The 72,089-nt window shown below is 45.0% G+C and overlaps 1 protein-coding gene and 2 long non-coding RNA genes across 3 annotated transcripts; 2 read left to right on the top strand and 1 right to left on the bottom strand.

Annotated features, from left to right (window-relative positions):
- Positions 1-13,621: 13,621 nt before the first annotated feature.
- LOC142804003 (uncharacterized) lies at positions 13,622-27,014 on the top strand. The gene is made up of 2 exons (XR_012894419.1): positions 13,622-13,758; positions 22,470-27,014. It is a non-coding gene; the product is annotated as an uncharacterized LOC142804003 (long non-coding RNA).
- Positions 27,015-37,423: 10,409 nt separating this feature from the next.
- On the bottom strand, positions 37,424-38,262 carry LOC142804002 (uncharacterized). The gene is made up of 2 exons (XR_012894418.1): positions 38,186-38,262; positions 37,424-37,649 (listed from the first exon to the last, which is right to left on the bottom strand). It is a non-coding gene; the product is annotated as an uncharacterized LOC142804002 (long non-coding RNA).
- Positions 38,263-45,202: 6,940 nt separating this feature from the next.
- Positions 45,203-57,330, top strand: LOC142804001 (uncharacterized). Its single transcript, XM_075890456.1, has 5 exons — positions 45,203-45,358; positions 48,065-48,158; positions 49,154-49,201; positions 54,462-54,527; positions 57,150-57,330. Exons 1-5 carry the CDS (start codon positions 45,312-45,314, stop codon positions 57,267-57,269), a joined length of 375 nt encoding a protein of 124 aa, XP_075746571.1. The 5' UTR covers positions 45,203-45,311; the 3' UTR covers positions 57,270-57,330.
- The last annotated feature ends 14,759 nt before the right edge of the window (positions 57,331-72,089 follow it).

The raw sequence follows: 72,089 nt of genomic DNA, 5'->3' as shown, positions 1-72,089 counted from the left end.
TCGGAGACAAGGTCTCCCACACTGAGGATGGCTCTCCTACGGGTCAAGAACGAGTTGACATATTTGTAGAATCTGACTCTAAGGCCGAGCTCAGCAATCGACCGCAACACGAAAGAGTGAGCAACATTGTCGAAGGCTTTCTCTAAATCGAGGCCGAGAATGGCCCGCATGTCTCGAGTGTTGCAGTCGATGACTTGGTGCTTGAGCAGCTTCATAGCGTCTTGCGTCGAAAGCTTGGCCCGAAAGCCAATCATGGTGTACGGGTAGAGCCCATTGTCTTCCAGGTACCGAGTCAACCTATTGAGGACCACATGCTCGGCTACCTTTCCCACGCAGGATGTGAGCGAAATGGGGCGCATGTTGTCCAAGTTGGGTGACCTCCCCGGCTTAGGAATGAGCACGGTGCGCGCGACCTTCCACGGGTCGGGGACCTCGCCGCTCTTCCATGCCTCGTTGATGATCTCGGTGAGGTAGTCGATTGATCGGTCGTCCAGGTTGCGCAGGGTCTTATTAGTTATGCCATCGGGGCCCACGGCAGACCTCCCATTGAGCGCGTAAAGCGCCTGCCGAACCTCTTCGTGGCATATCTCGGCGTCCAGTTCAGTGTTGGCCGGTCCTGAGTACTCGGGGTACGTTGTTGCGGGGTTCGAGTCGACAGGGAGGTACTTTTGCACCAGCTGCTTCAAAACCTCCTCTTCTGAAGAGGACTGCTTGGCTTCGTGCATGGCTCGCGCTAGTACGTTCCGCTGGTTAGTTTTGGTGTTAGTCTCGCTGAGCAGGTGCTTGAGCAGGTTCCATGTCTTGCCATTACGCATCTGGCCATCTACCGAGTTGCACACCTCGTCCCACTGCTGCTTGGAGAGCACGCGACAGTGCTCCTCGATGGTCTTGTTTAGGTCGGAGATTTTCTTGCGCAACCTGCGATTGAGGCGCTGGCCTTTCCAGCGGGCGAGAAGTGACTGCTTGGCCTCTAGCAGGTGGGCAAGGCGGCTATCCATTTTTTCAACCGGAAGGTCAGTACTTATAATCTTGGTGGTACTTATGACGTCCTCTCTGAGCTGGCTAATCCACTCCTGTAGGCTTGGCCTGGTTGCAGGTAGGGGTCGGTCGTTGCGGACTTTGCGAAACTGGTTCCAGTTTGTCCAAGAAAACTCTCGTGCCCTCTTTCGGACCATTAAAAACTGCGTCACCAGGACGTAATGGTCGCTACCTAAGTCAATGTTTGAGTTGGCCCACTGTACATCGGGGAGATTCTTGACGAAGGTCAGGTCGGGAGTGGAGTCTCTGCAGGATGAGGTGCCCAACCGAGTTGGAAAGGCCTTGTCGGTGATTAGAGTCATGTCCATGTCCGTCGCATTCTGCCACAGTTCCGCGCCCTTGCTGGTATTGTACGGGTAGCCCCAAGTGTGGTGCGGAGCATTAAAATCGCCCGCCACAACCAGGGGGTTGGGACCTGCCAAGTTGACGGCCTTCTTTATGAGGGCCCTGAAGCGCTGCCGTCGGTCCTTAGGACTACTGTACACGTTGAGAAAAAAGATGCTGCTTCGGTCCGAGCTACGCGGCAGAATCTCGGTCATGACATATTCGGCGCTGCTGGTGGCCATTTTGAGGTCGTGAGAGATGTGTGTGAGCTTGTTACTGACCAAGGTGCAGACGCCCCGGCCATCGGAATAACGCGAGGCGGGCTTGTAACCAGTCAGTGTGACGTTTGGAGTTAATGTTTCCTGAAGCAGAATGACGAGGGGTTTTTCGCTAGAGCATCGAATGTACTGCTGCAAGGACGCCTTTTTACTAGGGAAGCCCCTGCAGTTTCATTGCCAAATAAGAAACGTCTCACTTGGCTTGGCCATCTTGGTGCTTTTGTGGGCTGGTGCTGCCCTCAGATTGGCTAAGAATAGCGTGGACGATGGGGCCCGTAGCGCCGGGCTGGGGTTGTACGACGGCGGTTGAGGTCAGAGCTGGTTTCACTACGCTTTCGAGAAACAACTCTACTTTGGATACTCGGTCGTTTTGCGCGGCCAGGGTGATCTGCAGTTGGGCGAAATTCTCCCCGAGCTTATTGATGCTTTCACTGAGTGCGGATAGCGTGTCTCGAAGCTCAGACCTGACTCGAATCGCTACACTTTCCTGTTCGTGGGCGACGGCCCTCTTCTTGGGAGCACTTTGACCCTCACTGCTGCTGTCGCCGGCTTTAGTGCTGTGCACCTCCATGGGTAAGGGCATTGTATCGGCGACGCATGCGACGGCGGGTTGCGGTGGTGGGTTTCTCGCGTTCTTTATCTCAGCAATTTCGGACAAAAGCCTGTTTATGGTTTCCTTCATCTCTGCGTTCTCGCGTTTCAGCTGGGAAATCTCGCGCGCGCTCTCCGCATGCTCTGGGAGTGACCGCGACAGTACCTCAGCTGGCCCTCCTCGGACCGTGTCGGCCCAGGTTACAGAGCCCGACTTCTTGCTTCTCGCTGACACCCCGCTAGGTTGCTGTTGACGCCCGGTAGACCTGGATCGAGACCTGGAGCGGCTCCCAGACTTGTAGCGCCGGGCTCTTCCTCGGGACCGGGAGCGGCTCCTGGACCGGGAACGGCCCCTGGAATGGGACCAAGAACGTCGCCTGGAACGGCCCCCGGAACCACGTGACTGCTGGAAGTCCTGCCCATCCGTGGGGGGTGATGGTGGTGCCGTGGCTTGGTCTTGATCGGTGGCGCGAGACTTTTCCCAGCGCCTTCGTCGCACGACATACGGGATCTGGAATCTTTGCCTACAGTCCTTGTCAGCCGTGAGGTGTTGCCCACCACACAGTCTGCACTTGGGGGTACACTTGTGTTTTGCGTCAGGATTTGAAGCCCCACAGCCCCGACATACGACGTCGCCTGGGCTGGGACACACATCAGCACGGTGACCGAGCCGACCACAAGCGTAGCAAATGTCTATTTTTTTGCGATAAAGCGAACATTGCACAAGAGTGCGGCCGTAGCGTACAAAGTTTGGGACTCTATGACCGTCGAAGGCGACGATTACCGTACCGGTGCTGCCTATGCGCTTGGCTGCCAGGGCGAGCGGATTTCTTTCATTTACGATCTTGTTGTCAATATCATTCGGGCCGTCTACGAGTGGAATACCTCGGATCACGCCCTTGCACGTGGAATGAGGGGTGGCCTCGTAGGCACTGACCTCGTATGTTCGGCCCATGACGACGATCTGCCGAACTTTGACGTAGTGGTTGGCATTTTCCCTTCTAGGTGTGCTGACAACCATAATATTCTGCTGCACGTTGGGGCATAGCGTGTCGCCCCGCAAATCTTCGGCGCAGAGGCTTGTGGCTGCCAGGATTGCATCAGCCACCACGGTGCAGCCGGTCTTGACAATATTGAGGCCTCCGCGGGGCCGAATCACGATCTTCGTATCCTCCTTGGGGAGGTGGGGCATCCGGCCAGCGCGGATGATTCTAGCCTTGATGTTATTGCCACTGTTGCGGCCTCGCGGGGCCTCGGCCGTTGTCGACTTCGTCTCGTTGAGAGTAGCACCATTAAGATTAGCGCCTGCCGAGCGCGCGCCAGCTCTTCTGGCGCCTGCAGACTGCCAACCTCGGTCTTCTGTCACCTCTTCGGGGGTTATGTCCTCCCCCACCACCTGATATTCCATTATTTTCTGAAAATAAGCCCTGAGAAGAGCGAAAACGGCACCCGGGAACGGCGACGCGGCTGGCGTCGCGCCGGCGTGGGATTACCTCGTTAGGCTTAGCCCAGGCGGTGGCCGGCTCCGGAGAAAAAACGTTCCAAAACGTGAAAATAGTCCACTCACGCAGCAGGTTTTGGCATCAAAATAGTCCTGGCACTTTCACTGATGCGACACAAACAAAGCTGAACGCGCACTCGAAAAATTCACTTGAATATCATTGTAGGAAGCAGGAGCCACTCGAAGGTCGTATGAACAACACAGACCTAGTTCTCCTTATTATCCACGGCAATTGCACCGCTTTCTAGCATGAACGAGCTTCTGGTACTCTCCGATAAGCTTTCTGAGCTGCGTCCACTGCACAATGAGCAATATTTCGTGCCCTTCAACGAGTTCGTCGAGCAGTTTCGCTTGTTATTACTGGCAATGCATGGATGCGGCCTGCAAGAGAATTTCATCGGCGTGTTCTCCCGACGCGGTCCGCGTCCTGCAGGAACGCAAGAGGTGTCTGTGTGCGCTGCAAGAAACGCCCATCAGCGTCGCGGGGACACACGGCCTGCGTCGTTTGCTGCGATGACCTCACAGTGGCGGCAGACTGTAGTTTGTGTTCGCGGCGCTAGGGGCGCCCTTTTTCGAAAAGGGTCGATATTGATGTAGAGTTTCGCAACGCTTCAAGCGCACTAGCTCCCTAAAGCAGTGTCACTTCTAAAGCAGTTTCCGTAGTGCTGGCCAAAGTTACTAGAAAATGGCCATTCTTCCACGCCTTGAGATAGTCTTCCATCGTGTCAGGGTGCACTTAGAAATAATTTACCAGCGTTCAGCACTTCAATATGGTACCCAGCTTCGGGTTCTGAGTGGTCATAGTAGTAGTAGTAGTAGTAGAAAACTTTATTATATACATAATCGAGACAGGCTTGAACTCCAGTGCCCCGAAGAACATACGGGATGGAGAGCGAAGTCCGTCCGGCAGGGCGGTGCCCCTATTCTAGAGCCCCACTGGTGCGAGCCATCCCTTCAGCTCTTTGGATCAGTCGCAGCTGATCCACTAGGGCTGGGCTAGACAGCAGCGCCTCCCATTCCTCCCACGTGCCAGTGGTGTCGTGCTCTTCGTCGTGCTCTGCACACTCCCACGTGATGTGAAAGAGTGTTGGGGTGACTCCACACCACGGGCACATATCTCTGTACGCCGTGGGGTAGATCAGGTGAAGAGTGTGCAGATTTATGTAAGTGTTAGTCTGTATTTTTCTTAGCGCTGTTGCCTCCGCAGCGCTGAGCTTGCTGTGAGGACGTGAATACAGCTGCCTATTTTTTCTATAGTACTTTAAAGTTGTTGCGAAGCATAGGTTCAGGGGTGTAGGGTCATCACTTGCATTGGCTTGGGTGGCTCGGTAATTTGTAAAGCCTCGAGCCGCCTCATCCGCGCGCAGGTTCCCTGTCACGCCCTCGTGCCTCAGTGCCCAAGTCACAGCCGCTACGTATTTCACTGTGGGGTCCCATCCTGTCCCAACCAATATACGGAGCGCTTGTGCTCCAATTTTGCCCTTTAGATAGTTTCTGCAAGCTTTTTGCGAATCTGAAATGATTGTTAATGGAGCGTTTCGCGTCCATTCCTCTTTTATTGCGAGTGCTACGGCAACTTCTTCTGCTTGTGTTCGACGCCTGATCTATTGAATCGCAGGCTGTAATTTTCCCTCTATGGTCGGTGGCTACACACACATATCTCTTTTCATTGGTCTGATAAGGCGCGGCGTCAGTGAATCTGGCCGTGTTCGAAAATCTTGTCTTTTTGTCTATGTAGTCAGCCCTTGCCTTTCTTCTTCCAGCATGCAGAGTAGGATCCATGTTGCTTGGAATTGGCAATACGGTGTACCATTTTCTGAATTCGCTTGGTACTTCTTTAGTTTCTTGGTGTGTTTGTAATAAAGTATCGCGCCCTAGTTCGTTAGGACTGCTCCGCCCGTTGGGGTCTGGAGAAGGCGATTTTCTTGCGCTAGAAACTGGGCCTCAGATAATTCTTCAATTGTGTTATGAAGATTAAGCGCCAGCAGCTTGTCGTTTGAAGTATTCCGCGGTAATCTCAGGGCTGTCTTGAAGGCCATTCTAATTATTTGGTTTGCTTTTTCCTTCTCTTCCTGTTCATTATTTGATACGGAAGTGAGTATGTAATGCGACTGATGACGAGGCTTTTGACCAATTTTTGGGTATCTTGTTCTCTCATGCCTTTATGGTTGTTTGTTATTCGCGAGATCATGCGTGAGATCTGCTGTACTGATGTTTTGAGCTGATTTAGTGTGTGCAGACATCTCTTATTGGCTTGAAGCCACATTCCTAGTATGCGTACGGTATCTTTCTCCGGAATGACATTTCTGTCGAGCTTGACTTCCAGCTTTAGACTCGGGTCGATCCTCCGTGCTTTTCTCTTCGTGAAGCGAATGAGCTCTGACTTTTCGGCTGAGCACTTAAGACCCCGTATCCTTGCGTACTCTTCTATGGTGTTAGCTGCCTGTTGTGACCTATCTTCTTTTTCTGCTAGGCTGCCTGTGGTTGTCCATACCGTAATATCGTCTGCATATACCGCATGTTGTAGACCAGCAATATCATTGAGTTTTCCTGCAAGGCATGTCATAGCGACATTGAAAAGTTTCGGTGAAATGACCGCTCCTTGGTGTGTTCCTTTGTTTGGAGGTTTAATGATGTCGGATTTGTAATCTCCCAGCTTGATTGTTGCAGTCCTGTTTCTAAGAAAACTTTTGACGTAGTCGAACATTCGTTCTCCCCAGTTAGGTTCCTCCAGACCTTCTAGTACTGCTTCGTGACTGATGTTATCAAAGGCTCCCTTCATGTCAACTGCCATAACGACGTTTTCCCCAACCTTAGAGATGTCAATTATTACTTGTTCTTTTAAATGTAGTAGAACATCTTGCGTAGAAAGGTGTGAGCGAAAGCCAAACATCGTTTCCGGCATGAGGTTGTTCTTCTCGAGATGGTTGAGGAGCCTGGTGTTCACCAGTTTTTCAAAGATTTTTTCCTAAGCAGGACGTGAGCGAGATAGGTCTCATGTTCTCACTGGCAAGTTTTTTTTTATTTCCTCGTTTAGGCACCATGACCACAATCGCATGTTTCCATTCTGGTGGGACAGTTCCAGCCAGCCAATGTTTGTTTATGTATTTAGCGAGAGCTTCAATGGCTTCGTCATTTAGAATCCTGATCATACCATTGGTGATCTTATCTGCACCCACGGCTGTGTTCTTCTTGTTACTTTAAATTACTTTAATTAAATATGGCTGCTCTTATCTCAGCGTCCATAAAAGGCTTGTCTAAACCAGGTTGCAGTGATCTTTTATACCTTCCTTGATATGAAGGCGTCGCTCTGTCTTCCCCAAAGCATTTTTAATGCATTGCTTGAATGAGGTCCTCTTTTGTACCTGGGTATAAGTGCAGCAATCGTTCAACGGCTTTACTGTTTTCATTTTTTGCCTTCTTGGGGTCTATCATGGCTTTCAGTATGTTTCATGTTTTGGCCGTACTCAGCGTTCCATAGAGTGAATCACAGAAATTGGCCCAACTAGTTGCAGCTAGTTGATTGGCGTAATCCTCTGCACACTGGGTGATATCTTTGATTTTTTCTTTCAATTCACGGTTACGTTTCTGTCTTTTCCATCTTTTCGTAAGGCTTCTTCTTGCTTCCCAAAGATGTAGTAGGTGTGAGTCGACCTCATGGGCATTGCTTGATCGCGTTATTTCTTTACTGTACCTTTCTTTTTGACGCCTTATTTCGTCACACCAATCACTCAAGTTTGTTATATCTGAGGCAGTCAACCTTTGTTCCAGTGATTTTCTGAACGCATGCCAATTAGTTATTTTGGCAACGCCAATCTTTTTACGTATCTGATCTGTGTGTATAGTGGTGCATAATATGTAATGATTACTGCCTAGATTTTGAGTGTTGTGTCATTCCACCACTTGACGATTTTTGCACATAGTTAGAACCGGTGTCGTGTCTCTGGAGTTACTGTTTCCTAGTCTTGTTGGCATTGCTGGATCCGTCAGGAGTGTCATACCTGTAATTTCAATTTGCTGGGCTATGTTTCTGCCTTTGGCATCCTGAGTGAGGTATCCCCAGCTTGGGTCTTTTGCATTGAAGTCCCCCACCACTATAAGCGTGTTCTGCTTCGCTAGTTTTGCTGAATCTTTAAATAGTTTGTCGAAAGTTGCCTCTCTTTGTCGATGTGGGCTATAAATGTTCAGGATGAAAATGCTTTTTTGTTTCTTCTCTTTATATAGGATTTCCGTAATGATATGTGGGATTTCGATTTCTTCTATTGGTTTGTGCTGTATTGCGGTTATGAATTTGTGGACTAGTGTCGCCACTTTCCATTCGTTGTTATTATTCATGGCTTCACCATGAGTGTCATAGCTCTGCATGCTTGGCCTTATTCCCACCTCTTGGAGAGCTATCACAGCAGGTGGCCTCCGCTGCATGGCCATCAGCTGTGAAAGCTGTTCCTTTTTTCGTCGGATTCCCCGGCAGTTCCACTGCCATATGTCACACTCTTCCGTAGTTTTTCTTAGTCGCTTATACATTGTCAGTATCTTCTTGTGTCATATTAAGTAGGCCCGGCCTGTTGTATGCTTTATCTGCTTTTTTCCTTATGTGGCTGCCATTCGTGGGCTTTCTCAACGCCTTCGAGACTTCTATCTGTTGTGCTTGAATTTTTCTTTCCAACACATCGAGTTTTCTGTCTACCTGCTCCATGACCTGTTCAACGATGGAAGGAACTATTTCTTTTACGGCTTCTTTCAGAATAGCTGTTCTCACCACAGTGTCGCCGTTCAATATTGATACGCTTTGTTGCTGTTGCTTCTGCTGTCCTGCCAAGGAAGATTGAGTGGGTTTCTCTTGTGGTTGTTGCTGCTGCTGCTTTTGTTGGCTTCTAAGTTGCCTATTTTCTCTTTCTAAATCCCCCATTTTTACACGCATTAACTCTAGTTCTGGCTCGAGTCGCGCGAGCTGTGTGTGTGTTGATTGCGCTTGGTTTGGAGGAGGTTGGGAGGCTGCCGCTGCCCAGCTTACCCTGAATTTCTGGTGGTGGTGGTGGTGGTGGTGGTGGTGGTGGTGGTGGTGGTGGTAGTGGTGCTGCTGCTGCTGCTGCTGCTGCTGCTGCTGCTGCTGCTGCTGCTGCTGCTGCTGCTGCTGCTGCTGCTGCTGCTGCTGCTGCTGCTGCTGCTGCTGCTGCTGCTGCTGCTGCTGCTGCTGCTGCTGCTGAGTGGTCAGAACAAACCCATGCTTGTGCGGATCGTTGCAGTGCCCAGGTGACCCAGTAAAAAAATACCACCACGCCTCCACACTGCCAGCTATGAAGTAGTATTTATTCAATTTAACATAAGTCTATGTTCGTAATCACAAGTTAAAGTCCTTTTTATTTTGTGAGTATTGCGTTGAAGCCACAACAACTCCTTCTAGAAGACAGCCTATTTTACAAACTTCTGTTGCTCGAGTTGCAATTACCACAAGAACCATCTCAGCAAACAAGTTTTGTGCACGAAATAAAAGCGTGCTTCATACGAATTCTGTAGGATTCATTGGTTATTCGATTGACTTGCTTGAACCTTAGTATATTTACTATACCTCATTTTGTTTTCAGCAAGTGTGGCTATTTTGGTGTTCTTGTTCTTTTGCCGGAGTTACAGCACGCATTATTGTTGAAATTGATGCGAGTATACGGCATTACTTTATACGTGTCCCTGCCTTCATCCCTTCAAGTTGTAAGGCCAAAAATGTGATTGTGATAAATAAATAAACTGTGTTTTCAATACGCTGCAGCTTTATTTACAACATTAGGCTGCACCTAGTGAATGTTTTTTGGGAGTATACGAGAATTGTACAAACTAAAATAAAATATTACGTAGTGTTTTTTTTATTACGGGATATTTTCTTCCTGTTTTTCGAAAGTATTACCGGAGTTTCCTATCATCTCAAAGGGAAATATATATCGGTATCTCTATACTGACTCGAAGGTGTCTGTTGCTTCTCGCAGTTTTTTGTTTACGCTCACGAGCCAAGTATTTTGATATCTGCGTTCCGAAATACTTTCACGACTATATTTGCCCTGTCTTTCTCTATCACAATGCTGGGCTGAAAATTCCCATTCAGCAGTGAAAATGCATAATCATCGATAAATTTTGGGAAGGCCATCGTACGCGTGAAAATTTCGGCCGAATAACGTCTGTCGCGATGTTTTTTTTTCTAAAACTAAGAATTTTTCCAGTTTAGGAAATCGTTGCGTATTTTTCTCAGAAAACGTTTGTGCTAGATTTAATTTGCAGAACGGTTTGTAAGCACGTAAAACGACTTTTTTTCGCATGAATCACTCACGTTTAGATGCTGTTCACATGAATAGTATCTTTTATATTTGCCTTAACTTAACCACATTGACTTCGTTCAATTTTCTGCACTCAGGGCATCTCCATTTACAAGGCATAAGTTCAAAGCAACAGCGCATTGCTGAAGTTTTGATCTCATGTGAAGAATAAGGCCTTTTATTGTGGTCTCCACAGTTTCCTGTTAAGGAACAACTTTTTATTGCAGCCGAACAAATATATACCTAAGTCAGTGTGACGCCGATATGCTCACAATTATCTACTTCTTCACACAAGCTTTCGCACCTACCGGAAGTAAAAAGGCTGGTAACTTTATACGTGTTTTTCTAATGAGAGCTGTTCTCTCCCTGTTGATTGGCATACCGCATTTTTTGAACTCATTGGCTTTTCGCAAAGGGCTTGCTGCGGGCCTCATATTGAGGGGATTTGTAAGAGTTGTGGTATAGGTCGTTCTTGTGGTTTGTTGTAGGCGTCATAGGAACTTAAACAGAGCTATGGCCCCTACACTAAACATTTGTAAATGCGCAGTTATTAAAACCGTTCAAGGGTATCTCCTTGTTTAGTACCACATGAGCACATGGTGGATTGAAAAATTTAAGTCTTAAAGTAAAAGTAGCGCCTTCTTGTAGCTGCCTATTCATGCTGCCGTTTACCATGCTTGACACAATTGGTGAGATTCTCATAAGTTTGTCGGTATGAAAACACAAGTGAGGGTACACTACAGTTTGGTCTTTCACTTTGAGACCCTCGCCTGTATATTTGTTGATTTTGTAACTTTTTTAAAACAATAAACAAAAATGAAACTCAGAGTAGTTTATAATAGACGTTGTCTCGTTACACGATTTTATACGAAATCCTTGTTCGCCAGGTTATATCCTTCGATAAAAATTTTTGTAAGCTAAAATTATTTAAAATACAATGCGGAGAACTTTCGTAATGAAGTCAGCTGACCAAAATGGCAATTCGCTTACGTCAGAGGGAATTCATGAACTTCGCCAGAGATCTTTAGGTGCGATAAGAATAATACCGCTTTTTATGAATGTTTTAGGATGTGAATATATACTTTTCTGTCTCGTTTTAAGTAAACGACGCCGAAATATCGGTGCATTCCTGGGAGTCAACTAATCGAGCTTGATAGCACTCGTATTCCTAAACCTATACCTTAATTCACAAGATTTATCTTTCTAAGTTGCCAGCTCCGTTGGCCGGCTGGCATAGTTATTGATGTTGTTACGGGGAGCATTTCTTTGTGGGTCGTCCATCAGTATCTGATTGAGATGGCATGACATAGAGCGCGTATAATTACAGGTCACCATGACAGTCCATACTCAGCTTTACAACAAGAACGTTGTCGTCTTCATTTATTCGGCGCGATTTCAGCGCTCTCGCGAAGTGGCATTTCCATATGCGGCACGATTTAATAATTGCGAGCAATATTAGATAATTGTTACACACATTTTGAGCACGTATAGCATTTAAGAGTAGGGGTGTAATGTTCAACATTTATTGCACAACAACTTTGGGCCCATGCCGTAAATTATTCAGCAGGTCATTTTTTAACTCTTGCAAAGGGTGACTTATTACGGAAGTATACTGGTAATGAAGTTTTTTTTTTCGGAGAAATGTTTCACTATGGTGAAGTATCGCTGTGCGGCTTTTTTCAGTGATTAAACATGTAGAAGAAGACCAATCAATTCCCCGTACATTTCACCTGATAATATTATTACCAAAAATACATTCATACATCATTCACCACGTATTTTTCTAACTAGTTCGGTCGTGTTTTGAAGCACCAGTAGCGATTGCGTCATAGGAATATATATTTTTGCAATGAGAAGATATAGCATCTAGCAGTCCCGGTAGTGCGAAGTTTAGCACTTCTGAAGTGGTATATGATAATATGCGTACAACAAAGTACTTCAGCGAATGATTGATTTCGCTGAAGCACTTAACATAGCCTCTCCTCGTGGAAGACATATGCCACCTCTCTCAGTATGAGCGCATATAATTAGGTACAAGTAAAAAAAAACTACTATAGGACAGATTTTACCAGCCAAGGACTGACCCTATAGTTGAATGTAGTGACGAAATAGAGTCATAATAAGGCTTCGCATTGCTCCCACTCTTGAAAATGAAACTTGAAAAATGATTCATCGGTGCACAAGGCATATTTATGCCTAAAGCAAAAATGAAATTACTCTGTGATTGATTGAGGAAGTACGTTGCTACAGAGCGTTCCAGAATGTGTGCGATAATTGCGCTGTACCACGACGTAATCGAATAGCTTCACTTGCATTCCTGCAGAAAGCCTCGGTGCATTTGGTATTTTATAGTAACGTCATAGTATTATACTTTAGTTAAAACTTGATCTAAGTAGTGGTCGAGACGTTCAATTGAAGTCTTTATATGGACAATTTTGTGAACTCAATGAAATTCTTTTCACAGTTTTCAATGACTTACCATAAAAGGCAGCAACAATGAAACGCAACCAGACAGATTTTCTGCCAAGAATCTAGTTTTGCGAAAGTCTAATTTCGGTGAAAGTGGTGAGGGTGCTCTCATTGGCAGATTAGCAATGGTAATAGCGCATTAAAAATGCGGACACAAAGAACTTACATGTATGTGTGTGCCTTCTTTGTATTCTCGTTTTTAGTGTGCTATTACCATTCTTAATCATGGAATACCGACGCGTCTTCACATTGAGCTTCTCTTGTCAAGCGTGCATAGGGGCTGCAATGTCCAGGCGACGCAGGTAGAAACACCGGTATGCTAAGCAATAACGGGTGCGCCCTCTGCGGAGACGTGGTGGCCCGAAGAACGAATAAAAGGCCGGATTATGCGAACAAGCTGAGGCAGAAAGTTGGTTGTAGACGATGGCAAGCATGTAAAGACTATATCGACCGTTGCCATCGGTAATACCATCCGCTACGTAGGTGGGCTGTCGTCATGAGTGGTGATTGCCCCATGCATCAGCGTAGTGTGCAGCCTCATCATGCTAATTCCATTTTCAACTGGCTGTGCTGCAGCGCTCTATAGTGCTTTCGTGAGCGGCATTGCCATCGGCTGCTTGAAAAGAAGTGCCCGCTTCCCGTTCGCTTGGTTATTCCGATCGCTCTTCTCTCTAGTCGAGTGCCATGAACTGCTCCGAGCCCTTTCGACGGTGCACTGGGATCGCTTTCGGTTGGGTGATCAAAAGCAGCGTGGTGGTGTTAGCTGCGTCGTGTCGAACGATCGTGTCTTCTGGAATCTGCGCAGGTTTGTAATGCGTGTCAAATAAAGCGTGTTTAGGCGCTGAGCGTGTGCCATCTCCGTAATTATGTGGTTCTTAAAAGGAAAAGAAGAGAAAAGTGAACGCCGTAACTGTCTGCATCAGGTGACACACCTCAACAGTAGCTCACATGGAATGGGTGTAAGGAGAGATTGAAATTGATAGGATTGAACGGCATATATTTATAGAGAGAGGAAGGAGAGAGCGGGGCGGAGCGACAGCGAGCGACGGACGTAAAGAGAAGTTGGAAAGAAGGACACGGTGAGGATGGGGCACCACTCGGGAGCTCTTGTCGGTGTCAGGAGATGGCGTAGGGCGAGTCCAGTCGGCCAGAGCTACGCTGTCGTCGTCGTCGGGGTTCGAAGTCAGAAGATGGCGTAAGGCCAGCCCAGACAGCCAGAGCTTCACTGACATCGGAGATCGTGATGGCACAACCGGTAGGCACAAAATCTAGCGAGCGAGTGCCCATCTCCGTAATTCCTTCAGCTCAGTGTTCACTTCTGGATGCCTTGATTTATCTGCGTGCCAGCCTTTTTCTATAGCATAGGAGTCATTGGTCTGGCTTCGACATGGTTTCTACTAAAATTAATTTTCGCTGTAGCCATGTGGTTATTTTTGCTCTGGTATTCCTCCGGCAACAAGTATGACAATCGGCTCAAGCGTTTGTACTTTGCCTCGGAGTGCGAGTTATGCCTGATCCGTTCAAGCCCAAGCCAGAGCGCAGGGGCCATCTGTGAAAGATACCATAAAGCTGCGTCTATGAGTAGGGTGCTTATACCTCCTTTTAGAGGTTCGCGACAAGCTTTAATACGACAACTTAGTTAAACTGGTAGCGTTTAGGGATGTACCAGGTTCAGTGGGCCCACACAGGTCAGTGATCACAGTGCGTGGTGTGATCTCTCATGACGACCTGCTTGGATTGCCCGAAAGTGAGCTATGAGAAGGCTGGCAAGACCAGAATGTAGTCAAGGTTCAAGGAATGATTGTAGGACTAGATAAAAAGGAAACACCCAAAAAACACATAATCATCCTCTTTGGTACCAGTGACTTGCCTGATTCAATCAAAACTGACTACTGCAAGTTCCATGTCAGGCCCTATGTGCCAAATCCTCGCAAATGTTTCAAATGCCATCGCTTTGAACATGTGTCACAAAGCTGCAGGGGGTGCATCAAACGAGCACGCATCAGGTACATGTACCTCAACACCATCATGCTACGCGAACTGTGAAGGAGACCATGCTTCCTACTCGATATCGTGCCCAATCGGCAACTAAGAAAAATCAATTCTTGAGATTAAAGAGAACTTGAATTTTTCCTTTCAAGAAGCGAAAAATGGTTATCCATTCATCATTCCAGTCCCTCCTTCGTCGAAGTGACGCGCCAGGGCCCCGCGTCACGTTTTTCCATGCCCGCAAAAGTCCCACAGTGTGAGACTGCTGGCATGCCACAAGCGCCCCCTGCTGAAGCAGACAGTACTGTTCTGCCACCTGACAAAAAAAGCCAGCAGACTCCCAAGTATGCCGTATTCAGGGCCACTGCAAGAACTGTGAGGCCCGAAAGCACGGTGATTGTGTCTGTCGAGCAGGCACCATCCGCCACCTCACAAGAGGCGATGAATACAAGTCCCACTCCTGAGGCGCCCGAGATGCTATAGGAGAGGCGCAGCTCTTTGGAGCACACTAAAAAAGAAGAACTTCTAAAGACATGTAAACTAAGGCAACTCTTTTGTACACACAGCACTACACAGAATAAAAATGACACAAATATTACAGTGGAACATCAGAGTACTGCTGAAAAACCTCGAGATTATTCTAGAGCTTTTACACAAACATACACCAAAACTGCTGTTTGTACAGGAGACACACTTCAAACCGAAACACACAAACGTTCTACGCCATTACGTTGTGTTTCGGATGAATCAGAATGACGCAGTCGCGTTCTCTGGTAGTGTTCCCATTGTTGTGGATCCAGGAACTACATGTACACATTTACCATTTCCGACTTCTCATGAGAAAAAGCCGTTCAAGCCATTATCTTGAACGAACTGGTCAAAATTTGCTCAATTTTCATACCTCTTCAGCACCACTTTAGTAAACAAGAATTCCAGGCATTATTTACTGAATTTCCAACACTGTATCTTCTCCTAGGAGATTTTGACGCACATAGCGGTCTGTGAAGTGAATCGCGCTGCGATGCACGAGGTTGTCTGATTGAACTGTTTCTTTTCTTCGCTGGCGGTTGTCTCCTCTATAGGAAAGAGGCAATCTAATATAGCCTCGCTAACAATACTTACCTGTCAATCGACATAAACATTGTATTTTCTTCGCTTCTTACCCTTCTTCACTGGAAAGCTATTAATATTCCTTTTAGAAGCGACCATTATCCTGTAGTTCTGAGCTCAGCGGTACTTAATGATTGCCCTCCACAGGTTCTCAAATGGCTTATAGAAAAAAACCTATTGAGACAAGTTTTATAATGCTACTAGCTTAAGTTGACTGAGTATTGCGTTGAAGCCACACCAACTCCTTCTAGAAGACAGCCTATTTCACAAACTCCTGTTGCTCGAGTTGCAATTACCGCAAGAACCATCTCAGCAAACAAGTTTTGTGCACGAAATAAAAGCGTGCTTCTTGCACGTTTTTATTTTGTGTGGTTCTAGCTTGGATGCAGCTGTACAATGCTTTATTGCTTTTCCTATTCAAGCTGCAGCTAAGCTGCATTCTGTACACTTCTGGACAAGGTGGAAAACGACGAGTCCCCTGGTGGAACAGTGTTGTCGCAATGCTCGCAAACAACAAAACAAAGCATGGGGTCTGCTTCGAGACTCACCGACCGCCAAAAGTCTTGTCAATTAAAAAAAACATGAAGTCCCAAGACAGGAAAATGCATCTACAGGTCAAGAGGGAGTGGCAGATATTTTCAACTGGAATCAACTGATATACACATGAAGCACGAGTCTGCAGCGTGGTCAGTAAAGTAGTAAGTTGAGAACCACATCCTCTTGCTCTAGTTAACACACAAGGAAATGGTTTGGAATACCAAGAGAACTCCCCCGTTCAGTAGGTCTTCAGCTCATTCCACAACAGTGCAGCGTTCCAGAACAAGAGTACAAAAACAGACAATCGAACGAAAATCCAAAAGCAATGAGGCATACAATAAAGCTTCTGCCTTAGTTTAGTTACAAGCAATGTTAAGTTGATTTAATAGAACCACCCCAGGCTCCAACCGTATATTATAGGAAATGCTAAACAGCTACCTCCATAAACTTCAAAAAGCTCTCCATCATTTGTATAATGCCGTTTGGTTTTCTGGTGAGATCCCATCCACTTGGAAAGAAGCAGTCATTATTCCGATTCTTATACAGGGCAAGGACCCATCTTCAGCATCAAGCTACAGGCTTGTAGCATTGACGAGTAGCCTGTGCAAGGTTTTTGAAAAAAAAAAACGGTAAACAAACGACTTATGAATTTTCTTGGAACAAATAGCCTGCTTAACCAATGTAAGTGAGGATTTAGAAAGGCTAAGACCACTACTAACCACCTTGTTCGTATCGAGGCATGAATTCGTGGTGCTTTTATTCATAAACAATTCTTTTTGTCGGTGTTTTTCGATATGGAGAAGGCCTGTGACACTACGTGGCATTTATTTATATAAAAGCCTCGTACGCACGCTTCTAGATTGTGGTGCTATAAAATATCAGTCTGTGAAATCAACAACCTTAAAGATTCTTGACTATGTCCACTTCTAGGCATTCGCCTCTCTACAGGTGCTTTTCGAACTAGCCCCGCAGAGAGTCTGTACGTAGAATCAAATTATTGGTCACTCCCTCTGCAGAGATGTTATCTGTCGTTTACATACTATCTCAAGGTTGGTGCTGACAGGGAAAATCCCGCTCACTCCACAATTATTGATCTGTCCAATTGTACTTTGTACATTAACCCTCCTTCGCTGAGACAGCGCTACTCAATTCATGTCAGGAGGCTCGCTGAGGAAACAGCTATGCCACTTTTAGAACAAAGTTTAATTGCTCCTGTGGTATATCTGTCCCATGGAGGTGGCAAGTTATATAGTGCGACCTATTTTTCGTGGAAGTCACTAAAGACGCATCTACTGCACATACCCGCACTCAATTCATCGAACTTGAAAACAAGTACACTTGCCCTGAATTATTTCCAGATGTTTCAAAGTCTCACACTGGTGTGTCCTATGCAGCTGTTGGCCCATGTTTCTCCAACTTCAGTATTCTTCACTTTGAAACCAACATCTTAACAGCAGAGGCTCCCGCGGTATCAAGTATATTAAGGAACTGCAACTACAACGCGCGGTAATATACAGATTCGCTCGGTGTAGTAACTGCTCTGATAACTGTTCGAAAACATCAAAATGTCGTTCTTGTGTCTTTGTACTCTCTTTTATGCACGGTCTATGCTCTTAAACGACATGTTGTAGTCTGCTGGATGCCAGGGCCCCACGACATTGCTCGAAACGTGTGGGCGGATCAGCTAGCTGCATCTGCTAAAGACAACGCTGCCACCAATACATCTCTAGCTGTTTCTGAACTTGATTTGAAACCTTGTCTATGACGGGAGCTCAGGGCTACTGGCAGTGCCTATGGGATATGCAAACTGAAAAACAAACTACATGTCATCAAACCGACAACTGGTAATCGGCCAACAGTATCCAGATCACGCTAGACACAAGTTTCACCTACAAGAATACAGATCGGAGACACAAACTCGATACATTTATATCTTTTTCTGGTGGCGATGAACCATTGTGTGAGAAATGTGAAGAACCACTCACGGTTTTCCACATTCTCGTCCAGTGCAGTGATTTGGATTCGTTCACAAAAAAATGGCCCTGCATTCACATGTTACACTGCAAATGTCGTCAAAAAACGAGAGTCTTGCATCTGGAGAGAGTGAAAAAAATTGAGGAACGCTTAAGCTTCGCCTTTAGGTGTTGAACGGGAAATCAAAATCCGGCCCCCAGTGCACTCTTTAACCACTAAATGCACGCTTATTCATATGTTTTCTTTCATACACATGTGCGCACGCCCCGCCGCGGTGGTCTAGTGGCTAAGGTACTCGGCTGCTGACCCGCAGGTCGCGGGTTCGATTCTCGGCTGTGGCGGCTGCATTTCCGATGGAGGCGGAAATGTTGTAGGCCCGTGTACTCAGATTTGGGTGCACGTTAAAGAACCCCAGGTGGTCAAAATTTCCGGAGCCCTCCACTACGGTGTCTCTCATAATCAAATGGTGGTTTTGGGACGTTAAACCCCACAAATCAATCAATCAATCACATGTGCGCACACAAACACGCGCACAGTAGACTAAACCAGCACGCGCTATTATCGCCAAATGGGCTCGTTTTTTCGTTTACCTGCCGAACGGAATGCGGTAAAGAGCCCTGAAACACCTTTTCAAGTAAACATGGAATGAATTCACTAGAACGGCTTACTGGCTGACAAATTCAACGCCCATAAATTTTTAAGAATCTGTCTTGTGCGAGTGGAGTTACAAAGATTTGTCGCATGCTGCAATTGCAGTATCTCTTTTCTGGTCCCAACGAAAGCGCTGGAAGCTAAGCAGGAAGGAGTTTGTCACGGGTAACAAGGAAAAAAGAGAAAAAGAAAAAGAAGGAAGATGAACGATACGCAAATAAGAGAACAAATTGAAGAAAAAAAGAAGAGTACGCCCGTTCGCAAGAGGTCGGACGAGCGCGCGCACAGGAGATGCAGAGGTGTTTCCAAGCCGAAGTATAGCCAAACGAGAGGTGTTCCTCAAGGCTCTGTTCTATCGCCTGTACTATTAAACATTTTGTTAAGTTCAATACCACTGACTGATAAGGTACAAGTATATGTATATGCAGATGATATCGCGTTCTTTGCACCTGACAGTGATATTTATTTACTACATTCGACTTTACAGTGTTATTTGACAACATTGGAATTCTGGTTGCAGAAAATTCATATGAACCTGAACGTAACTAAAAGTGCTATAATATTTTTTTTCCATTGGACGCACCAGTTACTATTTCTCTTTAGTACCATCAAGAAATAATTCCCCAGGTTAACTGTATTAAATATCTGGGTGTACTGTACGATCAAAAACTGAGCTGGCGTGGACACAATGAATATATTAAAATTAAGGCTACACGCGCTGTTGAAATGATAGGTAGGCTTGGCCGCCTCCGTTCCGGTCTTCGCAGAGATACGCTGATCATAATTTATCGCATGTACGTTCGTCTGATTCTTGAATTCGAGTGTGTGCTATTCTCTGGTGGACCAGCACACAAAATAAACCCCCTGATTCTCTTAGAGCGGAAAGCTCTACGTAAATGTTTAGGTGTGCCTAAATTCACAGCTAACAATGTTTTGTATCAAGAAGCTCGGATACCCACCCTTGCTTGCAGATTTCATGTTTTAACAGTAAAAACCTATTTAAACTTCTCTGAATTCACTTTAAGAAGGCAACAGTTTGTATTCTTTGCCGAGCCTGGTGTCTTTTTCAATGAGCATTGGTCCCGTGTGTATAAACCACAAGCGCTGTTTGTTCAAACACTTCTAGATGCTTCAAACGTTAATATATTCGAGATCACACCATCTGTCAAGCCAATCGGCCATGTGCAAATAAAATTTGACGCTATCTTCCTCATGAAAGCTAAACACTTGCCCTCTAATTATTTGATAGGTTTATTAGAACAACACCTCCCTATCGGAAAAAAACGAATGGTGGGCATGGTCGAAACCACCACCCACCATTATAGTGGATTAATGTAGTGGGTGAATGGTGGGAAACACCCACCATGGCGCATGGTGGGTATGGTGGGTGCTGCAGTGCCGGCAACACTTGAGCCCAAAATGACGTCAGAATCACCGTGACGAGCTGCCACAAAAAATAAAAAAGAATTCTATAAAAACGGTAGAAAAAAACACCTGTCCCGTAAAAAAAACAAGGCGCCACGGAGGATCGAACGTGCAACCTGCGGATTCCCATTCGAAGACGCTAACCACTGCGCCACACCAACATGACGGTGATTGCGTGTTAAATACTTAGTTGGCATACAAACTTAAGGTTCAAGTTATGTTTGTCGTGTACACAACATAGACAAGATCTACACCTGCTACTAAAAATTGCACATTTATTAAACACAAGCAACTGCGCCCTGTAGCGATTGCCACTATGTTATTGGCACTAGTGCTATTTTTTTTTACAATTCACAGCTTCAAGGAAAAAAAAAAACCAAGTGGACTGGGGAGCAGCAACAGTTTACCGGCGAGTCTGCCAAGTTTAATATCCGTTTCGCGCTCGTTCTATAGGGCGACATCTGCTCACGCTTTATGACGCTTCTAGGCTCATTTCATAGATACGCCCGCCTAATTTATTTGATTGAGTATTGGGATGCTTTTCGCGCAATGTAGAGGGCGGTCACGCCAGCGCAACGCTGTAGCTCTTTCGCTAAAGCAACAACTACATAACGGCTTGGCCAAAACGAATGCAGTCTACCGGAAACATTACGCTATCATAATGGTTCACCAAGCACACGAATTGCCACGTCTGAGTTCTCGTACAAAAGCTAGAGAAGTGCCGGCGAGTGCGACCGGCGGCTGTCGGTGAGAAGGCACTTAATTACGTTCTCTGGGAATGCTTTAATCGCGTCACATCGATGTTTGTTGCTTCTTGAGCGAACACCATACACAATGAAAAATGCTTCATTTAGGTTAATTGATGCCATATGGCTGCGCTGTATTGTGATACTTAATCGTCGTAATCGTGTATTCTGAAACCCGGAAGCACGGATAACACAATTGTACGGGCTCGATCAGTAGGCCTAATCTTTGGTGGAAATCATGATGGTAGAACATGTAGTGTACAGATCCCAGCTTGGTACACTATATAATTTGCCCGCAATTATAAGCCCACCCGTCATCTGGTTACTGCTTCCCAGCATTATCGCGATGGTGGGCAGAGCTTCTCAGCTTGGTACACCATGTGGCCCACCAAAACAAGCAGCACCCATCATCTGCTTAGTGCTTCCCAGCATTATCGCAATGGTGGGAAGAGTTTCTCAGCTTGGTACACCATGTAGCCCACCATAATAAGCACCACCCACCATATGCTTAGGGCTTCCCAGCATTATCGCAATGGTGGGCAGAGTGTCCCATCATTGCCCACTATCTAGCCTCTGCTTTCCACCATCGTTTCCACTTTACCCATCATCTGTACACCATACAACCCAGTATGTCCCAGCATAACCACCATATTTTCCACTACGTCCCACCATAGCCATCATAATTTCCACCATGCCCACTATTATTTCCACCATGCCCACTATTATTTCCACTACGCCCACCATGTTTTCCAGTATCCACCATGGCAATTTTTCCAATAGGGCTGTCTCAATTAGGTACTAATATAGTAATTGTAACGGATGCATCTATGAGTGGCGAGAAAGCAGGTGTGGGTATTTTTTCTCTCTCATTATTCTGGTCATTTTCATTACGCCTCCCAGATTATGCACCAATATTTAAAGCCGAATTAAAGGCCGTTATACTTGCTATTCGTAAACTTCCTTCGACTCATTCGACAGCTGTGATAGTGTCTGACTCGTATTCCGTGTTTTCATTTTTATCATAATCGTCGACATGAGCATTACTAGAAACTTTTAAATCTATAATTTCAGCAAACATTCGTTTAGTGCGATTGATATGGGTGCCAGGCCATCCTAGTATATTTATAAACGAGATGGCTGACACGCTTGCGCGAACATCTCTTGATCTTGCGTTCGCGCCAATTATGCCTCCTACAGCTTATGCAACGGCAGCGAGGTTTAGAAAACTTTCCCTTCTTGAAGACTCATCAAAAATTATGATACCGAATCCAGATTTCTCGCACCTGCACTTCACATGGAATAATAAGTGGTGTCCCACGCGTAAATTGGAAGTCTTGATAACAAAATTACGTTGCCGTGTACCACCCCTTAATTTCTACTTGAACAGGTCTAGTCTGGTTCAAGCTGTAACGAACCTGAACATATCGACCATTTTCTTATCACATGTCACCGTTTCAAAAATAAAAAACTGCTTTGAAACCGTATTCAGAAGACTAGGAATATCACTTAATACTCCCAATATTTTGTCTTTTAGGGCCACGTCACTGGCACCCAGCGACAGGAACATCTGCGGGACTTTCTGCGAATTCATATATAACACAAGAAGATTACCTTGCTGAGTCAACGATCAGCTCTCGAATTTTACTAGCCATACTACCACTTATTATTTAGCTGATACACTGCAATGATTCAACTTTCAGGAGAATTTCATATAACGATTCCACCTCAGAGTTTCAACAAATTCTATTATTTCTCTCCCCCCTTTCTTTCCTTTTTTTTACATTGCGCCAAATTAATTTCACAGTCAAAACACAGTAATCATATTCCCCTAGCCTAGAAAACCTAAAGGTATTGACTTGCATTAACCACCGGCTTCTTGGCCAATCCCCCTTAGTGGGTGAGAGCCGCAAAAGAAAGGAACAAGCAAGCAAGCAAGCAAGCAAGATGCTGAGCGTGGACGGCAGAGAAGACGGTAGTTGTGCGAGGCAGCCTGGGTTCTGCCCCAGGATGGCAACGCTTCAAAATCCGCACAAGTTTTTACCTTAGCGAGCTACCGTGTTTGCGGTTTCGGTCATCCAGCTGGTGGGTGGTGCAGAGAACGGTCGCGACCGGTCAGCGTCACGCCGCCGACCTTCAGCGAACCCGGGCTTCTGGACACCTGTCTGCCACGTCAACGGCGCACGGACCAGAGAGGCGTGGGACGTGCCCGGAGTACCTGCCGGTACTAGTACGACCATTGCATGAGAACGATGTCCTCACACTTCAGAGTATTTGCGGCGGGCCGTTCCACTTCAGCTGGAACAACTAGCACGGGCGCACGCGGTGAGCTACGCTAGGGTGTTGGCGCGAATGACACTCGTCGTAAGCTTCCGACACCCTATATCTCGTTTGTCCGAAAGACGTTAACCGCTGAATGTGAATATAGGGACGCGCCTAGGACGTGGCCTCAGAGGGATGTGTGAACTGTTGTGTTTTGGGAGACTGAATTGGTTCTAGAGATTGTTAGTCTTGTGTGTGTACTCGATGTGTTTGAGTGTGTAATGAAAGGTGGCTTTGTGCCACACCCCGTGTCCCCTTCGTGCGTCAATTCCGCTTGACTAATACAAAACTTAGCCGGGCGACAACATAACGTGACAAAATTGTGAGCCTGCGCAGGATACATTAATTTTTGTCATGTGCCCTGGACTGTATTGAGCAGCGGGATGGAGTTTGAATGGTTGCTAGCAGCTGGGCATGCCACGGGTAAATCTCTGGCAGCCATTAGTGAGGTTTATCGTCAGGAGCAAAAGAGAATTAAGTAAGAACGTGCTAAGGCACGGGAGATGCAAACGAACCGGCAAAGAACGCTAAAGCAGATGATGAACATGCTTATAGGCGCCTAATGAGAAAAAAAGAGAGCAAAGAGAGGCAATTGCAGTTACTTGCTTCTAACCACAGTTTAAAAGCTAGAGAGCAAGACTGTGTACAGGAGACGCGTGAAAATAAAACGCAGCTTGAACTTGAGCCTCGCGATGATAAAAAGCAGCTGGAACTAGGAAAAGACAGCTTGCAGCAGCACCTTATGCTGGCAAAACCTAAAGATATACAGTGTGACAACAAGGAGTGCAAGCCCAATGCATATGTGCACTCCACAAACGTTCTTTGTGAGACGGAGCTCCAATCATTTTGTAAACTTAAGCTTGAACCGTGTCACTGCCTTACGTTAGAGCCGGGTTCCCAAAGAGAGGTTGAAATGAGATGGTAAGGGGAAGATTGCGCTTTGGGCATCGAAGAGCCTGGTGCTTTTACTGTGGCAGCTCTGGTTGTCGAAAAACCTTCGTTTAAATTTATGCGTCTGTTTAAATGAGGAGAGATAAGGGACGGCATTCTTGAACATAAAGGCGTGGTTCGGACGCTCATGTCTCAGTGCGCAGGGAGGTAACGCCTCATGTTTGGCTGGAAGCTTTGCGGTACAGTGGCTAAGGGTTCCGTTGAAGGTCCTGATGTTCTCATACGGTGCTTTAGACACCTATGCAACCAAACACGCTTAAATGCGTCTTCCTTGCACGTGTCTTATCAGCGAACGAAAACTTTCTTTCGGTGGATATAGGACTCTTTAACAAGAGCGTTCAGGCCAATGAGCGGTGGATGTGTCTGTATTCCCGGCTTCTTGGAAGAGAATCAATTAGTTTGTAAATATCCTTGGTGGTTGTGAACTTCAGTCTTGGATATTTTGTGATGTGCTGTAATGAGATATCGGTCATTTTTTTCAAAGTACAGTTGCAAATCAATTTTTTTTCTTACACTGATCATGGTAATTAGAGTGTACTTGCGCTGAATTAGGTAATGACATGTCTAAAAGACTGGTACTTTTTTTGAATATTCAGGTAGTTGGGTACGACAATGTGTAAGAGGTTAATGAAAAACTGTGAAGTGTTCGAGACGTTCACATAAGTGTTGATGACGTGCAGGTATGTGTGGTGTAGTGGGAAAAGTGTTGTGTAGTGCAAAAAAGTGAGGTGATACAGTGAAGTGTTGGTTTCGTGAAACGTAGTGAAAGGATGTATCGTTTGGTGGCCTTCGAGAATGAAGTTTTTGGAGACCAAAAACTCAGAAAGTGGGGGTAAATTGTCACGGATGACAAGAAAAAAAGAAAAAGAAGCAAGATGCACGACACGCCAATAAGAAAACAAATTCGACAAAAAAAGAACAGTGCACCCGTTCGCAAGAAATTAGATTAGCGCGCACATGGTAGAAGCGGAACGTGGACGATGGAGAAGACGGCAGATGTTCAGGGCAGCCTGAGTCCTACCCTGGACTGCAACGCATCAGCGAGCTACCATCTTCGTGGCTCCGGTCGTCCAGCTGGCGGGCGGTGCAGAGAACGGCCGGGACTGGTCAGCGTCATGTCGCCGACCTTCAGCGAACCCGGGCGTGTGGACATTCGTCTGCCACGGCAACGGCGCATGGACCAGAGAGGCCTGGGACGTGCCCGGAGTACCTGCCAGTACTAGTTCTACCACTGCATGAGAACAATTTCCTCACACTTCAGAGTGTTTGCGGCGCGCCTTTCCAGTTAATCAGGAACAACTAGCAGCGGCGCACGCGGTGAGCTCCGCTCGGGTGCCAGCGCGACTGATATTGGTCGTAAGCTTCCGACACCCTAGATCTAGTTCGTCCGAAAGACGTTACCCGCTGAATGTGAATATGGGGACGTGCCTAGAATGTGGCCTTAAAGGGACGTGTTAGCTGTTGTGTTTTGGGAGACCTAATTGGTTGTAGAGATTGTTAGCGTTATTTTTGTACTCCATGTGTTTGAGTGTCTAGTGAAAGGTGTTTGGTACCACACTCCGTGTCCCCTTCATGAGTCCATTCTGCTTGACTCAAACAAAGCTTAGCAGGGCGACAACAAAACGTGATAGGGTGGCAGGGCAAGAAAAGTACCCCGCCTCATGACATTCATAAACGTTTTTGTCTTCGAATGTGCGGCATTGTCACTGCGATCACGCGCACACGCGGGGAGAAGTAGCGGACTCCTGTGGCTATCTCGGTAATCAGATTTTTCGGTAACAGACATGATTGCAGACAGATTATGATTGCACGAAAATGTGTCAAAGCAGATTCAAAGTATTTGTCAGGGTCATACATAATAAATTGTGCAATTTGTGCTAAAAATTTTATCTGCTCGAGAATAAGTGAAATTTTAGGCAGTACTTGTTTAGACAGTTGGTCGCAGATGTGACCAATTCTTCGTGCAACATTACTACGGCCCATATAGTGCATCTCACCAATTTTGTAACGCCACAATCTGTCACTTCCACGTACATGTTCTGGACTTGCGGAGGCATACAATTGAGTTGTATCCATGACCGCGTTTTAACGGTCCTCAGACCAGGCCTATTTCATGGCCTCAAGCGCTGTAACCAGGGCCCCTAACCACTATTGGCTATAAAATTCTTACACCAAGAAGATTTAAGAGTGAAGTTGTCTTATACCACCCGATACTCGGCCTAAGGGCATGCTCTCTAAATAATGCATTCCTTACCGAATATTACGCAAAACGCTTGAGAAGCATCCGGCAGTGAAGAAGGTTACCCTAGATATGGCGCCACAACCTCGGCAAGCATGCGATTTGCCCAGGTGGGCGAGAGCGTGCGATCATGACAAATCACTCGACTGACCATGCTGCGTGCTTGCTCAAGTCTACGGTACTGTAGCTGCGTTATGCTCAGGGTGGCCTAGCGCGTCCAGACATAAAGGACAATGACTTTGTGTTCAGAATAGCACGATTTAGTTTGCTATTTTTAGAATAATCTAAAGATCATTTGCTCGGAAACCTTAAAGTTTACATCAACAGCATGGTATTGAGATGCTGCGACAAACTATATAAGGCAGCTTCGTCCTTGTTGCACGACGCGAAAAAAGTGCGGGGCTGGGTGGGCTATTTTGCTTCTCTTTTGTTGTCTGGCTCTCTACTCCTCTCTTTTATTCCTTTCCTCTCTATGACTATTTCTCTGTTTTCGTCTTCGTTTTAATTAAAAATTTCTTCTTTGGTTATTTCTCACCTTCTTGGCTTTTCAATAAATAATAATACGTGGTTTGTGCTGCCTTGTTTCTGTAGCAACAGCGGTCCCGCCCTTATTTTACATCATCATCAAGGGTCTCAAAGAACAAGAGGAAGAGCACCTTCCATTGGCGCCAGCTTGCGCTCAACGCTCTACAGCTGTCTATGCTATCTGTAGCATTTCCTTTGTCATTATGATCAAGCTGTTCGAAGAACAAGAACAAGAAGACGCTTTGAAATCATAATTAAGACACTTGAAGAACAAAATAATAGGCTTCTCTTATGTACGGGCGCGCGCTCCATCTAATTTAGCTGGTTATGCTGCACACGGTTTCATCTCCGCTAGACAAAGCGTAACAGTGACAGCGCACGGTTGGCCCGCAACGGAAGTTGGTTACCGTAAGTGTTCATCCAAAAACGTGCGTGTGCCTTTTTTGAAAATGTGGCTTGCAAAGTCAAAGTTGCCCCAGGATACAAACGCAGGCAGCACACTAGGGCGCATCAAAAACCGCAAAGCGCTGGACAGCTTAAAACAGCTTGCGGTTGTTGTGTCTACTATTTTCATATAAATGTGAATAAGACCAACGCCCCTGACACCTTTTAGCTTCCAAGACTCACATGATTCGTCATGGATGAATACTCAGCCTGCCCGGCTACAGAACGCTCATCGCTTGGCACCTTTCTACGCATATTATTTTTTCGATGCGGCAAACTTGCCTGCACCTGTCGACGTCTAGCTACGTTTGTGTGAGAATGCTTGGATAGCAAAAATATTTATTTCTTGTTTTTAAATAAAAAACCTGTGTTTTAGTATCTTGAGATCACTCCACCAGAAAGTTCACGAGTGCTATAAGGAAGGGTTTATTAAATTTGCAGATTGTTACGACTTTACACATTCCCTTCTTAACATATCAAAAGGCAGCATACAACACCAAACGTATTCTCGTAGGTAAATGATCTAAATTCTTGCTATGCTGTTAAATCAAGAGCGAAAGCATCATGCTCAAAGTTAGTTAGAACATCATGCCCACAACGAAAAATAATTGTAACTTACAATATTGTATCAATGTGTGCAAATTAGTAGTTGACACCACAATGCAACCTTTTAATATACAGATCGACGGATAAACAGAGAGGCTGATGCATGAACAGACGCACGGATTGAGAAGGGAACACTCGCACGAATTAACAGACGAACAGTCCGATGGACAGAAATTTGCTCGAATGGATGCACGTATGAATAGATTGACAGACAGGCGCACGGGTAGATGGGCAGATAGACCGAGGAAATGCGGTGTATATTTAAATCACATGCGGGCTATAAGAAGGCTCTACGTGCGGTATATGTAGCACCTGTGTTTTGGTCCGACGGGAAGCAACGACAACGACGACGTCAAGAGACATATCACGAGCCCAAGGAGTTTTTCCTAAATGTTTGGTAGCTTCGACACATCTGTAACTCAATATGAGCAATTTATTTATGCTACGTCTGAATACAACGAATAATTATGGCATAACCATTTATAAGCGCTTGAGAGCACTTAACACCCGATGCGTTGCACGAATGACCTTTTGTGACGCCTGGTTGTTATTTCACTCTTGTACTATTTATATTACACATGTTAAAGTGGGGTTCCTTCCCTACATGAAGCCTGCATAAGGTTTTTTTTGTGTGTGTGTGTGTGTGAAGAGAGCTCTAGCACCGGCGTCGCTCTCGGGCAGAATACTTGGCCGTAAGGCTGCCACGAAAAGGGTCAGCGGGTTTGGACCCTGTTATAACTTGGACAATTTCATATTTCGTTTGCTCTTAAGATTTCACGCGATATAGGTTTGAGACACTGGTGGGGGTGGCCGTGTTAAACTACGGAGCCACAAACGGCTGTTGTTTAGGAGGAACAGTCGGTCCTTGTTTTGGTGTTCGTGCCCTTTTTTGCATGCACGTTTGTCAAAAGCATATTTTTAAAATGTTTTTGGTTGTTTTATTTATTTAATGCAGCGTCTTGTTTACTTCTGTCAGTTATATTTTAGAAGCCAAGCTCACCAATTTCGTATGATCTTGCAATCTGCTAGCATTCTTTTAGACCCTTTGTGAGCCATTGATTTTCAGCGTGATCACTCCAGCTGAACTACAATTACATGAACAGCAAGCCCGGTATTGAATATAATGCGAACTTAAAAACAGACAAGCAGTATTTGAAAGCGACCGTCATGCAGTTGCAGAATAGCACTAGCTCCTGGCGTGTGATTAGTCCATTCACTTATTCGTTTTACTCGACTTCGTAAAAGTAAATCATAAATAACACAATTGTCCGAAGTCGTAATATTGTGCCCTTATATTTAGTCAGTCGCAATTTTTATTTGCTTCAAGTTTTATCAGCGATATAAGCAAAGAAGATCGAATGCGTTTGCTCTCGCATTTGCTAAAGCTAGTATGAGCTATATTATGACACATTTGTGCCTCAGAGTCTTTTAATGTATCGGCTCGTCGGCTTCACTGGTTGCGCAGTTGCGGGGTTCAGCCGCTAGCTCGAACATTGTATATTCAATTCCAGCCGCGATTGTCACATTTTGACGCTGGTGATAAAGGTGAAAAGCACAGCCTGTTAAAGAACATCAGATTACGGTAATTCCAAGAGCACTTCATTATGGTGTGCCCTGTAACGGTGCCGTTACACTGACACGCAGCGCTTCATACATTTCTCTCACTTAAATGTCAGCTCCATGCCCTTTGGGAAGTTCACTCTCCTATGAAACGTCAATTTCTTCTTTTGTCGAGTTGCACAACAATAAAAGAAAATAATAGCCATTGCATTTTTCCCATACTCAAACAAGCCTACGCTGAGCAGTTTAGTGTGTTTCTGCATAGTTGAAGTTCAGAAAAGAAGACGTCCATAATTCAGCTACCAACTAAAATATTAATGTAACTGCTATCTCGAACCATATCCTTGTCATGAAATGCAATATTTCACAAAGATACTTATTGTTAAGCACGATTATTATGAGTGGATTCATAGAATAGCTTCTGGTATATTTTTATTTGAAGACAATAAAAATACTTGGCATAAATTCCGCTCCTGCACTCCCACCCTTTTGTAATTAGTGTGCGTAAGATATCAACAAAAATTTCTACAAAGATGCCCATGAAATAGAGCAAATAATATGCCACTGATAATTCTTCACAGAAGAAAATGATTGTGGGAAAGCATCTTGACCGCGGGTGTCGTATTTTCGATGGAGGCGAAAGTTCTTCAGGCCCATGTACATAGATATAAGTGCACGTCAAGAAGCACAAGGTGACTGACATATTTGGAGCTATCCACCACGGCGTCTTTCATAATTACCTGGTGGTCTCGCAACGTTCAACCCGATAATTGTTCATTTTAGAGGAGACTTGCAATACATTACATTTAGCTGTACGCTAAAACAATGGCATTGCGCATTTCCATTAACTGAAATCAGTTGGTCGCTATCACCTGAAGAGAGCTGCAACTCAAAGCAATTTAGCTTTCGTAGAACCACAGTTTAGCTTGAACTACCAAAACATCGTTACGTGGCAATAAGAGTCTCTCGCAAGCCACAGTACTGCTCACACGCGAACGTCAACTTCTTCCACTTAATCCTACACGCCATTTAAGATCTTTCTCTTTGTACGCCAAGAGTGTCAGTGAAAATCACGCAACACAACCCCCAGGCAAAATCACCTATCCAGCCAGCGTAAGGAGCCACAATCAAAGAGGCTGGTAGCGCTTGAGCCTTGATACGGAGAGCATGTCACGAGTTAACAGTGGCGACGGGGTCAAGGGATTGTCCAGGACAATTTCCTATGTAACGTCTGTTATCTGTCGAAGCACGCGGTATGGGCCCGTGAGGCGAAAAAGTATTTTCTTACAAAGGTCGACATGTCGCGTTGGGAACCAGAGTAGAACGACGGAACACGCTGGGAATCGCACTTCACGGTGTCGTTCGTCGTAACGGTGCTCCTGTGTTTCTTAAGAAGCTGTCAATCTGTTAGGGGCGAGCTGACGGGCGTAGTCAGTGCGAGCAATGACATCACGAGTGTACTGAGTGGTTGATTCTACAGAAACGGGAAGGAATTTATTTGCCCAGTGCCAACGTTGGTTCATGTCTAATGAAAAGGTAAAACGCTGAGTATCCAGCAGAGTAGTGCCGAGAGTAGTCATGCACGAATGTCACATATGGCAGGGCATAGTCCCTGTCATGGTCATCAGTCGACACATATTTGCAAAGCATGTCTGTCAGGGTCCGGTTTAAGCGCTCCATAGGCCCGTTTGTTTAGGTGTTGTACGAGGTCGTGAGCTTACGCTGCGTAGAGCAAGAACGCATGATATCACCAATCACTTGAGCAAAGAATGTACGGCCTCGGTCTGTCAGCTTGAGAACCGTGCATCAAGACGTTGGGAACCGTGCATCAAAATATGGTTTTCAATTAAAATGTCAGTGACGTCCGTAGCCCAGCTATGGACGTCCCTGGTTCATGTGAGTGCGTAGCTGGTGGCTTAACTGGTAGCAACGGCAACCCACTCGTTGTCCGAAGCTGGTTTTGAAGAAGTTCCAAGTAGGTCCAAACTGACTCGAAAAAAAGGCTCCGATGGAATGTCGATAGGCTACAGGAAACCGACAGGATGTCCAGATGGCTTCGTGTGGGGCTCACAAATTTTGCAGGCATTGAGATAACCACTCACAGAGCGTGTAAGGTGAGGCAAGTAGAAGCCGCAGCGCACCACGGTCATGCGTGCTGGAAACGCAAAGGTGAGCAGTGGTTGGTGCGTCATGAAGCTCGCAGACGGCGGTGGAGCGCAGGTGATCTGGTGAGACTAGCAGTAGATAGGGACCGAATCGTGCCAAATTCTGCCGACACTAAGTGTTCTTTCTTAAGGCAAATATGCGCCCAGAGGCGTTATGCCAGGAGAATTGCATCTGTCGTATTACTGGGATTTGGTGCTATCCCTACGCCGCTCGTCACTGAGGCAAAATAGCTGGGAAAGGAAAAATATGCAGCCGATAGATTGATGATTGATTGATTTGTGGGGTTCAACGTCCCAAAACCACCATATGATTATGAGAGACGCCGTAGTGGAGGGCTCCGGAAATTTTGACCACCTAGGGTTCTTTAACGTGCACCCAAATCTGAGCACACGGGCCTACAACATTTCCGCCTCCATCGGAAATGCAGCCACCGCAGCCGGGATTCGAACCCGCGACCTGCGGCTCAGCAGCCGAGTACCTTAGCCCTTAGACCACCGCAGCGGGGCAAAAAAATGCAGCCGATGGAGTGACATATCGCAGAATCTCAGTCAGCCACATGGTAGCGTGATAAGCCATCCGCGTTTCGGTGCAGTATTCTATTCTATGCACTACCATTTAGATATACTTTGCAGGTAGAGTGCCCAGCGAGAGAGGCGATGTGTAGGATCTTTTAAAGACGCGAACCAGCAAAAGCCGTAATAGTTGGTAAGCACTTTGAATGATGGCCGTATATAGTGACGGGCAAAATTATGCAACGGCCAACTTCAGACCGAAGTATTTGTGCTCTGTGATGGAGTAATTGCGCTTCATGGCGGACAGCAGCCTGCTGGCATAAACGATTGCGCTATTCTGCCCACATCGTTATTGAGCCAGCACAGTGCCGTTTTCGTGACCACTGGCGTCAGTGCGAACTTCTGTCAGCGCTGAAGAGGCGAAGTGGGTTAGGACAGAAGAAGAAGTGAGCAAAGAGACGAGATTGTAGAAGGCTGCTGCTTGGCAGGGACCACAGTGAAAGAGGGTGGCTTGTTTAAGCAGGTCTGTGAGAGGTCTTGTCAAGTCGGTGAAGTCTTTGATAAACTACCCAACGTTGAAACGAAGCCCCACAAAGCTGCGAGTGTCCTTGGTGGTTGTCAGACAGGGCTTCACGGCTCGAATATTTTCCGCATCAGGCTGTGGGCTGAAAATATCCCCAATACGCCCAAGTATTGTAATCCGCCGCGCCCAAACCAGCATTCAGACGTGTTTATCTGTCCGTCCAGACAAAACACGTCAACAATAGCTGTGAGTCTCTCAAGGTGGGCTTAGAACGTCGGGAAAAACAGAATGACGAAGTCTACCTAAAAACTTGTGGGCCACTTTAGTCCGTGAAGCCGAGAGCTTACCATTCTTACAAGTTTTTTTTTTTGGGGGGGGGGGGCATTACATCGACCGAAATAATGACTTTGAACTGATGGTGGCCATCAGGTGTTAGAAAGGTCATGTTCTCTCGGTCTATAGGGTTTCTAGCAATCTGCTAATACCGGCCCCGAAGGTCGATGGCAAAGAAGTACGCGGCACTATGCAGACAATCAAGGTCATCGTGAATTCGTGGTAGAAGGTGTCTGTCTTTTCTTGTGATGTTGCTGAGGTGGCGATAGTCCACAGCAAAGTGCCAATGGACCCAGGGCTCCATTGGTCGATCACAAAAACCGAAAAAGTCCTGGTAGTGGCTCCCATAATTAGTTTTCGGTGGTGAATCCAGATTGAACACTTCAATCTGTGAATTCTGCAGTGGACAAAGGTGGGCTGCTACGGATATGCCTTGCAGGAGCACTTGACTTGTGAAGAAGAAGTTTGCTACGGGCAGCTAGGCTCTCTCTAGGCCATGATGCTCGGAACTGCATAAGGAACAGCAACACAATAAGTGATCAGCAAATCAGGAAGAAACGCAGCGTAGTGTCCGCCGAATTCTACAGCTGGTTTGCATGACATGTAGACGTACGTGACAGTTTCTGGAGCTAGATATATAAAGTCGCTGCAGTTCAATCAGCACAAAGTTTGCCACGGACTGTCACTGCGTTGTGGCAGTTCAAGGCTTTGCACACCAGCGAAGCATTCAATAAGCGCAGAAATGGCGACGGGAAAAGCCAGCCTAAGTATCAGGTCATGGGGCGTGCGACAAAACAATAAACAGGACTACCACCAGATTATCTGTGTTGGTAAATTAGGCAGTAAACATTCTTACGGAAGGCTTTCCTTAGCGACTTGTATCACACTGGTCAAGGATGGCGTAAGCATGTTCTTCATGCGACGACTATATATCGCACTTATAACAGAAACGTGTGTGTGTTTTTGTCGATTAAAACTGGGAAATAGGGCCGTAAACATGCACTTGAGGTCTGTTTAGGTGTGCACGCAAGGACAATATTTTCGGGTAAGGCCTTTACCTCTAGAAGCTGCATACCCTAGTATTCCCAGGACATGCGGGGGTTAAATAGTGGCGAAATAAGTGCGGCGACGTGTGGGGGAGGGAGACAGATGGCTTAGAGATCGCAATGAGGGGATAGTGGGGTCATAATGCTGAAGAGTGGTGAATGCGGAAGCCTCAGTGCGGAACAGATAACGTCTACGCACATTCTCTAAAAGAGAGTTGTGTGTGGAATACAGGTTAGAAGGCGTAGAGGTCACTGGCTGTGACATTAACGAGCAATGATTGCACACGGCCACAGCGGAAGGATGTTGGCTTATCAACTGCTGTTCACCATCCGAATGAGTTCCTGAATTGAAAGGGTATTGATGGTGGCGTGGTGGCTCTACAGAGGCTACAGTAGCATTGTTGTTTATGGGGCAAACGGTAGAAGACAGATCCATGTTGAACAATTTTATGCTGGCGACGGCCTGGATGAAGGATGCAGCAGGCACCGGTCTCTTAATCAACGTTGATTTGTCGGCCGGCTGACACGCACCCTGAGTTCACGTTGGAAAACGCGTATTACAACTTCAGATGTGGACAGCTGACGTGAAGTTCCTTGCAAGACGACGTGACAGTAATGTTGAAAAGATCATAGAACTGGAGAACGTCTACTGTTCGCTTGCTCGAGGCAGTGACACTACGTATTTACGGCATAGATGGTCGTTACATTAGTGAAATTGAGGAAGTTGTACGCATCGTCAGCGATATTCTTTGAATTTGCGAGATTTTGTCAGCCTAGGACATGTTGTGGTCGGTATTCTGGCACAATGCTAGCACTTCTTGAATATAGGTCATTTTAGGCTTGGTGGACGTCCGAGTATGTACGGCAATTACTTCGAGGCAGCAAGCTGCTCACCAAATGGGTTGCCGAAAACTCGCAGAGCTGTTGTTAGAACATGTCCGAGCTTGTAACCTCATGCTTGTGGGTTCCAAACCACATACGAGGAGTTTTCTCAGGGTTTAGTGCCATATTTGCCAACATAATGGGTGGGTGCCAGCCATAATTCTTGCTGACGCGCTCGCACACGCCAAGCCGCTTATCCACATATTTGTTGCTCTCCCCAGAAAAGGTACCAGAATCATGAGGTTGCGTTATGGCTAAGGACGAAGTTGCTGGCGGTAATGGTGCCGACGTATTCGGTGAAAGTGCGTCCTAACCCCGAGCCATGGTAGCAGAAAGCAGGATGCGTCCAATGCGGAGCTCTCTCGTCAAGTTAGGTATCAAGCGCATCCACCAAAAACGTTACGTGGCAATAATAGTCACGCGCAAGCCACAGTGAAGATCACGCATGGACGTCAACCTCTTCCACATGCTTCAACACGCCTTTTAGAATATGTCTCACAGTACACTGAGAATGTCGGTGAAAATCACGCAAAAACATTTCATATCTTCGTTCTCTGGATGCTGTTTTGTATCCGTCGGCAAATACTGTGAACGTGGGAAACTAGTAGAACGAGCAAAGTGTGAAACAAGTGAATTTCTTTCACTATAAATAAATTCGTAAAAGGAAAATTCCAGAACGTGTATTTCATAAAGGCGCACAGTGAGCTGTAACAAAAGTGGTAAAAAACAAAAAGAATGTCAATTGCGCCAGAAACTTACCGTCACTGCTCTGATTTGTTGCTGCTAAAAATCACGAATTGTTTACCAGCAGGTAACCATAAGCCGTGTTTTATGGCTGAGGTTGCTCAAAAGAAAGTTTAAATGAAAACGAAGCTCGAGAGGCTTTGTGCCAGTGCACCTCAAAATTGAAGACCACAAACTCACCCGGTACGTGACGAGTGCTAATCTTTGTATAGTGATTTAAGTATAATCCGCACACTGCCGACGTTGCCGAACTTTCCCAGTTAAGAAATCCGACAGGCTGTCGTTCTGCTAGCCAGTCGTTATAGGTTATTTTGGCCTGTCAGCCTGTCGGGCTATCGTCACGTTTGTCGATCTGCCGGCATTACTGTCGGTCTGTCGGCATCGCTGTTGGTCTGTCGTCACCACTGACAGTCTGTGGGTACCTGCCAGGAGCAGGGGCTCCTCCTCCTTTAACGCGTGCGCATCAGGAAAGTTTTTATAAATTGGAAACATCGTGGTTGGTTCCAGAGATCTATCATCAAATTTTGACTGCACTGCCAGAGAAACACAAGCTAACACACTGGGTGTATTAGTTTCGGTTTCCCTGCCACTGCGGCGTTGAAATTTGATGATCAATTTTCGAAACCACGCGTGATTGGTATGTGGGCTTTATATGTGGGGTTTAACGTCCCAAAGCACCATATGGTTATGAGATACACCGTAGTGGAGGGCTCCTGATATTTAGACCACCTTGGGTTCTTTAATGTGCACCCAAATCTGAGCACATGGGCCTACAACATTTTCGCCTCCATCGGAAATGCAGCCGCCGCTGCCGGGATTTGATCCCGCGACCTGCGGGTCAGCAGCCGAGTACCCTAGCCCCTAGACCACCGCGGCGGGGCTGTTCCTGCAGTTAAGGTTTCAGTGTTTAGGTTGACAACACTGCGTCCTTGTGCTCTCATATACTTGTGTAAAGCCAACTAAAGGGGGCAGTATGCAATCGCTACTCATGAGTGCATGTCACGTCACTCTCTCAATACAATTTCGCTTGCACAACTCTCAATTTTTCGGTCATGCACAACACAATAATTGTTTGCTCAAAACCGACGAAGCCGACGCCGACATCAGAATTGCTGCGAAACGAGCTATTCCACACTATCGCTTTAGTACATTGATCAAAAATATATTTTCTGTGCAGTTTCTTTTTGTCAGCAAGCGCCAGTAATAGCCGCCTAATGTATTCGAAAGCGTCACTAAGGTTAGAGACGATGAAAGGTCAAAAGTACATGCTTCTCAGCATACGTTTATATTATCGTCTCCGTTTCGAATACATGCTTACGTAATCACCAGCACAAGGACACATGCCGTTTTCCTTATTGTTCAAAAGGAACATGGTGGCAAGTTGACGTCAACAGTGGCAAGCACCGTTGACATTTGTCTTGCGAAATGTACTTCTTTTTTCGTGCTATACAGAGCTATATACAGCCATCAAAGTCCTACGTTGTGGTTCGCTGCATATAGAGGACGTGGTGGTGATGATTATAAAACCTTCAACAGATACGCGGTGCTTTTAACATACTTCCTTGAAAGCTTGTTTAATTCTTATAAACATTGCGACGCACACTTTAACGACAGCACTCATAACATCTTCACAAGTCGTAAAGTTGGCGATTGCTGATTTATTCAGTTCCTGAAGCACTTCTATGTAGCATAAGTTGAGAAAATGGGTGGTTGCTGGACACATAGATCATATTGAAGTGTGCAGTTGCTCTATACAGTAGCTTATTTTTTTTCAGATGACTGACCAGTTTATTCAACCATAACGGGCGCGTGCGATCAAAAGAGAATCAGTAAATGTTTAATAAAATTATTCCAATTGTGAAGCCTATGAATATAAAAGTAAGAAACAAAAAAGACAACATACACATACGATTAAAAAAACAAAACGGCATCACTAATAAATTGACGGTAATTTTTTACTATATTCTGACCAAATTTATTATTTAGAAGTCACTCTTACGTGAAATTTAGGCTGGCATCGACACAAAGAAAACGTGGGCTTCAAAGCGTACCAGATACTTGGTTTCTTGATGCACAAATTACATCAATGAACGCGAGACACAAAGCTAGTGGCTTAAGAAACTTTCTTAGACTACTTTCAGGATATGCCTCGGTCGTAAGAAGCTCTCATGAGGATAGCCTGAAAACAAAACTAGAAAAGTTCAATGCCGTGGCGTCATCTTGCTTCATCTACAAAATAAACACCGATTAAACTCCGTCACGCAAATTCTAGCCCTGCGAGTTAGACCACTAGATGCAAAAAGGTTAAAAAAAACTTCCCAGTTTTTTTTTACAATTCATGGACAACATAAAAATAACATTTAAAGGCACTTTAAAGTGCCTGGGAAACGGAGTACTCACTTTATACTTTGTTCGCAATGATCTGCTATTCTTTTTCCCGGCTGTGATTGAACTTCTGAATGCATTGCCAAGGTTTCTGGTGAATAAAAGCGATGTGTGCTCTTTTGAAAACTTGTTGGGAATGTTTTTTTTTTATGATTATGGTGCCACTTGTTAAATCGATATATTTTCTCTGTATTTATTCGTGCGCTTGCTTTAAGGATACTCTAGATAGGGTTCACAGTAATATTAAATAAAATAAAATAAAGCATAATAATGTTCAAACACAAATATTTAGAATAACATTAGACAGCGTTTTTATATCTTTGTCACTAAAAGTTTTAATTTACCGGAGTTCACTTTTGGTGTAAATTTCCTTTACCACTTATTGAAACATCACAAAATCTGATATTTAAAAACACATAAATTTCCTGTAGATGCAGTAAGAGTATTTTCACATGCTTAAAATAAGTATGCTTCTGGGAGGAGCTGCACTGTGTTAAATAAATGGGTTGTGCATCCCAATCGGAGATGCTGCATTTAGTTCAGGTTTTTTTTTTTTCGAAAGTTCGTGAGGACTAAGACAGCGGTTTACAGGAAGATGGAAGTGATGAGAAAGCTTGAAACTGACAATTTACATGAAGCCAGCATTTCGGCATGCTTCACTGACTTCGCTAAGGCAGACGCATTATTTATTAAGAGCTTCCATGTGCAAGCTTCGTTTACTTTGCCCGAACTGCAATTTCAAAGGAGCAAAAGTAAACTAATGGTGCAGAATAAGGGGCGATTGTTACAAAGACAAGGAATGATCGTGAAGGGAAAGGAGTGTTGTGGAGTCCTGTACTGCAGACGGGTTTTGTTTTTATCTGCAGGATTCAGAAGCCTCCTGGGAGCAGTTGCACTGAGTCATGGATTGCACTACACCATAGCAATTTGCCAAAAAAAGTAACATACATGCGCAGTAACTAGACAATAAGTTAGAATGTCATGGTAAAAACCTTCAAAAAGAAGCGTGGCTACTTAGGCAAGTTGTTAGGGCATAATGGAATGTAGGAACAGCGCAACTCAGAAGTAGCAACTGCGAAACTACGAAAGCAAAAAAAAAAAAACAAGGACAGAAAAGAGCTCTAACTTTCAACAAAGATTTAGAATCGGAGTGGTATACGATTATACGCGAAAAAAAGGAAAAAATGGGCATGTGTATAAGGTCAGAAACAACCACTGCGATACAATGTCGGCAAAACTTTTGTCTCTTGTTGAATGAGCTGAAAACAAATACACACGTAGTTTAAAAAAGATTGAAATACGCAATCTCTTTTTGCAATAACGCAACCGATAGGCAACTTACACATATACCGTCAAACTTATTTATATGATAAGCTTCAATTATCTCACCCGTGTCCAGCGAGTTGTGCTTGCCTAGTACCTCGCGGCGCTAAAAGAGGGGCACGCATCTGGAGTCTCGGCAATGGATTACGAGGTCTCCTTGTACCGCATTGCGCACATTATTATTGTGTTGTCTTAAACAGTCGTTGAGGCACCTTCCAGTTTTCCCTAAGTATATTTTTCCGCACGATAGTGGAATAAGATATACGATATGCGTAACACAAGGTACAAAGCGCGTTCTGTGTTTCACGGTGCATCTTACTCGAATAGCAGCTGGATTATTCGCCAACTTATAAAGCTTTGAAAGCTTTTCTGGGGTTGAAACTACAACAGTGACACCAGTGCGTTTACAAATGTTTTTCAGCCGATGCGACACTTTATGCAGGTAAGAGACTGCAACACAGTTCATAGGAACTGACGCGTTTTGAGGCTGAGATCGCCCTCCTTGATTTTTAGTTTCCTTCAAGGGTTTTTCCTCGACAGCAGAAATCAGGGCGTTCGAGTAACCATCGCTTAAGGGGCGCTCTACATGTGCTTTAAAACTGCATTGCATAGAGTGCGGGCACGACCTCTAAAGAGTGTTTACCAGGCAAATGTTGATGATACCCCTTTTCACCAATTTCGAATGAGCTGAGTGGAAAGGCAAAAGGGGTTTACCACTCATCGGTGAAAACAGCCAGCACAACTGATTGCTTCATAGACAGAGTGTTAGGTCTAAAAACCTAATCGAAAAACCAGATGGTAGCTTATGAGTAAGTTTGAGAGGATACAAGTGCTTATTAAACAAACCTAGGAGACTAGGGACAACAACTTCAGAAGCAGTATCCAAACAATCAACAAATACCATGAAATCATCAACAAACCTACAGACCTTCACAACAACAGACAAGTCGGAATCTTTCTGAATATTTCACGGTAAATCTGTAAGTTGCCCATCAGTTGCGTTGTTGCAAAAATATATTGCGTACCTCTATGTTTTTTAAGCTCCATGTGTATTTGTTTTCAGCTCATTCAACAAGAGACATGGGTTTTGCTGACATTGTATCTCAGTGGTTATTCCTGCACCTTTCTACGCATGCCCATTTTTCTATTTTTTGCCTATGTATGTACACCACTTAGATAATAAATCTTTGCCGAAAGTCAGTGCGCTTTTCTGTCCTTGTTTTTTTTGCTTCTATAGTTACGCAGTAACTACTTCTAGGTTGCGCTGCTCCTACATTCGGTGAAAAACACTCTTAGTTAAAATATCAGTGTGTCACTGGTCCTCGCGGCACACCTAATAATTAAATACCCTACAAACTTGATTTAACGAAGTTGTGTGGGTGATCCAAGTCTTTCGCTGCATCGAGCAAGAGATATTGTGGTCACTTTAAAAGAATATTTTATGTGGCACCAGCTGAAACCTACCATGGCACTTTATTTGCAACAAATAGATACGCCCACGCGTAAACGGTCGGCTATTGCGGCAGGGCCATGAATTCCTCCCGTCACACGGTACGTCAAACGAATGTCACGTGAACTTCGACAAGCTGCTGATATTCAAGCATGACAAAAAGTTGTCCACTTGATGAGCGAAAAGCAAGACATGTGAAGTTCATTGCCATCAGTGGTGTAAACCATTGAATAGTGAAACCACTACGTTTCGGTGCGAGTATTTCAAAAGACAACAAAGCACTACCAACCAGTGAAATTTCATGCGAACAGTGCTACCAAATGTGGCGTGCGGCCTCGTAAAAATAAAGCTGGTGTTGCGAAGAGTGTCTAGCGCTCTACGTTACAGTGCATGTACGAAAAATAATAAGGCGTCTGTGTAAAAATGGGAAGTAAATCCGCACCCCTTCCCTCATATGTTAACAAAAGTTCGTTTTATTGTGTTAGGTGCAATGAAGCCTTCGTTAATCTAAGTTGATTACAGCTTGAACTTTATGTGCACTTGTCGGAGAATGCAAATTTTTTAATGTGAGAAGTTGTAAAAGTTCTATTCCTTAGATGGTGCTTTAACTGTGTAGTGAACAGCTTCCTTTATACCATTCGTGGTTTTGCTTGGAATGTGCTAAACTTGCAAATGAGAAGGTTACCTTAAGACGCACGCCTGCCATCCAGACTAAGCTATACAACGGAAAACGCTAGGTGGTAGGCAATAACGAAGTCCCAAGAGGTGCGCCAAGTTGCTCGACACCGTCCAATGAACTCACAGGACAATTAGAGGCGCATATACGACGCCCATCATCATCACGTCCATTACAGTACCAGTAGTTTGGTTCTGTTTTGGTGCCCCTCGTGTAGCCCTATACATCCAGAAATGTAACTTCTATGCTATTCCGGACCTTACCGCTTCTTAAGCCCAGTTACCGAACTCACATTTAAAATGGCCGCCGACAAAACCACCATCCTTATCCCTCATACCGGTTATTGCATGTAACATATCTCATGCCCTGTACCTCAACCACCTCCTAATTAACACCGGTTTGGTGCTCCACCCACCAGGAAATCAAATAGCGAGCTGAAAAGATCGACGAACAGCGTATGAAAGAAGATGACATGGCACAGTCCCTCCGATTCAAGTGCCATCTTATCCACGACTCACATATAGCGTAAATATACTTTTTCCGTAATATTATGTGCAGGTAGCATGCCTATATACTCAGAGCCGTACGTTTACGTGTTAGAGTTCATTGTGATTTTGATTACAGACACTCGCGAATTGGGAGCCTCATGAAGGGCTGCTGTAAACACTTGGCCCTCTCGACCCAGTGAAAAATAGTAGCAACAAAGTAAAAAGTGCATTTCAGAGGTGTATGTGCCTGTCAATGTTCTGCACTGCAACACAGTGTCATTTGTGTTTTTAAATACAATTGCAACATCTATATAATTTACGATGTTATTGAAACTTGTCAAACAAACAAGTACGCATGGCTACAGCAGTCAATTGATTTCTGCTGTGTGATTTTATGATGTTTAGGTGATATAATGTTTTGTATACCTTTGGTTGCTTGATTTCACAGATAACAAGATATTAAAAATGGCACCAACAAAACGAAAAAAAAAGACACACAAAAGAACACCTAGAGAGGTTTCACGTATATTCGTTCACATAACGCAAGAACTGCACAAATATGTTTACTTTTACATAACAAGGTACTTCAAAAAACATACAGTCAGGCAAAGAACACATACATCGTGAATATTGCTACGCAAGGTCCAGTCACGTACCATTACCAGTCTGATCTAACCGCTGTTTCTAACTGGTGCCAAACTTGGCTGATGGAATTAAACATTAACAAATGTAAGGTTATGCATGTATCCCGCAACCCCAAGCATCAGTCAACTTATTACCTAAACAACATAGCTTTAGAACTAGTTACATCATATAAGTACCTTGGAGTGCACATTACAACTAATCTCAGCTGGTCAACACATATTGAACATATCATCAACAACGCTTATAGCATGTTAGGGTATTTACGCCGCAATTTTTCTAGAGCCCCATCGTCACTAAAACTATCGCTTTACAAATCCTTAATACGCCCCAAGTTAGAGCACGCAGCATCAGTATGGGATCCAAGCCAAAAAAATCTAATCGCTTCTCTCGAGCTTGTTCAAAATAATTCCGCTCGCTTTATCCTGTCAAACTATAACCGTACTGCCAGCATATCTTCAATGAAAAGCAGCCTTTCCCTTCCCTCTTTATCATCACGCAGGAAACTTTTTCGATTAACCATGCTACATAAAATATATTATCATTCCTTCCTGCGCAACGAACTCTTACCCCAACCACTATACATTTCCCATCGCATTGACCACCGTCACAAGGTTGGCATTAACTATTATCATACAAAATCTGCCACTCAATCATTCTTGCCCCGTTCGTCCCGGGAATGGAACCACCTTCCCGCTGAAATTGCGGGTATCACCGATAACCAACTGTTCCGTGCTGCCATAGCCAATATTGTATATGCAGAAATATCTGATGTTTAATCTGTGTTTGTGTGACCACATTGTTGCGATAATACTGATTTGTTTTGTCTTTCCTTTTCCTTTTTATGTACACAACATTTTTTGTAACCATGCTACCTCATGTTATGCCTTTGTTCTGTACCACTCCCCTCTGTAATGCCTCTGGCCCTGAGGGTATAATAATAAATAAATAAAATAAATTACTGTAATGAGTCAGGTCGACTCATTGAGACAAACATTGCGTTCGAATACGAAGCAAATAAACTTAACACCGTCAGATCAACCTTCATATACTAAAGGAGCTTAAAAAGGTTTTCTAAATATTTCCTAGTGTACCCCTTTCTCTAGGGAAATGGTGGCCAAAAATAGGCCATTATTTGCAAATCGCTTGTTTGCCACGAACCCAAGAGTTCTTAGATCCTGAATGACCTACAGCCTGGTGTCTTTATACCTGTTATTATTTGATGTTTACCATTATGCTATGGCGTCAAATCCATTAAAAAGGTACATACACATGTACGTCTGCACAACCGCAGTCTGATTTTTCTATATGTTAAACATTGTGTTAGCAGAGTGTGGCTGACATTATACCTAGCTCTGGCGATGTACCATCGTTTCAAACGTCTTCCTTGTGTTCTCCGCTAAATGAACCTGTAATTCAAGAGTATAGTGCATGCCAAAACATTTTGAATATTGTCTATTTTCCCCAGTCATGTCGCCCTGAACTGACAAGGAGACACTTGTGACACGTTGTGCCGTAATTCAACTTGCACTTTATTTATTGGCGATGCACCTTCTTTAAACACACTCGTCCAGCTTATTCGCGCATTGAAATAATGCCGGGGTGATTGCAGTGGCCAGGGGTTCACTGCTCTACTATCAGATGACTTTGTTCCTTAGTTTTATTGGTCGCTTCAATGCTGTGCAAATGAAGCGCAACTGTATTGAAAGATGTCATTACTTAGCAAAAGTCGAGACGCGTGTTCTGCTGTAGCACGTTGTGTTATTTGTTCGCATGCGTTATGTTTGTGCCGGTATATGTGCTTAAGTGTACAGTATATTGCAATCATCTAATACCAGTAACAAAATTGTAGCTGCTAGTAATCGCAGTAAAGTACACGCTATATCAGACACACATAAATAGACAAGTCAATAAATGGGTTCTGGTGGCAGGGTTTAGCTCTACAATTGTAGTACGTAGGCACGAATAAGTTACCAGCTGTGACACAGCAGCATGCCTCCTCAGACTGAATAGATCACCGTTCAGAATATCTCATGTACAAGCGCACTTGTTAATCATGACGCTTTTACTCTCAAAGCTGATACTTCCTGAATTTCCGTCATATAAGGCCGTTCGTTACGACGATTGCCGTGTTATCATAATGCTGAGAAAATGTCATCCAGTCGCTCCTTAATGAAATGTCAGTGAGAGCATAAATTTAGAAGAACTTGTCTTCATATAAATTTCTATAACGAATCACAGTATTGTGAATAATTCCATAAATTCTATTTCTTTTTTTGTTTTCTCATTCAAACTAGCGCTTCAAAGTTTCATTACTTATGAAATGACTGGTGAACATTCATAACTGCGTAGAACGGACGCGAGCACCAGATGTATCAAAACGCATTCCAAGAAACTCATCAATCTCATCAAACTCATCAATTCCAAGAAACTCGTCAATTGCGCATGTTTGTAACCATGTGCCACCGTACGAAGGTGTATATAAAAAGGGACGTTAGGCTCCTGTGTCATGAGCATTGAGCAAGCTTCCTGCTCTGTCGACCATCCAAGACTTCGACCAAAATGAAATCCTTGCTGTTTTCCGCGAACATTTTGCTTCTGGTTGTACTGTGAGTATGCATAACCATTCACCAACGTACTCTGTCATAGCGTGGATGTAAAAGACTATTTTTAAAGAGCTCGATTTCATGCTTTTAGTACATCTCGCGCAATTGCTGGATTATCTTGGGTCATCAAAGAATGAACTACCTAAAAATGCTTTCATGCACAAGCTTTCAGCACCAAATACATTAACGAACTGATGGCTGTGCATCATCTCTCGTCTAGAAAAGTGCAGAGCAGTTGAAATTCTACCTTCAGAATAAGTGCCTCTTTATATCAGCAAATCATGCGGAGTGCTACAATGAACATTTGTTGCCAGTATTCCGTTTTGCGTCAATTTACGGCATCACCAGTTTTAATGCCTAAGAATGGCCGCTTTTGTTCGCATGACTATCCACCTCCGCTGCCACCAATTCTCGTTGCTGCTATCCATACATACAGCAAAAAACCAGGTTTGGAGATAGACTGAAGCCTAGGTTTCTTTCTTGGCAGCCAGGCGCGGTAGCACAAACCCATGAGTTCTTGAATCTCTTTCGGAAAAGGAACCCATGAATGCGATACGTAGCGCAACGAAAAGTAATATTGGGTGTAATACTGAGGGACAGAACAGCGCAATCTCATCAGGAGTCAGGCCATGGGACCAGCGTAATACGCGGGTGGTGTAAAGCTTCCTTTCCATTAGCTCAGCCACCATTCATCCTTATGATTGTATACCACAAAAACAAAAAGGTGTGTACATCGCCGTCAAGACATGCTTTGAGTGCTTTGGTACTCCCTAAACACAAGCAAAACCCCTTGGCGCTTCGAGAAAATTGCCAAACACGAAAAGTGGCGTGCGCGTTCCTGACATATTACTTACTTTTAACAGTGGAGCTTGCGAAGTTTCGAGTAGCACCGTGTCTGGTCCGCGCTAAACTCGGCGGGTGTGCGCCACGGAAAGCAGGTATACGCCTTGACTGCTTCAAATTCATTATTAAATAAATGTCATGGCCCGGAATTCAAAACCATGCAGATAGGGCATAGCAAATGAGTGGGAGAGGGAAGTAAGAGTGAGTAGGAGCCATATAGAGAGAGGAGGAAGGGAAATAGAAAGCTGAGGTTAAATCATGGTGCATATTTTTTTGTAGTATTGTTTATGCGCCACAAAGGTATGCCAAGCAGCTCTCAGTATAGCATAATCGGGAATATATTTGTATAGCAAGGGCTTAGTGAGCGGATGGAGGAAGAAAACAAAGAGAAAAGAGAGCAAATCGTGACGTGGCGTTGTATGGTATGGTTAAAAACAAAATGAAAAGAAAATGAGCAAACAATACAGAGGATAATGTGGTGAGGAGGGCAAGAAAACAAGAAGGAGATGGTGTGCAGGTTCACCATAGTGTAACCATCTACAATATAGAATACTGTACATAAGAAGGAGGCGGAGTGTGAGGAGGCAGACTGTAAGCAGAGGGGGAACAGTACCGAAGAGACGTAAAAACATTAAATAAACAAGAAGAAATTGAAAAGCAAAGACAAAAATTAAAGAACAAAAATGAAAGACGAAGAGAGGACTTAATCTGCGTTTGCCAGTTCACAGGCCTTGCTTGCCAGCTTCACTGTTTACTACGGCTTTAAAGGCATGAAGCTGGCTTTAATTTCTTTCTCTTGTTTTTCTCCCTTCCTCTCCTCATATCATATTGGCCAGTCCTCAATCACAGTCTTCCCACCCACCCTTTCTATTTTTTTTTTCATGCCGAAAATCAGACCTCAATCTATGAACTTAGCATCGGCACGCTTCAGTCGCTGCTAACAGCAGAGATGTTCATGCAATCATATTCGTACAACATTGAAATGTGTCAACGTATATTGCCAAATATTTTGACAGAAGATCAGATTCTCATATCAGGCACGGCTGTTCCTCAACAAGCCGGCGATACAGAGAGCATCAATTATTAATAAATGACACACACAAATTTACAAGTGACCAGTGCATTTTTATGGGTAATATTGCGGTACGCTCGCTGGCTCAGGTTTTTTTCCGTACAATCGCCCCGAATTTATTAGGCTAAAAAAAGCTTATCTTGAACATGGGTTTTATTCTGTGCTTTATTTCTAGCGATCACACTTGAAGTAGACGCCCAACTAGGAGTTATAGAGGGCTCTCTGAAGGCGGCTTCGCATGCTCACACTGCGACTGCCGCGCCATTTCTACAGACCTGAATGTTTTAAAAATTATATTACTCGGTTTTGTTACCCTGGTTCATGTTAGTCCTTTAGCTCACATTGCTCCACAATAAAGGTGCAATTTTGACGGTTTCTCTTCTTGTCTTTTGTTTTGCAATACTTCTTTAAATAATTTATTATGGCCGATGTCTCACTGTAAGGCGTGAGTAGGTTGGGATACTTGGGATTGCTGGCGTACTACACGTCCCTCACATATCCTGCTACTTCATGTTGCTCCTTATTGAAGCGTCTGTTCTTATAAAGCATGCTTATAGAAAAATGCTGCAATAGCAAATTATTGCCATTTTGTTGTGTCACAGTTACGAATAAAATAATATGTATAGAAACAACCAGACACAGGAGAATGCTGGGGCTGTTTTTTTCTGTCTCTGTGGAAAAATGATCGGCCTTAATTGTGTGGGTACAGTGACAACGCTACAAAATGCGGCCGCTCATTACATGGGTCACTTGATCCAGGTACCATGTAACGAACAGTAAGTTCTACATTCCAGATGGGCAATCTTCGAAGGCGAAATCGCAGAAGCCAGAAAGGATGGTTACAAATACTGCAAGCCAAAGAACGGATTGCGTCATCGAAGAGACTCGGTAAGTACTGCATGAAAGTGAATTGTGGGGAATCTCTATCAAGATAACCTGCAATACGCAGACCTATGATTTCTGTGATTCATGACAATGAAAGAAGCAGATTCATAGGTTTGTCGGACCAATGTTTACAATGAACATTTGCATGTCGTCGCTTTCTATTATACGCCTGCATGAAAGGATATTAGCAACAAAGAATTAAAGCATTTTAGTATTTCTGTCTCGGCTGCAGCGGAAATATTCCAACCTATCTTCATACTTTTTGTGTTTTACAGTTGTTTAACATTATTTTTATTTTTACTTATTTTGTTTTTGCTTCGTATTGTGGGCATTTGTTATGTTTCTCAAGCATGCTCATCCTCACAAGTGTTCATCGTCTTCTTCGGCTGTGGGGATGCGGCCCGCCTGTGATTTGTGCTTAGGGTGTGCACGGTCTCTTCACCGTGCATTCGAGGCCTAATATATCAAGGTTGCTTTCACTGTTGCGTCACAAGTAGAGAAGGCTGCTCAGCGATCTTTTTCCTTTCTTCCTTGCGTATTTTCGTATTTCTCACTTGACTTTTTTTTCGATATCTATACGTGCTCTAACTTGAAACACGCCAACTGACAATGATAGTACATGACAAAATACGGCAGCCCGGGCGCCTAGAGTGTTAACTGCTTCAAATGAACAGAAAAGAGGGCCGCCCTGTTTCGCTCTTTTTTCAGGCTTGACACCACCATAGCTTCGATAATGTTTTTCATCATATTTAAAATAGAGTATCGAGTCGCCTGTGTACTACGTTGTCGATAGAACTTTACTAGGTAGCAAAAAGTTGCCCTAGATATCTCATGTGACTTATCACGAGAGATCGCTTTACTTTCACGTGCTACTCAATAAGGTAACGCGTTTCATACATTCTAAGATAATTTTAGCGCTGCCATAATTGCCGTTTTTTTTCAAGATTAGTTCTTAGTCTTACAAAACACAGAAGGTGACTCAAAATGTATCTTCGCAGGAGCCTGACAGCGGAGATAATATGATTCCTTACGAGGGGCCTGATTCGGTAAGTTTAATAGCTGCACAGTCCGCAAATTTTTCACTTGTTATTCAAATGTTTGCCGCTGAGGCCAACAGTGCTGCGTTTATGTGGCCGAGCAAGAAATGGGTTATGCAAGAAATGATGAGCAAGAGCCAAAGTGACCACTTGTCTTCACTTATTTCTAAAACAATGCTTCAGACACTACACTTGATGTGAATACTTATGCAGCAAACACAGTGCTTTTACGTATACCTATGAGAAGGCAGTATTACGAATGCAGTGGCGCTTAGTGCAAGAATGCCTAAACTTGTTACGTTCACTTGATTTTCGCCTGATGGATTTCCGCCTTCGTTCCGTTGTGACGTCTGCTGAAATGCGCAACGTAGACGCATGGGCACGCAAGGAACATATGAGAATGGGCGCATGTAACAAAAAGGCTGAATATGTTTAGTGCACATTTTTGTTGTATAATAAGCATAGCTCTCACGTTTTACAATATAAAGCTTTGTGTATACAAAATTAAAATCCTTATTATACCTACAGTGAACCATCAAAATATGACATTTTCGGTATATATGTGTATGAGTGATTGGGGAAGGTATTGCCTTACATCTGTCACAAAAAGCACTACTTTATTTACGCGTTTATTCTTAGCTGGGATATCTATAAGGTAATACCTGTATTTGAGTAGTATAGCCAGTTCAGTAGCAATAAGAGTAACATTTATAAGGAAGAAAAGACTAAGTAACTATGAGATACTTCGGTTTTGGACCCCATAAAGTCTGCCTTTCCAAGCAATGGTGGGTAAACGCCAACACATATGCGTTGTTAGCAAGGATTTTTTACAACGTGACCTATATATTACAGAGGCCTACAAAAAAGGCTCCCACAGTGTTGTCTTGAATACTTTTACACCACACCCCTCTTCTACGATTAAACCTGCAGTACTGCAATAGAAGAAAACCAATACAGCAGCGGATTAAACAAAGATCGCGCTTAGCACGGATTCAATTATGCCTTGTCATGGACGTTTGATTTATTTTCGAAATGCAAATGCCTTTCAAAACTTGTAAAACTCGTTCGTCACACACGTGCTTTTTTGATTGACAATTTAAGTATACCCGCTCACAAAAGTTTACGAAACTTGGCGACCACTGAAAATTTGAACTATTGTTCTCATTATTGCTGGAGCTCACTCGTCCGAAAAATACAATATGAATATGCGCGCCACCATATTGGAGAACTCTGAAAATTTTAACCACATAAGGTTCTTTACCAAGCGGCACCTAAATGCAAGCACACAGGTGTTCATCATTCTCGCCTTCGTCGGAAATGCCGCTGCGGTGGCCGAGATTTCATACCACTACGTGCGGGTCAGCTGCCGGGTGCTTTAGCCACTAGACTACCGCGAAGGGTCAACTATGGTTCTGTTAGTGCACATCGCTTCAAAGCTAGCGGGTTACTGTATAGGTCGCAGGCACTACATCTATTTCGTACATTTATTTGGAGGTTAGTTATCAGACACACCAACATTATGGCTTTAGCAATATTCAAAGAACCAAGACGCAAATAGATAGATAGATAGATAGATAGATAGATAGATAGATAGATAGATAGATAGATAGATAGATAGATAGATAGATAGATAGATAGATAGATAGATAGATAGATAGATAGATAGATAGATAGATAGATAGATAGATAGATAGATAGATAGATAGATAGATAGATAGATAGATAGATAGATAGATAGATAGATGAAATCTGTTGACGTGCATCTGGATTGTTGAATATACGCATTTAAAATCTGGCTTCGTACTAGAATCAAATCCCAGCAGTGTGCGTGGTTGTCTCCTGCTGAACAGCTACGTCGCCGTTTTAGAGCTTTATCGCAATGCAATTGTCGTGTCTGGCAAGGGGTAGCGTTAGTAGAAATAGTAATCTACGGCTGAAAGGCGCTAACGAACGAGGCGTCCCGATATGTAGAGTGCGTAATGATTGGTTGGTGCAAAGCTGGTAACATTTTACAACGCCCCACCACAATGGTCTAGTGGTTAAGGTACTCGGCTGCTGACGTGCAGGTCGCGGGATCGTATCGCGGTTGCGGTGGCAGCATTTCCGATGGAGGTGCAAATGTTGTAGGCCCGTGTGCTCACATTTGGGTACGTGTTAAAGAAGCCCAGGTGGACGAAATTCCGGAGCCCTCCACTACGGCGTCTCTCATAATCATATGGTGATTTCGGGACGTTAAACCCCACATATCAATCAATCAATCAATCAACATTTTACAATGACCTGGCCTAACGAATGCACCATTAGTTTGAATCGCACCATTTGTCAAGCGCTTTTTAACGCGCAGATTCTTCGTCGACAATCAGAAGTCGGTCAGCAACTGCAGGTTGTTTGTGTACGCTTCCGAAGTAAGGTTCAGCGAACAGGACAAACTCCGCTTGGTTAGCGTCCACACTCCTCCTCGTCCACGGTACTTGAAGTAGACCCACGACCGCCTCAGTGCCAGATCGCGCTGAAATCAGTTGAACTCACACATATTATTGCCTGTTTCAGTGGTGCAAGCTAATTTGAGGGGTAAAGTATTGTCGACATGACGGCACATTCGAAATCAAACGATTCCTTCGCCCTCTGTTGAGTGCGTTGACGGGCATGTACACTATCCCAGACTCCGCTATCTCGCTTCACAGGTACGCTGGATGACATAGACCGCACGGCGCGAGCCCACAATCGAGAGGGCGACGCGCAAGTACCATTTTTGGGTTTCGGCGCTTGAAGTCATAAAAACTTGCCAGACTACTGCATAAAGTCATTAGGATTAGTACTGTAGCATGATGTCAAGTTAGTGCCAATGTCCGTAAGCGCGCTGCGAGAAAAGTGACTATAATATCGAAATAAAATATTATCATTTGTTCAGGTTCCCACTTGGTCAGAGCCACCTCTGAATACAGGAAATCTGTAAGCCAGAGTACACTTGCCTCCGAAAAAAGGTGGCCGTACCCCTTCAGGCGTTAAAGTGGATGCATCCACGTTAAGTGGAGCTATAGCTCTGTTATTTCAGTGTACAGTAACATTTAGACTACTTGCGTAAAAACAAGTTTTACTTCCGTGTTTTACCGATTTTCGGAACACAGGTATCAACATGTTTTTATGTGTATTCTTTCTCTTGTATGGCAGAGACGGCGCGTGCAGTGTACGTTAAAATGAAAAGACCTACTCCTGGATCTAGCACACGTTCACGCGCCGTGTGTACGTTTCGGTTCCGACAGTAACTACACAGTGCTTGAAACAGATGAAGAAACGTTTAACAATCTTGCTACGACAACTCCTTTGAAATTAGGATTCGTCATTACCGTGAAGGACTTGTACAGCGATGTTTATAGAAGAGATCAGTACGTTTGTTACTCGCAATCTTTCTGGCTTGTTATATCAGGAAATGAAATCACAGGCAGAGCTGCACACCGGTTTGCTTTGAAAAAGAGCATGGAAATCGTGGTTCTTCTTTTATTCTTCTTTAATTAGCACAGGATGTGTGGTTTTGTAAAGCAAGTAGTGTGAAGACCTGGTGGAAGCTTTAGTTTTTTGTCAAAATATTCAGAGAAGGCAGTAGTGTGATTGAGGAAAAAAGCGGTAGAGCGTCCCAGTCTAGAAAAACGACTACAAAACAGATAGAGACTGGTCTGATGTGATGTGAGTGGTGTGAGTTTATGACAGGTAGGGAATCCTACGGTAAGAATAGTTTGACGATATATTCCCTAAAGATGCTAAACTTTTGCTGATAAAGTATTTAAATGGGTTGCTCAGAGACCATCTCAATATTCTAAAGATCAGTTTAGTTATAGCCACAGATGCTTTCGTTAATGCCAAGAAAGGAGGAGTGGGCAACTACTCAACAGCATTAGATTGGTCTTGTTCACAGCTACTGCCCGATTTGACGCCAATATTCAATGCACACTTAATCGCAGTGATTCTGGCCATATGCAAGCTACCAACATATATCTTTTCGGCTGTTATACTGACTGATTCTTCGTCAGTTCGCACTGTTGTGACAACACCAAAGACATCTTGCTTATTGAAATTCCATATGTATATACCCAGTCGCGTTCGTGTTATCTGATTGGTTTGGGTGCCAGGACACGCGGGACTAATACTGAATGAAGCGGAGGACATGCTGGCGGCAAAATCGATTCAAGACCCCGTCCTGGATATTCTAAGACCCTGCTGCCTACATACAATCACGCGATTTCAAAATTTCTGTATGGGGCAAGAGTACACCCACTCTTCTGTTCTAAATGGCACATATTTTCAGCACCTTAAGTTTCGGTGGTACAGCTCATGGTGTGCGACAAGAGAATTCGAAGTGATATTCACTTCGAATTCCACCTTTAAACTTTTCTTTTTACAGATCTGGTTTTGTTTGTTCCTCCCATTGTCACTATTGTGCACAAACAGAAAATATATAGCACTTTTTCACAGAATACCACCGATATCGAAATTTGAGGCAATATTTTATAATATCAGCTTTCTAAAAACACGGGCTTCAGCTACCGGAAACGGTACTACTCTCCTCAGGGACTTCGGCACTAGGCCACTGCAACAGAGACATAGCCATATATAACTATCAAAAGAATCAAAACGGCAACCATTCTGATCTCACAAGTACATACTCATTGGTTATTTTTGTTATTAGTCTGTTTCGTATATTCTTTACTCTAATTTTATTTAGCTCATATTTTTATTTTTTATTCGTTTTATTTTTAAACAATTCACATTAGCCTTTTTGCACAACTAAGCTTTTAGTGTTTATAAAAATATATTTAGGCATCCCCCTCTTGTTTTTTTTTTCTTTCCCCGAAATCCCACTGCCACTAGATTCATGGCTCATCCCCCGTAGTGGGTTGAGCCAATCCTCTTAGGTCCAACCAAACAACCCGCCAGTGTGCCGGCCATTGTCGTCGCATGTAAATAGCGTACATATCCGTAAATATAGGAGAGGGAAATCCCCGCAGCCGGATTATCAGCCCTGCTCTAAAACCCACGGTTACATTCACCCGGCCCCACCTTCCTGAAATTTAATGCCTGAAATCAACACACTTATGTGGGACAAATTTTTATGCAGTATACACTGTTCGTTTACTAGCGTAGCTGTTCGTCTTTTTAAGTATTGGAATCCAGAAGAAGCGCAGCTAATACGGAACAAAATCAGTGTTTGTGGCTTTTCTGAAACATTGTTACTGTTTCGATGCTCACGTACACGATGCTATTTTGTATTTAGGATGAAGTTAGCGAGAGGAGCAGTGACAAAAAGGGCCATAAAGGTGGCGAGAAGCCGCGTGTAGAGGTGAGTGTTTTCAATTTTGTCATTGCTCTTTGCAACCCTATTTTTGGCGTTTGATATGTAGTGGCTGTATGTATCTTTCACGGTGAACCCAGAAGCACCTCAAGATCCAATTCTAGCTTCACTGCACAGCTTAAAACTAGACTGCAACTATTGCGGCACAAGTTCTCGGAGACAAGTGAGAAACAGCACACTTCCAACAAAACAGAACCCATCACGCTTTTGTCAAACTTCTTGGACAATGTAACGAAATTTCTTTCCCAATGAAGTCACCTGCCTTTACTGTGAACCGAACCCTTTATGTAATAAGCATTTCAGGGGTGTTTGAGAAATGAAACGAGGTGAGAAAAAGACAAAAGAACACGTTCTTTGCGGTTCTTTTAAGTTTTAGAAGAAAACAGATAAGTACTGCAGACCAAACCCAAATAATAAGTAGTGCAGTGGGGTATTTGAGATGGCTTGCCGTTTTTCCCGGTCATGTATTCCGGTGATGCGCCTTAGTTTGTTTTTTTTTTGCTTGTTCTTTTTGTGAATAGTGTCTCCTGAGCCTCCATTCTAACGAGACTGCAATTACGGATTGTCTGCGTCCCCTGTGCACTCAGTTTTGGTGTCACCTAGATTGGAGGCTTAAATTTAGGTAATTCTTAGTTCAAATTCATTGCGCTTTTTAAACATAAAATTGGAATATCGTAAGATGTGAGGTCTAAAACAATAAAAATTGTCATAAAATTACCCATAACCAAGTTAATTACCTAATTTTAGTACATACTCGTCGGAAAGCAACTGTAGGGCGGCATAGTTCATGCGCTGCGATGCAGACTTAGTTGTCTAAAAGTACGCGCGCTCAACTTTAAGACACCGATTTTAGAAAACATATATTAGCTAAAAAACTCCTTGTATGAAAAGTAAGACGCGCTAATAGGGAGCTTTTATTATTGTACGATGCACTTGACGGATTAACAGGCGCAGAAGGCAGCGCCAGTGAGGTGGGTGCTGTTTTTTATGTATATCCATTGTTCATTCAGCAGAATGCTGTGCACTGCTCGAGTAATTACTCGCCTGCACTTTCTTGCTTAATAAGTGGGTAAGCAGGTAGCCATTATATTGTTGAAACAATAGAGTTTCCCAAATTTAACTAGAGGGCACTCTGGCGCTGTGATCGTTCAGCAACCATGGCAATGATGTTTAGTACACACATTTGCCTAGACTTCGTACTTGCGGGTGGCGAATCGATCTTGCGGCTTCGTTTATTGCTGTGTTTCAGTTTTGTTTTGAAAGAAAAAACAAAACCTTTTCAACTTAATGACTTCATTCAAAATGGTAAGCTTAAAAGAATAAGGTTGTGAAGCGCAAACGGTGAGCATTTGCTAATTTATGTTTTCATGAAAACACAGCTTCACGCCACACGAACACACACGGAGACAAAAGCAGACCAGAAGTACGAAAATTAGACAAATGTGTGTACTACCCATAATTCCCATGCTCGCTGAAGCGCCGTGTGTTGCAGCTCCCATAGACACTAGCGCCAAAGTTCCCTCTAGCGTATATTGAGAAACTCTATGGTTGAAACCACAAAAATCTGTTCTTGCCACTCGGCAGATGTATATCAACACATACAGACATATGTATGTCAACGGTAGAAGGAGGGAGAGCGAGAACTCTTTTTTTATGAACCGAAATATTCATAGAGTGAGACCCGCAATTTTTCACACGCCTAGTATTAGCGAAAATATCGTGAAATATTCATAAAGTAGTACCACTGCAGAAACATTGCAAGTTGTTTTTCAAACGTAGCTTACGACTGTGCAAGCTGTGGTTCTCACGGGGTGACGACGAGGCAGCTCAAATAACAATAAAAACGCATCAAAGTTTTGATGGATGGTGATTCAGGCTGCGGTGGATATACTCCTTAGCTGCATATATGACAAAAGCTGAAGAATGCCTAATGTAAGCGGGGGAAGCCTTGAGGTGGGAATACTTGCGTCGCTTCTTGCGTGTAGTTTCCGCGCACTTTTCGAGTGCCACTTTTGTCCTCTCTTAGCTAATGGAAACTTAGCTGAAAACTTTACTTGGAGTATTCTAAACATAATAATAGATAATAGCTTCAGATAAACACGCCTTATTTGGGTAGGAATTTCATACATTCTAGTCATGTAAACATGCTCTTCATATGCCACTATATTTGGGACAATTTGACATGAGTCGTTATAATGTCGTTGCGATGTTAGAGAAATGAGACCACGAAAGACACAAATTTCCCAGAGACATTATTTTTTGTGAATTCGGCGCAGACGTGGTTGTAAGGAAATTACAGTGCCGTCATATATTTCGACGCTCTTTCATCCATTCCCGCCCTTTTTTCTTCCTTTTCATGTAGAACTTAGTGATCTAGAGTTAATTTTTTGTTCCCCATCTGTGTCACACTAACACATGTCTACCTTTACAAACTGGGCTGCAACACTACAACATGACTTCGTTTGCGTCGTCGGAAAATGTTTCATCAATTGACGTGATGTGCTCCTACGCACATCCTACAAGCACGTCCCAGAAAAATCCTTTTATTCAGAGAATAATCATATCTGGGCCACTAATCTTGCTTACGTAAACATGCATTGTTTCTCGCAGTGCACAGGAAACGGCGATTGCAAAAAGAAGTGTGAATGTCGGGATGATGGAAGCGGGACCAAATTTTGCATGCGTCTGCGCAAGAATGGTGACCGGAACGAGTTGGACCTTGCAGAGTAGCATCAGTCTGCAAGCCTGACTATTGCATTCACAGAGCAATAAACTTATCCTTTGTGACAAATTATTGCGTTATTTTTCGTGCAAACGTTCTATTGAGCTGTAGCGGTGACTACTTGATCATGAAACCAAGCTCATGAGGCTATTTAGGACATTGTTTTCTGATTCTTTTAAACTTTGGATGCTAGTAAACTCATGTGTTGTATATTGTACACAGCTGCGTCTCCCGTGGTTGTTGAAGGCCTGCTGTGCTACGTAAGGCTCAATCTAGCACATCGGTTTACACAACAAGCCCCAGATTGTTTGAAACTAATTCACTAGGGCTTCCTTCTATCGAACGCTTTCTCGCAAGGTCAAACTGCATGGTCTCTATTCCGTTCTCATAGGAAGTAGAAATTCTCGCAAGAAGAAACAAGGTATGGGGTGGGGTGGGAGACAGCATCGCCAAACGAGTTTTCTGACAATCCGATATGACACCTTGTTATTCCTATATGTACAATTACGCGATAAGTCATCTAACAATGTATTGCAAGTCAGTACTGTATTTACTACAAGTATAAATCTTGTGATGTAATGCTGAGTGCTCACACGCTTATTTGTTCATTTTTCATTTGACGAGTTTTACTTCATCCAAAACCGTTACGCGTGTTTGGAGTAATAGCTAACTGGCTTAGTGGGCCACTGGGCCCTGCGAATCAGCGCAGATAGCAACTGCAACTGTGAGGCACGCTGGCCAAGCCAGCGAATTCACGGTGCCACTGAATGGACTCGCTCACTCACTGATTTCGTGTTTTCAGCGAAGCGTACACAGTGGATGAGTGTGCGAGCGTATTTTAGGCAAGGCCTCTCCTTATTTATAGTAAATTCCACATTTTTGCATAGGTGGCTCATCGCGACTTTATGAAACGCTTCGTGTGCTCGCAATATAGTGCAAAAAAAGACAGCCAAGCTTTACAGGGTCAACGCGGTACTTTCGCTAGGTGCTGTGCCAAAGTTTTATGATTGTGGCGTCGGATCGCATTGCTTTGTCGAACGCGAGAAGGTGAAAATAGAGAAGCCCGAGTATTGAAAAAAACGCACCCTCGCTAAATAATGGTGTACTCACCGAGCATAATTAGGTTGTCGCGAGTGAATCAATTAGAAAAAAAATCTACCGTAGGTTCCGGCACCTTCTTTACAGCGTGTAAGTTTCTGATTTGTGCCGTTCCTTGTCGCCAATGGTGTGCATTCTTCGCGAACTGATAGAACAATACATTGCCGTCTTTCCACTGCGATGCCAAGCATTTTGTCGCACTGCGATATTCTAAGGGCATCGCTTTAATAGTTTTTGGGCTCGCGCATGCGGCGAGGCAAAAATAAAGCAACTATGTGACCGCTAGTCAACTCGCGCAACGTGGTAACATGTTTATTTTCAAGGTTTTCTCGTTAGCGTTATATCCAGGCGCAGAACTAGGTGGCGAATGCTCAGTTGGAGTCACGAAATTCACTTCGCTCGCTCCGCTGACTCACTGAGACGAATAGAGTAATAATATCCGAGTGATGCCCTACTTATTTCAGCGGAGCGCATTTTTGCGCTATATGCTCGAAGTCTGAATTGTGAAAAACCACGTGATCTATTTATGATCACATTACTTCATGGCCGACGAGTGTTGACGCGGCTATCAGTATACTTTGTGAATGACTTGGACGGCGTGTTTTTACTATCCGCGCAATGGTCTACTCGAACAGAAAGCTTGGTCACCCTGACATCGTGACCTCGTGAGAGTAGAAATTTATCCTCCTGGAGACCAAGGAAGTACAATATGTAGAACGCAACACCTTCAACGGTTATTCTGTATTGTACTGAGGCACTATAGACAAGCAATGTATTACTAATAGTTTATTAATGACAATGCTTGCCGCTTTATTTCTACTGTGATGTGTGTTTTTTGTGCGTATGTTCACTTGATAAAGAGTTTTATTTTTACTATTAAATTTGAAGCATTTCTTAGCGAATTTGAGCGACCTTGAGCGTATCTATCTATCCAGCCAATTAGGTTTTGGTGCTCTCGTGCTCACCCCCTTAACTTGGCGTGAACTAAAATTAGCATGGAAGGATAACATGGCCTGACGAATGTGACGTGCTGGTCAAGACATGAATGATGTCGCAATCCCGTCGCGTACGTTATCAAACACTTCCTTTTAGACATTGGCACATACCCACGGGCGTGTAGGTGCCGCTGGTACGCGGGTATGTGCCACAGGTGATTGACACTTAGTATCTACCCAGGAACGACGAGATTACACATGTGCAATTTTAACGCGCGAGCGTTAAGAAAACTACCCCACAACGGTAGCGTCGACTCACCGAATGCAAACAATAAATGTCAGGGTCCACTGGAATTGAACCCAAGCATTTTGCGTGGCAATGAAGCATTTCACCAGAAAGCTACGCCAGGTCTCGAAACTGATTATCCAACAGACGCTGATTTTTGTGAAACAGTCAATAGCAGTTGCATTGCTGCCTACCCAATTTTATAAACATTACATATGAACTTCTTTGATACAGCCGTCACGTCAGGTTAACTTCAAATGTGGTTAGTTGCCATGCGCTGAAGTTGATTTACGTAGCAGTGTCCCGGTCCAGCATCTTCGCGAGCATCAGAGCTTCATATCAGCTTCTTGTGTTGCTAATGGGCTTTCCAGACACGGTGCAAGAATACTTTAGGTGAGCAAACACCGGGACAATCCGCAGACCGATAATGCTCTGGCTCTCTAGGAACCTGGACGAAAGCACTACAAACTTTGCCCCAGGGTCTCCCCCCCCCCCCTTCTCGGTGTAGCGAAGCCCGGTGATGTAGGAAAGTAGCGGTGCTCATTTACCTTCGCCACAACACCCTCACCACATCGTCAACCACCTCCCTTATTACCCTCTTTTTCGCGGCGCGGCTCTACGCGTGTCGCGTGGTTAATATCGCACGACTACCCGGTTTTCTCAGATGTTGAAACCATCGTTCACGTGCCGGATCTGCTTTGCGAAATCGGCCAGCAGCCCGGCATGATCCTCAGACCAGTGAGCCGTGTGCCGGCACGCCGCAAACGGAGATCATAATCCGTCCCTCCCCGCGAAGCGCTTCCTTCGCGTTGTTCGCTTACCTAAATTATTCTTGCACCGTGGTTCTAGTTGACACCGCTGCACAAGTGCGAAGAACTGGTTGTACGAACAATTGCAACTCTTCAACATATGTATGTCCGTGCAACATTTGTACATATAGTTTGCGTCAGTTCATGACGTGGTGCTCAATAAAACAATTGCAACATGGACTCTCCAGATGCTTCGCATAATTTCGAATTTCAGGTACGTGGGATCTGCCGAAATTTTTACCGCTCCTACGCTTTCCACCATCACAACTATGTTACTACTTTAACGCAAAATCAGTTTTCAAAACATTGGCTGCTTCGTCTGTGAATTCGCGAATGAGTCCTTAAATTTTTGCAGAACTTTTTACCGTTGGCCCGCGATTTTTACAACCTTTGCAGCGTTAGTTTAAAAGCGGCGAGCTTCTAGTAGACGGTTAAGAGCATCGAGTAGTTCACATTGAAGTCGGCGACGTACCAATTTGTACCGGCATCGTCTAAATCGTATTATTCCGCTGTTTGGTTTGACTGCCCATTTCAATGAAGTAGTAGACTATTCGACCCAAATTTGCCTAATACCCATTCTAACGTATCCTCCATCGCCTTGACCCGAGATGATGGTGAGTCGACCTCTGGTGGTCCCTGGCTGAAGTGCGCCTAGTATGAATTGCTCCCCAAGTCGTCTTCAGTCCGTATAAGGCTCGCATGGGGGGGGGGGGGGGTGTCATGGTCGTCCTCATACTATGGGATGTTCCGCTTTTTTAGCGCAAGTTTATCTGCTCGTACGTTTACCTTGCACTATGTACAGAAGAATTTAACCTTGCTCGGCTGCATATGCATTGCAATGAGATCATTCTGGGCACTTCCCCAGAGTGCTGTGTATTGTCGTCGTACCTTTCGTTCGCTAGAATCATGCCGGTGTAGGCGCCCCTCCTTAGTTAAAGCACATTGTAAACAGCACTTGGCGTCGTCCCCGAGATGAGTATTATATTTGTGAATTGCGTTAATTTACCATTAGCGACTCGGTGCTAAAAAAAGTTTTGCATTGCAGTTCGGTGTCTCACTGCGGCGCTGTTACTCATCGGACGAGCTTTATTTGTGCTTTTATTATTTTTTAACTGTACGGCTTTGGCTTTCCTAGATCGAAGTATTTTGTGCATGCTATTCTGACACTTCGGTAAATGAATTGTCTCTTAAAAATTGAAAAAGGAGTTTCACGCAGGTTATTGAACCTCAGCCACAGTGTGCACTCTTGACTTTGGGCGACCTTTGTACAGACACACCCGTGTGCGTCGATTACAGTTTGCATTAAAAAAAATCTAGCTGTAAAAAAATAAACCATGCAGACTTGTGCCTCACATTTCTGTCTGATTATTTCACACGAAACCTCCCTGTTTTTACACAACTTTGAGCACTTTCGTGGCGTAGTGGGCATTATTCGCTTGAAAAGACTTTTGTCTCATCAAATAACCGAACCTTTGCTCTATAGCTGTCTTGCAGATATTCAATAGGAGAACGCGGCACCATAAACGATTTTATTTTTATATTGTTAAAGCAGTAAAAATTTGCGCGCTTAAGGGCTGTCAACCGCGTATCGTCAATGAAGGTATAAACAGCCTTGCTTTCATTGCAACCGTCTACCTCGGTGGATCAGTGGCTAGGGTTCTCGGCTGCTCACTCGAAGGTCGCTGGCTCGATCCCAGCCACGGCGAAACTTCGGCGGAGCACTTCGCAATTCGGTAGTACCAGTAAAGGACGATAAACGCCACACTGTAGTGGTCCTCCATAATGGTGAGCCGATTAATGCGGAAGGCCGAACAGGTTCTTCATTCGCTGCACGTAAGCACATCATATCAAGCGGCGTGGTCACGCTTTGAAGCCTGCGGCGAAGTTTAGCGTCTGTAACGAACACGGCTGCATCGGTATCTAAAAAAGCGTATGCATCGGTGCCACCTACAAAATGTTCGACATTTGACGGCAATGTTTGAGAACTTGAGCGTTTTTCTAGTGCAATTCTTGCCTCTTAAACTGTAGCAGCTAGTTCCCTCGTCTTCAAAGACTCGCCATCGACGCAAGGGTGACAAGTAGCGACGATTGGGTGAGGGTGAGTGATGAAAAGTAGTTGCTAGATAGCCACTTGAAGACTTGCTCTAAGGAGGATCCAAACTTATGTAACGAGAAAGGAGACGGTCCATGTAATTGCTCTGTGATTTGGCGTCTGTATAGCCTGGCACGCCACGATGGCAGTATAGGGTAGTATTGCCAGGGCCACCACATCCAAAACAGATCGGTTGGTTATCGCCCTTTCGCCAGGCATATGCAGCGAAGTGCGCCATCCACGCGGCATACGGCTGAGTGGAGGCTGTGGTAGCGAAGGGAAGAGCCCATGTGGTGGACAACTGAGTCGGAGCCGGGGCGTGCGCAGTACAATTCCGCCTAGAGAAATTATTCAGGCCTGCTCACTACTACGGGAACGGCCTGTGACGTCCGTCAGTTTTGAAATGGTTCTCTTGCCGAGCTGACTTGCGCATGCATGCTCCCGCAAAACGAGATAGCAGAATTGCTAAGCCTTTTTTCGTTTACTCCAGGAAGATGACCGTGTTTTTCAGGGTCTTTGGAGTTCTGCCTGGTGATGTGATGTGCTACGTTCACTAAATTTTTGCGTAGTGTACAGCTCCACACTCTCGCAGTGGGGTAGCGCTGCAGGGTCGACTGTCACCGATCCTGACTATGTGCCGAAGGCTCGAGTGTTTTCATGCCCGAAGAGAAAAAGAGAGAAAACATTTATTGATTTAAGATAATGAGTGAAGATGGGAGATTCCTTTATTCCAGGAACCCTCTGGCCTGGACAGCCCGCTGGGCTCGAGCAACGAGTTGACGCTGCTCGACCAGGTCCGGCTGGGAGATCGCAGCCTCCCACGATTCACTGACGAGGTCTTGGTCCACATCTGGTGCTGCTGCTTGTAGACTTGGGATGCTTACTTTGCACTGCAGTAGAAGGTGCACTAAAGTGTTTTCCACATTGCAATGAGGACAGACGTAGCTGTGAAACGTTGGCCTAATATGGTGCAAAAATACACAGTGGGTGAACGTGTTGCTTCGAAGATGCCTGTAGTCACTGCCTTCGTCTCTTGAGAGTTTTGGATGTGGCGGATGGTATGACCTAAGCTCGAGTCGAGAATGCTGCAGCAATGCATGATACGTTAGTGGTACGGGTTCTCTTGCCTCTGCTTCTGTTGTTGAGTGGGAGGTGCCCCGAATCTCGTTCGGGAATGCCCGGTTGACGCTTCGCAGGCTGCGGTGTGTGCCGCTTAATGTCCCTCTAGACCTTTGTGACCCGGAATCCACACGATGCATGTGTAGAAAGAAGGATTGTCCATGTGCTTTAGTAGCCTAATCACCATCGTGGAGAAACTACCTTTCAGGTAGTTCCGTACCGCTTTTTCTGAGTCGGTAAAGACCACGATAGGATCCTCACTCGTCTGGGTGGCGAGTGCTATAGCAGCCTCTTCAGCTGTTTCCGCACGTTTGGGGAGAATAGTCGCCAATGCCAGTACCGTGCCCTTGTAATCTGTGACGGTAATTGTGAAGGCGTTACACCCCTGATGTTTCGCTGCGTCCACGTATCGCCCCCCGCGGGTCATTGTCATGTTTTTTCAAGATCATGTTAACCTTGTTGAGCCGCTTTGCTCGGTGATATTGAGGATGCATGTTTCGATGGATCTTCTGAAGTTCAAGGCATTCTCGGAGCTGCGACGGTGTTTTGCCATTGTGTTCTTCGTTGGATTCTAGGGTGGCCTCCTATCCTGTGTGTCGAAGGATGGCTTGGCCTGTGAGTGACCGCTTCACTATCTCGACCTGGTTGATGAGGTGATCTTCGGTGAGTTCTTTCCACGTATTGTGAACTCCCATACGAAGCAATTGGTCAGTGGACACGACTGGCGGCAGTCCTAGGGCAAGCTTTGTAGCTTTTCATATCAGCAGAGTAAGTTTTTGTTTCTTCGATGTCTTCAGGTTGAGGCAGAGAGTTTCGTTCGTTATGCGGCTGTGAAGGAGAACTAGTACCATTTTTAAGGGTATCGTGCTCTTTGAAGCCACTGTGATGCTTGCCACTCTTTGGATTAGGTGAGTGAGTGGTTTCACGGTGTTCTGCAGCCGTGGTAGGGCAGCGGAGCCATACCCATCTTTATGTGTATGTAGTCCAGGGACTCGAAGTATGTGAACGTGTGGTATTTGAACTCTTTGTAGAAAGACCTGTGGGTCAGGTGCATCGTAGCTTGGTGGTCTACCCGGGTGCGTAGCGCAAGTACTAACAGTTATGGCTTTTCCGGAGGTCTTGATATATTCTTCATTGATGTTAACCACCTCTTGAAGTCGGTCATCCTGTTCACCTGTGCTTGCCTTTCTTATCCGCATAGTGATATCATTGGCCTCTAACGCGTGATGTAACCCACGTACCGCGTCCATGAGACGTGGTAGCTTATGAAGGGCGAAGTTGAAAAGTAGTGGTCATATCACTGATTCTTGAGGCGTGCCCTTATTAGGGAGTTGAAAAAGCTCGTTCCGGATATTGGCAATCCCTTCATTGACTGTGCGGTTGGTGAGAAAAACCAGCATGTACGCGTATGTTTTGGCACCGCAGCCGACATCTTGAATGCTACGCAAGATAGCTTCGTGGCTCACATTTTCAAATGCACTCTTCACGTCCAGAGCTAGAACAGATGACTTACTGTGCTTGTTCAAGCGGAAAGAAATATCTTCCTTTATGTGCAAGAGTATGTCTTGTGTGCTGAGCATTTGGCGGAAGTTCAACGTGGTGTTCGGGTAGAGACTATTGTCTTCAAGGTGTATGATGAGCCGCTCGTTTACCATGTGCTCAAAGGGTTTCCTAGCGCAAAACGTAAGGGAAATGAGACGAAGACTCGCAATCGCGATTGGCTTGTTGGTCTTGGGCACCATGGTCACCTCCACGTGCTTTCGGCCTTGTGGTCACTCTGTCTTCTCCTAGACTCGCGTTGCGCGTAAGCTTAGTGAGGACCACGTGTAGCTCTGCCTGCGTGAAAGGCTGGTCTAGTGCTTCGTTCGCTGCTCGTCGGTGCTCCCTGTGTGTCGAAGTGCTGATGGAGGTAGCTTGCTTGTTAACAGAGCCACGCAGCTTTGCTTGAAGTTCATAGAGTGATTGGTGCTCTGTGCCCCCATAGTTGTGGTCGAACCGCTGAATTGTATGTCTTTGATTAGTTTTGGTGTGAGTGTCGTCAATCAGGGCTCGAAGAATGCGCCAAGTCTTCCTTGTGCTCAGTGTCCCTTGAAGTTAGCCGCAAAAGGACCGCCAGTTCTGGTGCGCAAGGTTTTCGGCGCACTCCTGTGGCTGCCTTGTAAATACGGTGATGCGGTGCTTCAGCTTGCGGTTGAGCTTTTGCCGTTGCCATTGTTTGATAAGCGATCTTCGAGCTTGAAAGCCGACATGATCAGTCTTTGCATGGAAAATCAGTAAAGCCCTTATTAATTTTTTGCGTGATAGTGGCCTATTGACTAGCCTCTAACACCTGCGCTCACGTTTTTTTTTTCATTTTAGCGCGTCTATAGTTTTCTTTACTTTTCTTCATTTTTCTTCCCATTCCCCTTTCCTCAATGCAGGGTAGCAAACCGGATGCTCAAATTTCTCCTAATGTTTCTGCCTCTCCCTCATTTTATTTTCCTCTCTTGATGTGCTGAAGAGATTCCATAATATCTGTTTCTTTTCCGACTGACTTCCATCTCGGGGCATCGGCCTTTTTGGGTAGATGCTTGGCTAAGTTCCAGAAGCAGCTCTTCAATGGGTTCTGGAGGCTGCAAAAATGCTTTTCGAAAGTGGTCGGAGAACCAACCTTATGGAACGATGCTTTTCCTCGTTCATCCTAACGAAGGAACAAAGACATCGCTTTTTGAATTCCTGAATCACATTAGCCACCTGACGTTAAAATTCCTAGCAGCTCTGAAGAGTACACCTTTGAGATTATCTAACACTATTTGTAATGTCAGCCAAAATATGTTTGCTCTCAACGTTGTGGCTGAAAAAAAAGGTGAGTGGTCTATGCACTAGTGACACGCGAGGACAAATGGTCTTATAGTAAAAAAAAGGCGTGCCAGCTGAATATTGAGTGGACTGACTACATTGATACCAACTGGTTGGACAGCTCTCTGCCACTTGTTGGCCAGTTTTATGTTACATAGGTTGAAGGCGCAGATTATGAACTAGCAAGTCTGACACACTCATAAACCCAAGCTCAGTATATACATTTATACCCGAACAACCATAAACCCGAGCATTTTAACATCCGTAGACTCAAGCACTCATGTACCAGAAAAGCTTCGACGAAATAATATTACACGCACGCACGACAGAAAGAAAAAATTGGGGCAGGTTTAAGCTTTGCTTTTAAAAAAATGAAAGCGATATTCTGTTCTTTCTTCGTACTTCAAGAACTTGGTGCATAAATTTTTGTTGATAAGGTTAGCCGAGAACTTTAAACTGTGGATTACTAAATTTTAATTCATAAAATTGAAAGTGGCTTCTGTCAGTGAGGCTTCTGCATACGGCTGAATTCTGTGCGATAGTTAGCGTGCTATAAACCATCCATAAATATGCGTGTGAAATGTTTTCCAGCTTCCTGCCCACCTTCTGCGAGGTATGCAAGGGACTACGCGCAGTAACGTGCATGCAATCCGTTTTAACCAAGGAGGTAGTTATGACAATATTGTTCTCGGGCGCACGATGGCAGTGTACGCTAGTACCACCCAATATTACTGCTATATTGCAGGTTGTGTTTTGATGCCTTTCAATAGAAAACCCGTGTTTGTAAAGCACGATTGTTATTTTCACTAAATTTTTAAGAACAAGTTGTTCTCACTCTATTTGCAAGCAGACGCGTGGATGTGTAGTATAGCGCCTCATTGGCACGCAGGCGGCCCGTGGTCTGTCCTTACTGGGACCCAATTAATAATTTATGTTTTAAGCTTTAACATTTTTTGGTCACAAACAAGCCAACAAAGCTGACGCTAGAAATCATCGAAGCCAATGTCGACAAAAACACCAAAATTTCAGCAAGACGATTTTTACAACTCTATCGCGTTATTGCGTGAATATCACGAGGTCTATTTAAAAAAGCAAAACATTGCTAGTGCTTTCTTGAATGCTATACGCATAAGCAAATATGAATTTCTCGCATTTGTAAAAAAAAACTGCAGTATAGAATGCATTCATACGTATAAAGTGCTTTCCTAAGTATTAATGCCACAAATCTGCGTCTTTTCTACATAATATAACCGTCACTTCAAATCTGAACGTTCACGTGTAAATGGCTGCCATGGTAGCTCAGCACGTTTATATGCTTCACTACTAAGCTCGAAGACATGGGTTCAGTTTGCGGGCATAACGACCACATTTGAAATTGCGTAGAGATAAGAACACCAGTGTAGTAAAATTTCGCTTCGTGTTAAAGAGCTTCCGCTGGTCAAATTTTATGCAGTCACTTGCTAACACGTGCTTTATCTACATATTGTCACGTGATTACAGAACGACCACAACGTCTGTTCACAGAAGCAGCGCAGGACGTCGAGCCGAACCGATCTTTAGAGCAGGAGCACACCAACAGTCCTCTTCTTTTTTCACACCATGGCACATACTCGCATTGGCATGGCTAAACCTCCTTCCATGCCGGTGGCATTACCCCCCCCCCTTTTGAAAAAAAAAGTACCACCTCGATGACCGATGTGGAATAAAAGTTAAAGTAATCGCGTACACGCACAAAGACGCATGAAGAAGCAGTGTTAGGTGGCTCAGGGGTAGTGTGGCTTCATTTGTGACACATGAACAATGTCGGCCTGCTGGGAATATCGAGATCGCCAAGCTGTGTCTTCAAGCAGTATTTCGTAGTTTACATCTGTGAGGTGCCGTAGTACTCTATAAGAACCGAAGTTGTGGTGAAGTAACTTTTCCGAGCGGCCCCTTTGGCGAACGGGGATCCATAGCCAGAGCACATCACCGGGTTGGTAAATAACATGGCGAGGACGGGAGTTGTACCTCTGCGAGTCGATTCGTTGTTGTTTTCGGATCTGCTCGAGTGCAAGCTGGTGGGCCGCGTCGGCAAGCCGGATAAAGTCGTTCGCATCAGTAGGAATATCGGTCATGTCAGGCAAGAGCATGGCATCCAGCATCGTAATTGCTTCTCGGCCGTGAAGCAACCGGAAGGGAGTGAAACCCGTAGTCTCTTAAACCGCCGTGTTGTAAGCGAACGTTACGTATGGCTAAATTTCATCCCAGTTTTTGTGATCGTGGTCGACGTACATAAACAGCATGTCAGCGAGCGTCTTGTTTAATCTCTCTCTCAGACCATTGGTTTGTGGATCGTATGCGGTCGTTTTGCGATGAGCTGTTCCACTAAGTCTCGTGACGTCTTGCATCAATTGAGCTGTAAAGCATGTTCCATGGTCAGTGATAAGAACTGTTGGCACTCCACGGCGGAGGGCGATGTTGTTGATGAAAAAATGCGCAATCTCATTGGCGGTGCCTCATTGTAGAGCTTTGGTTTTGCAGTACCTCTCTAAATAGTCAGTAGCGGCTACGATCCAGCGGTTGCCATCATGTGACTTCGGGAAGGGCCCAAGCAAGTCCATGCCGATTCGTTCAAACGGTTGTGACGGAGGTGCAACAGGCTGCAATAAACCAGCAGGGCGCACAGGTGGGGCTTTACGGCGCTGGCAAGGATTGCACGTTTAAACGTAATGCTTGACATCCTGGGTGAGCTTTGGCCAGTAGTAGCGAGTCTGAATCCCGGCAAGGGTACGTGCGAATCCTAGGTGGCCGGAGGAAGGCTCGTCGTGGCAGGCAGATAAAATGTCAGCACGTAGCCCTGGTGGAACGACGAGGAGGTATTCAGTCGCATTAGGTTCGAAGTTCTTTTTGTAGACAATGTCGTTGCGGAGACAAAATGACCCTGAACGTGCGAATGCCGATGGTGGACTCGAGCTGTGACCTTGAAGGTATTTGATAAGTTGTCGGATCTCTGAATCATTCCACTGTTGTCGGGCCAAGTCAGATTCACTGACTGGACAAAGAAAATGGCCATTGGTATCGTCGTCACTCGATTTCGTCGTGAGGGGAGCGCGCGAAAGGCAATCAGCATCAGTGTGCCTGCGGCCCGACTTGTAGCATCAGTGTGCCTGCGGCCCGACTTGTATCTGCTGCTGCTGCGCAGAGGATAGCTGGCAATTCACGTCAACTGTACCGGCCAGTGCAGTGTTACCTTCGGCAGGAGTGGCAATCGGAGCGATAGTTGAACATTCTTCGTCATCGATGGCGTCAAAGCTCGCGATCGCTGTTCGCTTTGCCAAGTGTTGGTACTGGCCGCCGAAATTCATGATCAGAAGCTGAGTCCTCCGATGTTTCAGTTGGACGATGGCGCGCACGACACAAATCTACCGAGCCAAGAGCACTGAGAGGTTAGTTTCTGCGATGCCACAACTCTTGTTGTCACAGTCGCTCTCCACAGGTATCAACATACTGGCTCGCGGCGGAAGTGCGATGGTGTCGTCAGCAATTCGAAGTGTTGTGGTCTGCGCAACTGCATCCTTTCGTCAGGCTGTATGGTCGTTAGATAACGTTATGAGCATGTCGCGAAGGTTAATAATGGCTCCACGCTCGCGGAGAAAATCCATTCCGAGAATCAGGTTTCGGGAGCATTCGCGCAATAGAACGAAGGAAACAATGTACGTCGACTGACGAATTCGGAGGTGGGCAGTGCACATTCCCAGCGGTGTCAATAGGTGACCTCACGCAGTTCGGAAGTTGGTTCCATGTCCCCAAGGTGTCGCTACCTTTCTTAACTGTGCAGCGAGGTCAGCGCTTATAACGGAATAATCGGCACCCATATCTACCAGAGCGGTCAGCGGGTGGTTGTCGACAGAGATGCGAGCAGATAGACGTTTGTCGTCGATGGCACACGTCGGTGAAAGGATGTCGTCGGATGTCGGCAGGCAGATCGGGGGAGGGTCTTGTAACGGTCGATCAACAGCGGCCTCACCACCAGAAGTCAATGTTCTTAGTTTCCCCGACGCGGGCTTGTGGATCTAGGCGATTTTCCTGCAAGCACGTCTGCAAAGGTCAATTGTTGGCCGGGTGACGTGGAACGCCGTGTGGACGGTGAGCGGGATTGGCGACGCGGAAGGGTTGAGGATCGTTGGCTTGCCAAGTATTCGGCGATAGCGCGGGGCCACTCGCCATCTCTGGGTCGACGAGCATCCGGACGAAAGACAGGAAGACCCATCTGCCTGTATGCGCACTCATGGTAGATGTGACCTGGTTCACCACAGTGATAACATAGAGGCCGGTTGTCGGGAGCACGCCATACACTGGATTTCCGTGTAAAGGGTGGGTTGCCGTACTGCGATGGTCCCGAGTAGAATGACGGCGCCGTCAGCAGGGTGGACGGACGGAACGGATAGCCAACAGCTGGTGCAGGAGTACGTACTGCTTCGGCGTACTTTAATAGCGGAGCTTCGGCTGGACGCGGGGCCGTCATAGGTTGGACTTTGGCTGCACGCAAAGTCGTCATGTGGTGCACTAGCTGCCGGACCTATTCGCGAACGACGTCCGTTAGAGCAGCAACATGGGGCGGAGAACACACCACTTTCAGCTTTTGCAGCTTCTCGCGCACAATACTGCGCACGAGCTCCATCAGGTCTCTTATAGTCGTGACGTCAGGTGTTGGTAGGGCCGACGACACTAACGAAAGACTGCCAGGACGCTCATACTGGTACGAACGCTGCCTTAGCATTCTCTCCATTGTCGTGGCTTCGCGGAGAAAATCCTCTACAGTGCTGGGGCAGGGGGGGGGGGGGGGTCCGCACTAGACCCGCGAACAGCTGCTCTTTCACTCCCCGCATTAGGAGGCGCACTTTTTTCTCTTCCGCCATTGAGGATTCAGCCCGCTTGAACAGCCACGACATCACCTCAACGAACATGGCAACACTCTCGTTCGGACGCTGGTTTCGGGAATGGAGGAGCCAATCCACTTGTTCTTTTCGGTCAGAGCTTCGGAACGTATTCCGCAACTGGTTGCAAAACTCTGGCCAGGTTGTCATGGTGGCTTCATGGCTTTCAAACCAAGTGCGCGCAGAGTCCTCGAGATAAATGTAGACATACCGAAGCTTTCGCTGCTCGTTCCACTCGTTGACGCTGCCGCAACGGTTGTAGTCAAGCCAGTCGTGGACGTCCTCGTAAGATTCACCGTGGAAAGGCTTCGGGGTTCGCGGGGCGTTGAAGAACCATAGAGGAGGCCGCGTTGATTTTTCTTGGGTTTGCGCTCTCGCACTTGCCATAGTACTGCCGAGTTGTGGAAATAGTCTGAATTCAGGAGGTAGGTTTAGTTGTCACCTGTCACGCCATACGTCAGCTGGTTCTTCCAAGTTGCGACTAGTGTCGTGACCTTGCTGCTGATTACAGTGCATACAACACTACCCAGCCCCTCCACCAGAAAATGTCACCTGATTACAGAACTACCACAACGTCTGTTCACGGGAGCAGCGCAGGACGTCGAGCCGAACCGAACGTTAGAGCACGACACACCAACAGTCCTCTTCTTTTTTCACACCATGGCACATACTCACATTGGCATTGCTGAACCTCGTTCCATGCTTGTGGCAATATCATTTTCTGAAAAAAAAATG

The sequence above is a fragment of the Rhipicephalus microplus genome, chromosome 3 (assembly GCF_043290135.1).
Source record: "Rhipicephalus microplus isolate Deutch F79 chromosome 3, USDA_Rmic, whole genome shotgun sequence".
NCBI lineage: Eukaryota > Metazoa > Arthropoda > Arachnida > Ixodida > Ixodidae > Rhipicephalus > Rhipicephalus microplus.
The sequence above is the reverse complement of the archived record's forward strand: the minus strand, read 5'-3'. Positions and strand labels throughout refer to the sequence as shown.

Excerpts from the sequence above, each read along its gene's own strand:
- LOC142804001 (XM_075890456.1), top strand. The coding sequence starts at position 45,312 with ATGAAATCCTTGCTGTTTTCCGCGAACATTTTGCTTCTGGTTGTACT. Across the intron at positions 48,159-49,153 it reads TGCGTCATCGAAGAGACTCG|GAGCCTGACAGCGGAGATAA; the intron begins GTAAGTACTGCA and ends GTATCTTCGCAG. Across the intron at positions 54,528-57,149 it reads GCGAGAAGCCGCGTGTAGAG|TGCACAGGAAACGGCGATTG; the intron begins GTGAGTGTTTTC and ends TGTTTCTCGCAG.